The sequence below is a fragment of the Gossypium hirsutum genome, chromosome D01 (assembly GCF_007990345.1).
Source record: "Gossypium hirsutum isolate 1008001.06 chromosome D01, Gossypium_hirsutum_v2.1, whole genome shotgun sequence".
Taxonomy (NCBI): Eukaryota; Viridiplantae; Streptophyta; class Magnoliopsida; order Malvales; family Malvaceae; genus Gossypium; species Gossypium hirsutum.
The window spans coordinates 63,157,513-63,214,356 of record NC_053437.1 but is presented as its reverse complement, the minus strand read 5'-3'; the positions used below and the strand labels follow the sequence as shown (position 1 = coordinate 63,214,356).

The 56,844-nt window shown below is 31.5% G+C and overlaps 4 protein-coding genes across 11 annotated transcripts; 2 read left to right on the top strand and 2 right to left on the bottom strand.

Annotated features, from left to right (window-relative positions):
• Positions 1 to 11,630: 11,630 nt before the first annotated feature.
• On the bottom strand, positions 11,631 to 20,223 carry LOC121214036 (uncharacterized). 3 transcript variants are annotated; one of them, XM_041087650.1, is made up of 23 exons: positions 19,946 to 20,223; positions 18,940 to 19,858; positions 18,756 to 18,827; positions 18,447 to 18,651; positions 18,233 to 18,341; positions 17,296 to 17,388; positions 17,049 to 17,141; positions 16,763 to 16,855; positions 16,495 to 16,587; positions 16,324 to 16,405; positions 16,187 to 16,246; positions 16,053 to 16,105; positions 15,800 to 15,966; positions 14,854 to 15,064; positions 14,652 to 14,709; positions 14,469 to 14,525; positions 14,103 to 14,348; positions 13,256 to 13,320; positions 13,089 to 13,145; positions 12,909 to 13,002; positions 12,458 to 12,598; positions 12,210 to 12,361; positions 11,631 to 12,085 (listed from the first exon to the last, which is right to left on the bottom strand). In XM_041087650.1, the coding sequence occupies exons 2-23, from the start codon at positions 19,828 to 19,830 to the stop codon at positions 12,082 to 12,084; spliced, it is 3,096 nt and encodes a 1,031-aa protein (XP_040943584.1). In that variant the 5' UTR covers positions 19,831 to 19,858; positions 19,946 to 20,223; the 3' UTR covers positions 11,631 to 12,081. The 3 variants fall into 3 exon arrangements, with proteins under 3 accessions (XP_040943584.1, XP_040943586.1, XP_040943585.1); XM_041087652.1 differs by having other exon boundaries at positions 19,753 to 19,858; XM_041087651.1 differs by lacking the exon at positions 16,187 to 16,246.
• Positions 20,224 to 28,173: 7,950 nt separating this feature from the next.
• On the top strand, positions 28,174 to 36,270 carry LOC121214035 (uncharacterized). 4 transcript variants are annotated; one of them, XM_041087646.1, is made up of 23 exons: positions 28,174 to 28,427; positions 28,515 to 29,433; positions 29,546 to 29,617; positions 29,722 to 29,926; positions 30,032 to 30,140; positions 30,859 to 30,951; positions 31,104 to 31,196; positions 31,351 to 31,485; positions 31,668 to 31,760; positions 31,851 to 31,932; positions 32,011 to 32,070; positions 32,152 to 32,204; positions 32,291 to 32,457; positions 33,184 to 33,394; positions 33,507 to 33,564; positions 33,692 to 33,748; positions 33,865 to 34,110; positions 34,874 to 34,938; positions 35,061 to 35,117; positions 35,204 to 35,297; positions 35,607 to 35,747; positions 35,845 to 35,996; positions 36,129 to 36,270. In XM_041087646.1, exons 2-23 carry the CDS (start codon positions 28,543 to 28,545, stop codon positions 36,130 to 36,132), a joined length of 3,138 nt encoding a protein of 1,045 aa, XP_040943580.1. In that variant the 5' UTR covers positions 28,174 to 28,427; positions 28,515 to 28,542; the 3' UTR covers positions 36,133 to 36,270. The 4 variants fall into 4 exon arrangements, with proteins under 4 accessions (XP_040943580.1, XP_040943583.1, XP_040943581.1 ...); XM_041087649.1 differs by lacking the exon at positions 32,011 to 32,070 and having other exon boundaries at positions 31,393 to 31,485; XM_041087647.1 differs by having other exon boundaries at positions 31,393 to 31,485; positions 35,845 to 36,270.
• Positions 36,271 to 48,115: 11,845 nt separating this feature from the next.
• Positions 48,116 to 52,228, top strand: LOC121214034 (aspartic proteinase 36). 2 transcript variants are annotated; one of them, XM_041087645.1, is made up of 10 exons: positions 48,116 to 48,575; positions 49,342 to 49,471; positions 49,564 to 49,811; positions 50,324 to 50,551; positions 50,666 to 50,828; positions 50,930 to 51,003; positions 51,086 to 51,182; positions 51,271 to 51,334; positions 51,505 to 51,576; positions 51,680 to 52,228. In XM_041087645.1, the coding sequence occupies exons 1-10, from the start codon at positions 48,352 to 48,354 to the stop codon at positions 51,844 to 51,846; spliced, it is 1,467 nt and encodes a 488-aa protein (XP_040943579.1). In that variant the 5' UTR covers positions 48,116 to 48,351; the 3' UTR covers positions 51,847 to 52,228. The 2 variants fall into 2 exon arrangements, with proteins under 2 accessions (XP_040943579.1, XP_040943578.1); XM_041087644.1 differs by having other exon boundaries at positions 50,318 to 50,551.
• Positions 52,229 to 52,392: 164 nt separating this feature from the next.
• Positions 52,393 to 55,523, bottom strand: LOC107905333 (peptidyl-prolyl cis-trans isomerase FKBP16-4, chloroplastic). Of its 2 annotated transcripts, XM_016831974.2 has the most exons (10): positions 55,386 to 55,523; positions 55,104 to 55,253; positions 54,959 to 55,014; positions 54,822 to 54,877; positions 54,312 to 54,369; positions 53,834 to 53,908; positions 53,626 to 53,715; positions 53,458 to 53,535; positions 52,926 to 52,966; positions 52,393 to 52,531 (listed from the first exon to the last, which is right to left on the bottom strand). In XM_016831974.2, exons 1-10 carry the CDS (start codon positions 55,462 to 55,464, stop codon positions 52,504 to 52,506), a joined length of 711 nt encoding a protein of 236 aa, XP_016687463.1. In that variant the 5' UTR covers positions 55,465 to 55,523; the 3' UTR covers positions 52,393 to 52,503. The 2 variants fall into 2 exon arrangements, with proteins under 2 accessions (XP_016687463.1, XP_016687464.1); XM_016831975.2 differs by lacking the exon at positions 52,926 to 52,966.
• Positions 55,524 to 56,844: the final 1,321 nt, after the last annotated feature.

Genomic DNA, 56,844 nt, shown 5'->3' with positions numbered 1-56,844 from the left:
AAATTCGGATCCTAAATTTTTGCCAATTGTAATTATACTTAAATTTAAAAAAAAATAGAAAAGGTTTGCCGCTGCCCCAATCATATATTATAATGTCTATTTCATGTTCAAGATAATGTGGTTCTAAGTTGAGGATATAAATATAAATTTATCTAAAAATAAAGTAGAGAATATATAATATTGATGCAAATTTGCTTACGGAAACTGAGAAATCTTCCATAATATCGATGGACTGAATCAATATATTCTATAGCATTTATTTTTTAATAAATAATAGAGGAAATTCAAAAATTAGATTCCTTAATTCGAAATTTAATATTGTTGGGTGCAACCTGAATTATATAATGAAAATCGAGAAAATTGAATACAAATATTTACGTGGAAAATTTTCTCCAAAGAGGTTAAAAAATCACGAGCAAAGAAAACTTTACTAAAACGGCAAAAATCGAAAAGAGAGTACAAGATAGAGAAATAAACCCTGAACTCGAAATACAAAGATTTCCCAAAATTCTCACAAACTCTCTCTCAGTCTGTTGTTATTCTAAACTATCTAAAGTTGTTAAGAGATCTATTTATAGGCTAAATTTCGTGTACAAAAATTACTAAAACATCTCTAGAGTAATCAAGTTAGACTGGGAAAATATAACATAGTTTAACTAAGAGAATAAATTCGGTTGAGGTGGGAACATGTTGTCACACCGTGACGTCGATGTCGTGTCCTCAAGACATCGGATCTTTCTTGTTCCGACGTCAATCCTATTTTATTTTAAATGCGATGCATACTCCACATATATATTAGGTATTGAATTAAAGTTTTAATCAAAATATTGGTGTCGGTATCTCAAAAACATTTTAAATAAATAAAATAAAATAAAAATAAAACCAATCATGTTGACTAATTTGCATGGGGGACTAAACCCTATTCCTGGTGACCAACCTTGAATTTTCAAATCAATACGCACCACATTTTAACTTCATAGAATGCATTATTCAACATTTAATTTAATTAAATATGAATAAATGAGTTCAATTATAAAAATAATAATATTTTAATATGATGTAATTTTAATTAAAGTATTGAAATTTTCATTTTTAAATTAAATAATCTAATTATCATATTTAAATTTATATTAATAATAGTTAAAATTAGAAAATAAATCATTTTTTTAAAAATTAAAATTATCATAGATATTTTATTATTTTAATTTTAATAAAATTGACCATCTAATCAAAATTTAAAGATTTTTAATACATATATCATATTATGACCTGACCCTTAAAACAAGTTTAATTGATAAGTAGCTATCAAAAGGATTATACCTTTTTTTCCTCTAATTTTCAATAAAATAATAATGTGGCAAAAGCACATGGGACGAATATGAAACATGGAACAAATTGGGTCGGTAAAGCTAATGATTAAGACTGGTGAGACCCCCATTGAGATAAAAATGTTAATTAATGGGGTCAAATCAACCCTTCAATTTCAAACATTTTACTCCATTATATATAATACTATCGGCTAGAAGTGCTCATGGCCGGGCTGGGTTAAGTCCGGGCTCAAAAACTTTGGCCCGCGTCTTAGGCCCGGGCTTGGCCCGAGAAAAATTTCTAAGCCCGAACCCAGTCCGGCTTATTTTTTAATAAACACCAAAAATTTATTTTAAAAATAAAAAAATAAAATTATTTATTATATATTCGGGCCTGGGCCAAAAAGTGGTGTCTGAGGCCCGGCCCTTTTTCTAAACGGGCCTTGTTTTTTACCCAAACCCATATTTCGGGCCTATATTTTTACCCGAACTCTCCCATATTTTCCCGGGCCGCCCGGCCAATGAGCACCTCTACTATCGGCTAAGTTAGTTATATGTGTTAAAAATAATAATAATCAAATAGGTTAATATTTTAAAATTTTAGGAAAACAGATTATTTTTGGAGAGAGTATGTGAAAGCACATTCAGTTTTGCGTGTCTTTTGCACAGTTAGTAGGAAAGTTCGTCCAATTAGGTGAGCTTTCTACTGACACGTCAAGGACAGCGTGTCCAACTAGACGCGTTTACTTTGAAACTTTCAGAAAATGCCTCCAGCAGGGCGTGCTTTCTCATCACACACACTCTCTAAAAACAACTTATTTCCCTAAATTAAAAAAAAACTAGCTTATTTAGCCAATTAATAATTTTATTGGTATATATGACCTATTTAACCAATACTAAGAATACAGCCCCAAATATTTTTAAATTAATAATATAGATAGATATAAATATTGGATATAAATTTTAAAATTAATAATTTTTATATTCAAAACTTTTAGCATCAAATAAATATATACTAAAAATATAATCTTTTTATTAATTGTAACCTCCAACATATATAAATACATATATAAATACAGTCCCTTAATTTTTTTTTCTTTACAACTGTCGATCCAAAATGAAAAGTTTCATATCAAGTCCCTGAACGTTTTAATTTATCACACTTTAGTTCTATTGCAAAAACTTCTTTTTTAAAAAAATAGAGTGATACCACTAATCCGTCAGACATTACCAAAAAAAACACTATAAAAGCATCTCATTTTCATATTTAATCTGTTTCCCTATTATTTTTGTAATATTATTTAAAAAAACCCAGAAAACGACATTTTTTTTAAATAATGTGGATTTACTAATCATTTGCCCTGTCATCATTTCGTTATTAATTAATGACTAAAATAAAATTTATAATAGTGATTAAAATAATATTTACCTATATATATATTTCCATTAAAATAAAGAATAAAAAGAAAGTCGGTAATTAAATAGTTTATATATATATATATTTGTCATTTTTTGAAATATTTTCCAATTTTCCATTTCCAACTTGGTGACCCCTCTTGTTTGATGCCGGCGGACCATTTCCATTGTGTAGAAATTAATTGGTTGTTTCTAATTTTTGTCTACTTCTTAATTAATTTCATTTTTTTTAATTGCAACTATCTAAATGTATGTACTTTTTTTTAATTATTTTTTATTTATGAAAATATCTACCAATATATATATTTATTTAGAGAATATAAGTATCATTTCATTGTCTTTACCACATTTTGGTTTAATTAAAGTGGTTTTATTTCCCTATCACCAATAATAGCAAAACAATGAAAAAAAGAGTATAAACAACAACAACAAAAAACAGTAAAAAATAGAAGCAATATTTTTTTTTCTGCAAATTTGGGTCGGGTCGGACGAGCCCTAGCCAAAAAAACTTACCCGATGCCCGACCCATTTAGAAAACATGTATTTTTTTTGTTTAAACCCATTTTTCGAGCCTATATTTTTCTTAAACTCTTCCACTTTCAAACAAACCTTCAAACTGAGCCGGATGACTCGACCCATTGACAAGTCTAATAATTACTGCTTTAATAATTACAGTTTCATCCAGTTATTTTGTGAGGACAAAAAAATATTCTAAATCGATGATCTTTTTAGTATCAATTAAGATTTTTTTTTCAGATATATATATGGTCAAATAACAAAATAGTATATATTTTTCACATGTTTATCTAAGCAATAAAAAAAATAGCCAACAATTATTTGAAGAAAAAAGAATAATTTCTCATAAAAATAAAAAGATTTATTTGAATTTAATCGAGGACCACTTTTCGTATAAGTTGAGTTATTTTCCAACTCTCATGTCTTTGTCCTTATCATATTTTTATTTATTTTTAATTGCTAGTGGAGATATTATATTATTTCTCTTTAAATTATAAAATTATACAATTTATTAATAGTTGAATAAAATAAATAATATTTATCAATCTTTAGTTTAATGGGAAATAATGTTGTAAGAATTAAGCATTTCTAAATAAATAATAATATAAACACAAATCTCTATTTTATAAATTATAACGATAAAATTAAATATTAATTTTAACTTAATTACCTTTCTAAAAAACCTTTTAATTTGATTCAACTGGTTTTTTAATCGATTCGATTGATTTTTTTAGCGATTCAATCGTTTTTAGTTGTTTTATGGTATCAATTAGACAACCAATTTCCGGTTTGACTAGCCAATTCAGTCTAGTTCTAATAGCCATGATGACAATATCGAAATCAAGAGAATTTTGAGATTACGTACGTATCCGAGTATCTCCTTATGCAAACCATATATGAGTTTTTAGTTCGTACAATTCTTGTTTAAATCACACCACATGTGAACCCTGTCTAAATTTACCATGATTTAAGTTTGATTATATTTTCAATATCAAAATATTTATACTTTATAATATCGTAATTAATTGTAGTTATTCGGATATACGGTTTGTAATTATAATTATGATAATATTAGTACATAAACTTGTAATTTCTTAAAAAATTAAATAAAAATATGTGCTTTTTAAAATGGTTTTTTTAAAGATAATTGTAATAAATTTGAGGATTTTCGTTGTCTTATTCTTAAGTACGTAAAGTAATGTCTCATGTGGCGGCTGTATATATAACTAGAAAAAAAAAAGTATATCTACTTCTTTTTATCATGTTGTTCCAAATCACAATATATAGAAAATTAGACATATTCTAAGTTTAGTATTTATGAACTATGAAGAGGTAGTGCGGAGTGTGCCTTATATTTTCTAGCTGAAATAGATTGAAATCTCGACGTCACGACGAGAAGATTCACCATGTTCCGATGACGCGATGTAAAGCATTTTGATGTGGTGATATGTTCCCAAAACTTTTCGATTTTGTTCTCTCGGTTAAACTCTGATTGCTTTCTCTACTTAAACTCTGATTATTTCAAAGATGTTTTAGTCAAATTTGTACAGAAAATTTAGTCTATAAATAGGCACTTCTCTACCCTAGAAAGTTTTAACCCATAATGCATTTAAGAATTAGCTTTTACAAGCTTTCAAAGGATTTTGTGTTTAAGTTTTGAAGGTTTTTATTTTTGGGTTTTGGGGTTTAGTTTTTATCTCCATCTTTTTACTCTTCGATTTTTTGTTGGTTAGTGAAATTGTCTTTACCCGTGGTTTTTTATCCTCTTCGAAGGGGTTTTTCCACATAAAATATTTGTGTTCGATCTTTTCAATTTCTTTGTTATTTTCCTTATTCGTTGCTTACACGAGTTTATCCCCAACATCATGCTTTTTTTTTTAATTTCTTTATAAAGGAAGAGTCGAAAAGATGTTTTGAGAATAAAATAAGATATTATGAAATATGGAGATAAATATCAAAATTATATATGAACTTTGATCTAATATCTATTTTCATACATAAATATTGATTTTGTGCGATTTTATACATAAAATTTTGGTTTGATTCAATTTTCACAAATGATCACTAACAACATTATTCAATTAACACAATTTTACGATGATATATTACATACACAAAGAATTATATTAATCCAATATAAAAATAAAAATATGTATTCATTTCTTTAAACGTGCACAATTGAATTAAAATTAAAGTTTCATTTATATAATTGCACCAAATCAAAATTTATGTATCAAATTAGACATTGGACCAAAGTTTATGTATAAATTTTATATTTTTCCCTAAAAGATGATGAAGTGGGTCATCGTGTTTATATCATTTTTTAAGCCAAAAAGTTTCTATATATATACAAAGTCTATTTTTATCTATAAATTTGCTTGTACGAGATTTGATTTATATTCAACCTACTCCTATATATAATTTAGATTATTCTCTCCATTAAGACTTTCCTCTTGAAAATTTAGTTGCAAACAGGACAACAAGAACGATTTGCTTACAATAATTTTGTACTAAAATGAGTTCCTCAAACGAATATGATAAGTGCTTTCAATCTTATACGTAAAATTGAAACAAGTCTTCTCTTAACTAAGCATATAATGACTTGCTTAATACAATCAATGTGAATCAATATCTCCTTGAATTCAACTTGATAAGGTCTTCGATATGGGATAGAATTAGCAAAGATCTTCTTAATGTAATCTTTTTTTTTTTAAATTCAAATCTCTTTAAATAAGGAGACTTCTATTACATTGTCAGTCTTCAAACAATCCTTAATAAAGTCAAAGCAAGGTAAAATTTGAGAAAATGCATTTACTGTGGATAATCACATGTGCAATCTATCTCTCTTTTCCTCATTTTCATTTATACATTGTATCGATTCTAATTGTAATCCATTCAAGATTGCGTTAAGCTAGCAAAAGAACTGATTGGACATGTATAATTAGGACTTAAATAATTTGTAATTAAGGTCTGACTTTTTGTTTATTAATTATAACATTATTTTATTTAGTCATGGAGTCAACCCACGAAAAGTACCATGACTGAACTCCCCGGCCCATTATATACCATTAGGAAAACAATTTTGTCATAAGTATGTTACTTTTATAGGATAATCATAACCTTTTTTATTTTATCTCACAGTCACCATTGCATCTTTCTATGATGAAAAAGATTCTTACTAACAAATAGTAATAACAATTATTCGTTCCTGATAAATAACCCATGACCAAGTTCTTTTTTCATAATCCATCCAATGTCAATGAGAGGATAGCATTTACCTTTTAATCAAGCTATGAATTCTACTATTGTAAATGAAGCTATGTCATACATAAGTCATATACTCAATATACCAACTTTCAACTCTAACATCAACTGAGCTCAAGCTTTTAATATACACTTACTTAGGATCGAGGTAAGCCACACTATATTTCTATCTTTCTAGGAGTCATTTATTTCGATATCCAAGACAATATTTCTCTCCAATTGGATTTGATATACAACATAATAATTCCTTGAATTAGTTGCTCGATTTGATTCCTCGGGCTAAGAACCATTTAGATTACTTACTAATACAAGTTGTTTTCTCTCATCATAATTAGTGTGCCAATATTTGCTTTGTTCATTTTACTTTTCATGCAAAAATTACTGAGAACAAAATACAAAAGATAATAATTTAACTATGAAATTTTTTTTATCAATTTATTCGAAAAGTTACAAGCATAAATGACAAAATAACTACGCTAAGTGAAGTCTTACCCTTCAACCAAGTGGTATTTGAAATTGAATTTTTTTTAAAAGCTGAGTTTGAGGCTACGCTGGGCAAGTGACATAAGTGTTTGAATTAGGGTCAAAGTTAGATTTAAGAAAATCCACCCACCTCAAGTTATTTTACATCATTTTAAACTTAGAATTTTATGAGTGTAAATGTTAAATTGAAATTAAAAGTTAAAAGAACTTTTGGACTTAATATAAAATTGAGTTGGGTTGGATCTGAATTAGATATATCATCTATTTTCAAGATCAGAGTCGAAAAAGATAAAATTATATTGAAATTGAAGTCAGATCAAAGTCGGAATAAGTTTTTATCATATCATGTCGGGCAACAAATCACTTCCATCCACCCCATTGTCATCTCCACCCTAATTAGAAGTATCAGCAAACTGTGTAAACCACAATGTGAGGTTCGTGTGTGCATATAGAAGTAAACCAAGTTGCAAATTATATGTCCAAGATGCCTATGACACTAGAATGATGATTGGTCAAAATTGATAACCCTGTAGATGGTATTTGGAACATATTATATTGATATGCACGTGGTATGTCGGAGCTACAACTATTGAGTTGATATACTTATAAGCTATATAGTTTAAAGACCAATCTTGATGTTCACTTGTTATATAAATCTAAGTGATGGGACTAAGCAAACCCTTTTATCACATCAAAAGCAACTCTATTTAATCATATATGATTGGTGAGCAAAGGGGGACTTGCCTACCAATTCAATTCAACCATTTCATTAGGGCCTTTGGCATTTATAATCTTATGTGAATGCCCTAAGTTTGCTTGCTAGTTCCATACAAAAGCCATGGAATAAAATTAAACAATCTCTATCTCCTCCTTTATTTTTAAGTCGATTGAGTCTTAACTCGGTTGGTATTGGCATTGTTGTCAGTGCAAGAAGACGTGAGTTCAAGCGTGCTGAATTGTGTTTATCCTCCTATTTAAGGATTGGGATGAGTTATACATAGTTCGAAACATTGTATCAACTTAAAACCTTTCAGATACTTTCACAATTGAATTAGATTTTTAAAAATAAATAAATAAGTAAATATGGGTATGAAGATACAGTCATTCAAAAATTTTGAAAAAAAAATTAAACGTACTTATATCACGACGCTTACACCCAAATTAGGGACGAAGTCAAGGAATGATTTTTTTTCCATTAAATCCATTTATAATTTATAAAATTTTAGATCAAAAATGATAAAATTACACTTTGACCCTCCAAAAATGATAACAATTTGATTTAACCCTTTAATAATTATAAAGATATAAGCTATTAAAATGGTAAAATTATATTTTTATATTATAAAAATATACAATTTAATTCTAGCTCCTCCAAACAAAAATTTCTAACTTCGTCCCTGAACCGAATTCAAGTGATATAAGTTTATATAACACTTTCCATCCCATCGGATAATCGAGAGCATCTTGCAGCTCTCAAAACCAAATAATAATAATAATAATAATAATGAAAATATCGAAACATAACCCAATGTAGAAATATAATCATGAGACAAAAACTCGAGGTTTTTTTTTATTTTAATCTTTTTTTGGTTTTATGATTTTGACTAATTCAAATTATTTTGGATTGAATCGATTAATCTTTCGATTCTTACTTTAATAGATCAATCCAATTCGATTCTCAGCAATCAGAAAAACAAAAGAGATGAATACAACACAAAAAAAATAGGTAGGAAAAGGAAAAGGGAAAAAGGTGAGAAAGCATGTGTTTGTTAGTAAAATGAGGTGTTAAGAAGGAATGGAAGAGATGTACATATATTATTGACCCACCCATAAAGAAAGCGTTATGTTTTGTAGTGCTTTCTCATCATAGGCGTGCGTGTTTTGTTAGTATTGTTTTTATTATCATTTCATAACCCCAATAAATTGAGTGACGATATTTTCATATACAATAAATTTAGAGGGTTGTTAAAGAAACTTTTCCCTAACTCCGTGTGTTGATCTGATGATTAGGGTGGTCGCCGTCTCAGGTGTGGCTTGGGTCTGAATCGTGCTAATCGCGTTAATGTTAGGGTTTTTTCCTCCTCTTATAATTCACCAAAAATAAAGATATTTTTCCTTCTCAACCCCTTACCCCCCAAAAAAAAAGAAAAAAAACTTTGGTTTTATGGTTCGAGGTTCACAAATACTTCTAATAACATTGTCTTCAAAATTCAAATGTACATTTTCTTTAGGAAAGGTAATGTACTTTATCACTATACCTAACATTTATTGCTTCTTATACTAAGGGTGAGTTTGGATGGGCGGTGTGTTTACCTGCGATTAGTGTAAAAATAGCGGTGGCGATGAGATTAGATACTGTAGCAATACTGTAGCGTGAGACAAAAAATAAGCTAAACGCACCGCACCCAATCGCCCATCCAAACCCGCCCTAAATGTTCAAGAGTAACTGAATTTTCATCACGTCTTGCAAATGTTAATTTTTTTTGTCATGTCAATTTAAACATAAAAAGTGAGTTTTTTAAAATCGAAGGTTATCACCATCTAAAATTTTATAATTGTGTATCGAAATTAAATCTACAAGAATTAAGTTATTTTTTAGTAGAGAGTTTACATTAAATCCCTTCAACATCAAACTCTAATTAATACAATCTAGAACATCTTTAACAAGATTTTAGCACCATACTAAATGTGTCTTAAGAAAAAAAAAGATAAAATCAAACAAAACAAGCTCAAAAGTAAACCAACCCGACAGACGGCTACAAGAAACATCATCGGATTTCAATCAAAATAGTATGAATTAATTCAAAATTTTCACCCGATTGAATACAATTAAACCTATTTGTTCGACATTATACTTTGATTCTTCCTTTTCTTTTACATTTATTTTAACAATGCCGTCTTTATCTACTAAAATAATCAGAAGTATAGAGAGAGAGAGACAGGAGCATATCACGTACAAAAAGCTCATGCCCCTTTTTATCTCTAAAGTAGGACTAATAATCAAATAATAATAATAATAATAATAAGAGAAGCAAGGTCTCCTGGCAAAATATAAGCTAAGTTATTAGTTTTAATTAAAAGATTATGGAGAATGAAGGTGGAGAGTTTGAAGGCTGAGTACAGAGAGAGTGTAGGCTAAGCATTTTTCGAATGTTGATATTTTTTTATCGCTTTTGGGGTATTTATAGACAAGACTCCCGTGTATATGATGTTAACGCATTGGACTTGTCATCTAGCTATCATTACGGAGCGCATGAGAGGGATGTCTTCGATGGGACGAGGATGACTGTGACAAGATAAATCTTGCCATTCATTCTGACTCTGATAAGATAAAGCAATTGAACTCATGTGAGGTTTGGTGACCAAAAAACTTCATGTTCCCAATGAAAATTAAACTATTCATTATCTGGTGATAGTTTTTTCTAAGAGGATTCTTCCACAAGTAACCTCCCTACTTATCGGTGGTAGGTTTAATATTTCAATGTCCTCTACACTTGCCGCGTGTCCTAACACGGGTGCGAGTAGTTTGAATATTATTATGCTTACTTTTTTTTTCTTGGTGGAATTGCGTGGCAATTTGTTGAAGAAAATTAAGCATCACAATAAGAGGATGTTGTAACCTCACATTTAATATTAATGTTTTTGGAACTTCGACTAGGTTGCATGATCATCTTCTTCCATTTGTTGACCACTCGTTTTATATACATATTATATATATATGTGTGGGTTATGACGAAAACTATGATAAGATTATTTAGCATTGTTATAAAGTGGAGGATGGAATTTCATAAATTATGTGCGCACCACCAAATGTTTGATGAATAAGAGTTTTTGGATATAGGATTGAGTACTCTAATAACCTTATTACGTAAAGATTAAGAGCAATGAGATATTGAATGACAAAAAAAAAACCCCCCAAATAACATTATTATTTAGTATGGCTTTCCAAACTAAATCGATTTTCAAATTGATTGATCAAATTACAGATTCTTAGATCAATCATCAATCTAGAAAATTGTTAATTTAAAAAAAACTAAAAACTTATAAAACCTAACCAAATTAATTCAATTGCGAACTCAATCAAATCAATAAATGATCCCTTTTTGTCTGATGTACCAACCAGTTCCAATCGATCCAATCCAATTCTACCAACTATGTTATTGAAGATAAGGCTTTTTTTTTTTTTAAGTACATCTAAAATTAATTTTCAGGACAAAATGAGTCAGCTGACACTCAAAATCAATTTAAACTTGCTAAAATACCCTTCTCTCAATTATATAAGTAAATTTTCAACTTTTAATTTTAAAAACATATAACATAGTTTTATTGTAATCACAATCTCATTTTCATAAGAGATTATTAGACGTACACGATTTATTTCCGTATAAATTAATATAAGTTCAAATATGCCACAAAACCTTCTACTTTTAAAATTTATAAACTTTAAAATTTTATCCGAATTTAATCCTTCTACTTTTATATTAATACTACAATTTTCTTTAGAATTTGTTGGTGTGATATTTTCAAAATAAAATTATTAAAAAACTCAGTAGCCATATAATTAAAAAAAATTATAATTAACTTAAATTTAACAATGTTAACCGTTATATCTGAATTTTGAAAAATAAAGACTAAATTCCAAACTTGCAAAAAGTATAACTTGTGGCATATTTTAACCATTAATATAATATCAAAACTTTAATGTAAAATTTCAAACTTGACAATACAGATCAAGGCAAGATGCAAGATCGAGGAAGGAGTCGAGGTCAGAATCAAATGCTAAAGCACTAAACAGGCAAAACCGAGTTGAGTCAGGCCGAACCTAAAAACAACTCACCCTGCCGGGTTGCCATCCCTAATTATGACAAGTCATCAAAGACAAAAGGTACTTAGGGCCACATATCAGATATAAACCAGAGATTTTTGTGCTATGTGCTAACGGAAATAAATGCATGGTTTTGCTTCAAATTCATTATGCTAAAGAATTCAAGTTCTTGTACGTGGCTGGGCTGTTTCGCAATAGTAGGGACCTGTAATGGATATTTTAACAGCATTTGGTTCAGTTCACAAATTGAGCTCCACTTCTTTATCATCTTCACCTTAAAAAGTGACAAACAAAATAACACAATTTATGTCACCTCAATTATCTATCTAATTCCATGCACAAATTAAATTAAATTTAACATTTAAAAAAAATAATAACACACAAGTGCATTTCCTTACTCTAGAAAATAAGATCTTCCTTGGTTCATATGTTTGTATAATTCTGTGCGCTCGATGCTGCTAACGAGTTGATTGGTTGGAACTTCTTTCTGTAGCATTGAAGTTCCTTGGAAAATAACCATCTGGCAGCATGATTTTCTATATTCACTGAGCTGAAACACAAGGGAAATGTAATGTTTTCAGAAACATGGCAGTTGAATTGGATAAAAGGGAATACAAGCATGATTTTGATGATGTTATTGACAAACCTGGTCAGGTCTTAACTTCTTGAAACCGAATTTATCTGTCCAGATTGATTCAGCTTCTTCGGCAGCTGGGAGAACGATATTTTTTACATTCAAGAATGCCAACAGCTTTTCAATACAAGAGAATAACAGCTGGAAGTATCCCTGTATGGTAATTTAGTTCCAGTAAATCAAGATTGAAGACATATGATATCAGAACAGGTAAAAGATAACATCAATATACAATCAAAGCTCTAATAATTTCGTAAAATCACAGAGGAATTTACGAGACGTGAAGGAAAAAGCAACTCCAAGTGTGTTGGCAAGAAGAATGTCTTCAGACTGTTTCGTGGAATTAGAAAACAGTCATCAAAATTACCAAGCTAGCAATTGAAAATCCAAGTAAAACTATTTAAAAGAGGTAGGAATCGCAGGCAAAGATTATAAAAACAACACTTGGGTCCATTAGCCTCACCTTTCCATGGTTAGCCATGCTTGTAGCAACTAAAGGAATTTCAGCAATTTCTTGCCCAAAAACTCGAATTATTCCAGCTGATACAACGAATGAGCTGCAACATTATCCAAAAGAGAATATTGTCAACATTCAAATAGCAAAAGCATCTAAAGCTTTAAATGTTATGCAAAAACGTCTTACTTAATTGTCAATACAGCACAATACATTCCTCCATATTCTTGGCCTTTTAAGTTCCTTCTGTAAGAGAGAAGGTAATACAAGTTTGTCAAAAAAAAGGGGGGTGTATATATCTACAACCAGCAACATCCAGCACCAAAAGAGAAGAAAAAAGAAAGGCTCATGCTTACCCATAAACCATGCATGGGATAAGGTCCCTCCCAGTTGCTGCATCAACTATGGGGTTGAAACATTCCTTGACCCAAACAAAAAAGAAAAGTTCAGTGAAATAAGGTAAGCCATGGCTCGATGCATCTTTTATGTTTTGAAAACAAAAAACATAGCCTCATCAGAGCCCCAAAAGGCAAATATTATCCTACACTGCTAAATCACAGTTTTGAATGGAACATGCAAATCATGGCGGCTTTGCTAAGCAATGTTTCAGATTGTCAGGATAAAACCCTGGTTAGATAAGTCTACTTGGAAACACACACTTATCATCTGATATCCCCAAAAACCTTTAAAGAAGCCCATAAACAGAGGCATCAAAGCAAAATGCATCCATTTATCAATCCTTTTGGCTTAAATGCTTTCAAAATGTCAAAATTGTACAATTATGTTCTTTTACAGAATATAGTATTTAATGGGTGAAAATTTCCACCATAATAATGTCAAAGCAAGGTAATATTAAGATGCCTCCATATTTTACTGATAATAGAATAGATAATGCTAAAAAGTATATTAGGAAAGTAAGAGATGAACATATATTAACCATATAAAGTTATAAGCTCAGTATTTCGGCTTCCCCAACCACTTTAGCAGAAGGGAAAAAAGAAAATTAAAAGATAAAGAAAGAAGATGACTGGCATAAACGTTAGTTACAAGCAACTGATGTCTCCATGCAACATCCAACCCAGCAAGCATACTTGGCAAATAAAAACTCGAAAATAAATTTATAATAATTGCAATAATTACAGAATAGCATTGCATGACTACAGTTTATCAATATTGGCAAAATATAACATGAACAATACTTACATGGAAGATACCAACTGCTTGAGAAAGCAACAATCTAGTTTCAGGAGAAGCGAATTTGCCGCTGAGAAGCCTCCATCTCACATCAATATTGATATCAGCATCTAAACCTTTTTCCACATATTTCTTCTTTAATACATCCAAAAGGGAGTCAGGGAGCCTTTCAGCTCCATGAATGAGCAACTTCTGCAGTGTAGAATGGATCCTACCACAATCTGAGCAGCAAAACCACTTCCCTTTCGGTATTTCCTGTTGTACAAGCAGCATCAGTATTTTCATCCATTAACAGATAATGTGTCCAACAGATAGGAATCAAGAAATTCATATTTAATAATCAAAGAAAAAACGGTGACAATAATGCATACATACCCTTAGATCAGCCATTTTATGAGTCCTCAAACAGCCAATATGATATTCTTTCTCACACTGATACAAAATTATTTTTAAAATATAAATGAGCACATCAGTGAAAATGAAATGAAGGGGGGGGGATTTTTATCAGTGTTGAAGCACAATGCAAAGACAAGATGAAATAAAAAATTAACATTATACCTGATCACAAAGTATAACTGTCCGAGGACCAAATCCTGATTTGCTAAAATCACATGCCCTATATAAAACAAAATCAAAGGAGGACAATTTCAAGCCAAACCAAAAGGCATTGGGGAAAGAACTAAAGAAATTTATGGAAATATCGCAAATGCAAACTGTATACAAATAGGCTTCATGATTCATCCTTGTGTGTACTCATAACCTGCATAATGCGCATCCACTAAGTTCTGCCTCAATGTTTTTCACAATTCGAATGCATCTGCGGGTTATTTGTTCTATAGCATCAACTCCTAAAATCCTTCCAGCAGCAGCAGCATTAGCATTATGCTCTGCACATTTTTCTCTCATAAACATGTTCTGGCAATATTTGCAGTACCAGCGACCATGAGGAATTGTTGGCAGAGAAGCACATTCTGCATAGATCAATAAAGTTCTACTCAATAACAATCAGCTAAATCAGAGCTGTAAAACTGATCATGAGAGCCAACTGTAACAGTTTTAAAGTTTAAAACAGAAGAACTGAGTAAAGTAAATCTGCAAAGCAAAATGCAAATGGAAACATCTAATAACAAGCACAGGAGGGACAAAGCAAGAATACATTTGTGTTAATATGCAATGCCACTGACTGAGTCATCTCCCACCAACTCTCAGCCTCCGGTTATCGTCTAAACGAGTCGACCTTTCATCCAACTCAAACTCCACTTCTGTTTATTTCCCTCTAGTCCTACCCTTTTGAATAAAACATTCCATTTAAAAAACATGCCGCACATTTGAGAAACTGTAGGCACTTTTTTTCTTTTCTCCTTATTACCTTCTCTTGGTAAAATATATAAATTCTTTATCATCTATATAGGCAATGCCACAAATCTAGTACCCTAAATCTCAAGCATATCAGGCACAGGAGTGGAGACTTCAGACCTCAGGGCTAAGGTCACTCAATTATCATTCTTAACAACGCACACATACACACACACAAAAAAAAAAATCACTGCTCCAGATCAATCCCTAAAACCCCAAAGACAAATAAGTCTCAAACAGTCCAAGCAAAATACCACCAAATATGAGCTATGAAACCAATAAAACAAGATCAAACTATTCCATCCACGCATTTCCTGATTATAAGAAATTCTCAATATTTACAATCAAACCTTTATGAAACGCCCTTGGGCATCCATCACAAAGCAAAAGATTTCCACCATCAGCACAAATGATGCATGCAACGTCATTACCCTTCGCAGAATAAAGGCGACCTTTTGAGAGAGATATTGCCAGTTCATGCAGAGACACCCCATTAGACGTGTAGATGTGCGCATAGCTGCCAAAATACACAAATATAATCAAGATATTTTTTAAAAAGTAACTTATGAAGGAAGCTGTAAAGCATCTGATATAGAAACATACGGTTTCCGACGAGAAGCCCAACCAGCATGAGCTTCAAACTGTGAGGGGCTAACCTGCACAACAGAAGGAATAACATAAACAGACACAAAATGCAATTTTGAAATTCTGAAGCTCAGGCAATAAAAGCACAATACCTCACAATTGCAACAACGACAAATTATCCCAAAGCCCTTTTTGTAACCCTCAAGCAATCTCTGCCCATTAAAAATTAATCACTTTACACACCACTGATATATGAAGGCATAAAATAAATTACTTTCATCTCAATTACCTGTCCACGGGCATAGTATGCAACTTCAGTCCCATCAGGCAGCCCATCTTCCTCGAATACCAACTTATGCAATTGCTGATCCCTAGAGAAAAAAGATTTCAAAAAGAAAGGAGATTCCATCAGAAAAGGGAATTACAGCTTATTAAAGAAATATATTTAACAAGTACCAACTTTGTCGTTTTCTTCCATTGACTTCCATTGGGAGAATAAATTGGTGATGAGGCACCTTTGAATGTCTTTGACATCAAAACTGGTTTCACCGTCCTGAAAACCAATAAAAGCACAAAAGACACAAAAGGGGAATAACTATGAAGAAGACCACGGACTCAGAAGAAGCTTCACTAAAAACAGATACTTGTGTCTCAAAACTTGCAGGCATAGAACAACAGAAGTTTGAAACCGTCATAAAATGAAAAAAAAAGGATAAAATGATACTAACTTCTTTTTTGTTCTCCATTGGCCCTTATCTTGCGAGGAAATATGCACTGGAGCACTCTTCAGGGACTTTGTGAATAACCCCGGCTTTGTTAACCTGGAAACAACACAGACAGAAGTATGATGCACCAACTATAAACCTAGAAGAAAAGGAACACTATTTAAAGTTCAAACTACCACCTAAACTACTATATAGCTTCCAAATAAAACAATTCACTTTCCATGAATGGAAAGAAATTGGTTAAAGAAAGAATTATGTGACAGCAAATGACAATTGTAAGGTCACCAACTTTCTTGTTGTCTTCCATGGACGTCTATTTTGTGAAGAAATAGATGATGAAGAACACTGAGGTGAATTTGATGTCAAATCTAGCTCCGATGACCTGAAATAATGCAGGAGGTACATGATAAAAGGCGGTGAAATATTAAAAAGAAAAAATCATCTTACTTAAATATATTGGCATGTTTATGAGCCAAAAATGATGGCAAGAAATGGCACAGAAAAAGAATAAAGAAGAGATATTAAGAGACACTAACTTGCTTGCTTTCTTCCTTTGACTTCTATTTTGTGGAGAGATACTCAATGGTGCACTTACAAAGGACTGCAACATTGAAACAGGTTCTTGTGATCTGAAACAACACAAAAATAAAACATACAAAATAATAAATTTAGATATAAAGTATTAACATCGGGTACTGACTGATAAACATTAAGAACAATTATATCAAGCATAAACAAAAAGTTAATTTCTTGTCACATTCCATTAACTCGTGGATTATGGAAAGATACCCATTGAAGCAGTTCCAAAGGAATGTGATTTGCAATAGAACAATGCAACCATATAAAATAATGTATCTACACGTTACTACTAGAAACTATAAACAAATGTCACTCTAGCATTACCTTACAACTTCAGTTACGTTAAATTTCATACAGTAAGTCAGTTTTATCCCTCCAAAAGAAAAATGAATAAATTGCATTTCTATCAAAAAGTACACATGCTGAACAAATTATAAGTCAAATAAACCTAACATGTCACTTTTATACAATGCATCAATCAATTAAAACTGAATGGACAATCTAAAAACCCATAAAATGTCATACAAATAATTGAATCTAACTTCCTAGATTACAAATTTGTAATAAAGTTCTAGTTATCATGAAACGGTTTTGAAATTTTCAAAGCAATTGCAAGGATCATAAGTCATAAGAGTGCAATTGTCAAACAAATAAAATATTCAACTAATGACAAATATTAAGGAAGTGAAACATTTTTATTTGCAAGGATATTTTACAAATAAAGTTTGTAATTGATCCTTTGCATCTTCTACAAGTGAAACATTTTTATTTGCAAGGATATTTTACAAATAAAATATTCAACTAATGACAAAAAAATTTTTAAAGCAATTGAAAGGATCAATTACTATTTATTAATTTCATTATTTTACAAAACAATGCTTAAGGAATGCATACCTGGTTCCAACACTGGGTGAACTCATTGTAATGCACTGAGATTTCTTCAACTCCACACATGAATTGCAAAGCGGTCCAACTTGGCCAACATGTATTACAGGAAATGATCCTAGAACCAAGTGAATGACAAAAAGAATAAGATCTCAGTGAAATAAAAATATTCTTGTTACTTGCCTCTGTCAATAATAATGTATTTAATAAAACAAAAGGTCACCTTTGCATCTTCTACAAGTGAAACATTTTTGCTCAGGTACAGCTCTAATGATATTTTGAATTGTTGCTTCTAATGTATGCAGAGGTCCTCTCCTGCATGCCCGCAACACCTCAAGTAGGCTCTTCCCATTTTCAAAGCAGATATATTGAGCTGCTCGTTTGTATTGTTTACAAGCATGAATCTCAAATTGGGAAGGCGGTACAACCTAACATAGGAAACAGGACAACAGCAAGAAGATCAATAACAGCAATTATTGATCACAGAGTTACACAGAATCCAAAACTGAAACCTGGGAAATCGGTTGCTTACTCTGCGCCCTTTACACAAGGAACATGAACACAAAATTCCTCCATCTGTAATGATGCCCCGAAGACCAGCTGTCTGGAATTAATATAAAACTAAGCTACACACTATATTTAAATTCTGAAGAGAAACAAAAATTAAAGGATATATTCAAAATTAAAAGAAGCAACGGGGGGCAGCCAGGAAACACCTTACTACTAATTGTACCCATGTAAACTACTGGAACCCCATCAAGTAAACCAGTGTCAAAGAGCTCTTTAACAGTCATTGGGCACTTATTAAGTGAGATCTTTTTTGACATTTTCAACTCCAAATTCTTCCTAGGAGTCGTCAATCCACTTTCTTCAGCTGCTTCTTCTCCACCAGAATTTGAAACTAACACATTTTCAACATTCTGCTCCTCGCACACCAAACTTTCTTCTGTTTCAACCTTTGGTCTCAATAACGATTTCTTGGGCCGCCTCAGGGTCTTCAAGAGTAAATCATCATCATCAGCATCACTACTGTCAAAACCTCTTTTCTCTACCAAACAAGTCTCGAGCTCATCCATGGACTGACTAGATTGAACAACGGGCTTGCCATCTATTCCAATTGCCTCAACTACCAGGTTCCCTACAATGGCATTTTCTCCAATAGTATGGCTTTCTTCAACCAAAGCCTCTATAAGTGGACCCCCTTTGACAATATCTCGAACAACTAAGCTCTCATCAACCACATTTTCTACTACCACCTTATCCCCTGCTACATTTCCATTTCCCGATCTACCTTCATTCAAATTATTGTTTACACCACTTGTGTCAGCCAATGTTTTATTCTCCTGATCCTCATCAATTAAAGACACTTTAACACCATTTATCGGTTTATTAAAGACCTCGAGCTTTTCGCTATCTGAATTCTCAGAAACACGGCAATTAATTCTCGACTTTTTAACTCGAGTGTATACAATGTAACCATTCACTTGAATATTATTAACTCTTTTACAACTACTACTACTAGAACTCGCCTGAGTTTGAGACTGAGTCACTGCCTCCCGAGTTTGACCGAGTGAGCCATCCACTCCGTAATCCAACTCTCGCTTCATGCCTCACTCGCTTCACTCACAAAATCCACTAAAGTTCACAAAAAATTGAAAAAAAATCAAATTAAAAAGAAAAACGAAACGAAACATTTAGCAGCTGTAGAGCGAAGGATTTTACCGATTAAGATCGTATAAAGACCATGAGAGGCTTTATTTTCTCGAAAGAGGCAAGTGAAATTTTTGGAGGAGAGAGTCAAAATGGAAGAGTCCGAGATCGGATTCAACAAAATTTAGGGTTTTCGATTAAAACTCAATGGATTTGAAATAGAAATCTATTAATATTTTGGGGGATTTTTTCTTCTTTTTTCCCTTTGGTGTGTTGTTAACCGACCAGCGAAAGAAAAAGGAGATGTGGGATAATCAAGGGGGAACGGAACGGAGGGGCAAATGGCAAGATCCATGAGATAAAACAAAACGGAGAAAGGTTTTAGGAAGGTCAAATTTTGCTATTCATCCTTGTACTATGCTTAAATTGTACACTTAGTCCCTTTACTCTAATTTAGTGGTGCATTTTTAAATTTTTGAAATTTCAGTTCTTAAGCAATTAATTTCTTATATTTCTGAAATTATGTATAGTAATCATATTATCATATGTGTTATGACTTGTCAGCCTACTAATTATGCATTCAAAAAAAATCTCATTACTTTAGTTAATAGATTTAACCGCTATTGTTTGAGTTAAGGTTAAATTTTCAAATTTCAAAAAGTATTAAGGACTAATATGATCAAATTAAATGAAAATGGACTAACCCTACAACTTATGCATGGCATGAGGCTTAAATAGAATTTATCGAATAGATTTAACTACAATTGTTTGAGGCAAGATTGAAATTTTCAAAATTTGAAAATGCAAGGATTAAATTTGACCAAATTTGAGTATAAGGGTTAAATTCACAATTTACAAATAATACAAAGACTAATAGAAAATTTTAACATTTTAGGAATTTACGATATTAGCCCTACTTGATTTTCTCTTGCGGCTCTAAAGAAGCAAAATAGCCCTTACTGATTACAAAGGAGATTATGGTCAGGCCCGTTGGTTTCTGTTTGTTGAGGCCTAGTAGACTTATTCTTTAAAACCCAATAACATGCCATTCTTTTTGGGTTAAGGTTTTGAGTTTAAATTCTTTTTCCTTTTTTTCTTAACATTTTAAATTATTTTTAAACCCTCAAAAGCTTTAATTAAATTACACATTGAGATTACGCGTTAAAATTCACTCAAACTTGCAATCTTTATGATTTTCAACATCGAAGTTGAATTATGATTGTCATGATGGATTAATATTAGTTTAGGAAAAGGGCTAAAGAGAAAAAAACACTCAACACTGACAACATATCAATAGCACATGTACTAAATGGAATAAGAATGGATGTCAATAGATTTTCCTACCATGTTTACACAGAGAAATTCTGCGCTTGCTTCCCTCGAGGCTTGAACTTTAGTAATTCTATAAATGAACACCCCTTAACCATCAAACTAAACACAAGAGTTCATGAGCATGTGACTAAAGGTGTTCATGGGCTAGACCGGGCGAAGCTCAACTAAAAATTCAGACTCATTTACTAGGCCTGAAATTTTACCTAAGACCGACCCGGATAAAAATGCTAAAACCCGGGTCCAACCCGGCCCACCTGTATTAATTTTTATATTATTTTTATAAAATTTGTACATATATATAATACATCAAAAATACTAAAAACATCAAAATAAATATTTCTCAATAAATTGAAAATAAATTTTAAAAAATATGTAGACTTAAATAACACTAAGATAAATACAATTTAACAAGAAAATGCCTCTAAAATAATAGCAAAATTAACAAATGCCATTAAAATAATAACAAAATTAACAATAAAATAAGTTTTATACAATATCCAAACAATAACAATAAAATAGTAGTAACATGATAGTAAAATAGTAGCAAAATAAGGAGAAAATAACAAGAAAATAACATTAAAAAAACATTTTTTTTTGTTTTTTAGTATTTCAGGCCGGGCCTGGGTCAAAAATACCTTACTCGAGGCCCAACCTATTTTTTAAATAGGTCTTATCTTTTTGTCCAAACCCATTTTTTGGGCCTATATTTTTGCCCAAACCCTTCCACATTTCGGGCCGGGCTAGGTGACCCGACCCATGATCAGGTCTACATATAATCAACCTCTCTTTCTTTTTGGAAATGTAATAAAAATGGGGAAAAAGCAATGTTATTTGTCTAAAGTAGGGGATGTGAGGTCATTTGTTCTTTATAGTATTTACTAACCGTTAAGGAAAAAGAGATAACACTATCACACCTTATTCATCATTGTTTTGTAATCTTGATTTTATGGATTTTGTTCTTATATTTTTATATTTTTCGAATTGGTCAGTTTTAATCTTTATAGTTTTTAATCTTCGAAATTTTAGTATTGACCCAAACGATAGTAGTTAAATCTGTTTGGCTAAATTATGTTATTAGTTTTGTACTATTTATAAAGTTGTAGATTTAGCCTGTGTTCTCCACTTTGACTGTTCTTAGCCTCTATACTTGTTGAATTTTGGAATTTTAGTTTCAATGCAAAATGGCAGTCGTTGAACCCATTAGTTGGCTTTTTTTTACGTGTGTGAGTAATCTGTAAAAATAGTAAGCCATCATGGCATTGCGCATGTAATAATACATTTGTTGTACAAAATTTTGAAAATAGAAAAACTTAATGAATTTAACAAATAGTGTTTATTAAGGATTGAGATTTAAAAAAAAAAATACAAGTACTAAAAACAATCAAATTAAAGTATAGAGACTAAATCCACAACTTAAGCATAATGAAAAATTAAAAACATTCCTTTTTATAACCATAAGTGTCCTCATTTGTTTTATAGTATAAATTCAATCCTATTCTAGCCAAAAATGGTATTGAAGTAATAGTAGAATTTAACTAATCATAATTTTAACTTTTTAAATGATGAGTTTTGAGTTTCCCTTTCAAGTTTTAAAAATGAAATCCATCAACCAACTAATGTCAGTAATTTAAACTAGGACATAAAATTAATAGGGTAAATTACACCAATAATTACTCAACTTTGGGGTAGCTGACAAAACAATCACTCTGGTTTCAATTCAGTCACTCAACTTTAAAAAAATAACAAAACAGTCATTAACGTTATTGAAAAGTGACAAATCAGCCACCTATTAACAATTTTCGTTACAGACCTTATGGCATACGTGATGTGGCTAGTTAACTAGCTAATGTGTCCAGTTAACTGACCACGTTGGATGTCCACAGTGGAAACCCACCCAGTTTAAGAAGAAATTGAAAAAAAAAACTCTAATAACAGAAGAAGAAGAAGAAGAAGAGGAAAAAGAAGAAGAAGAAGAATAGACTATAAAATCCCTTTCAAAGTCTTCAACGACTCAAATACAACCGATCCCATAAACAAACCAGTAGCACCGACGACAAGTGTTCCGGCCACCACCACTTGCACCGCTATTAAACTGGGTTAGAGTTTTTTTCCCCAATATTCTTCTTCTTCTTCTTCTTCTTCTTCTTCTTCTTCTTCTTCCCTTAGTTGCTGCTGTTGTGATAAATTTCAATCTCCCCCAATACTTGCATAGCCAAATATATACTTCACTAAATTTTCCAAGGCTAAACTTTGTCCCACAAAGAAACTTATTCCTAAAATACTAAATCACAAAAAAAAAAGCCTTCTCTGCCTGTTTTTGGTCAATAACAATACATGAATAACCAAAACAAAAAAACAAATATAGAAGGAAAAGAAGAAGAATAAAGCAGGAGAAAGAGAGAAATACATGGGTTTTTAGTATTTTACCAGTTTCTAAATCCTAATGTTGGTTTCAATTTCTTTTTATTGTCATCTCCTTTCAATTCAAAGTGATTAGACAGAGGAAGCAAATAAGGTGAAAAACAAAAACACTCAACATAGAGAAGAAAAAAAAAGAGCTTTAAGATTTGGGTCTCCCATTTCACCTTTTGCTTTCCCATTTTTTTTTTCAGATTCGAGTTTTTTCTTTCTTTTTCGTCGTTTCCACGTGGGATGCCAACACGGCAAGTTAACGGGCCACTAGAAAGCGTTAACGGGCCACCTCAGCTTTCTATTACATCTGTAATGGTAATCACTGTTTTCTTATTTTTTGAAAGTTAAGTGACTGAAATGAAACTAGAGTGACTAGTTTGTCAGCTACCCCAAATTTGAATGAATATTGGTGTAATTTACCCAAATTAATATTAGCAGGAAGATCAAATACAAACGCAACCAAGTACAAATAAGATTGCAGCACACTAAAAACTTTGGCCACTGACTTACAAACACAAAGGCAACTTAAAAATACTAAACTAACTGTCGATTGAGTCTTAACTCGATTGGATTAGGCATTGTTGCCAATATAGAAGGACGTGGTTTCGAGTGCATTGAAGCGCATTATTCTCCTATTTATGGGTTGGGGAGGAGTTATGGGTAATTCTAGGCATTATGTCAAAAAGCGCATATATGATCCGAATCTACAATGAGATTATCCAAAAAAAACTATTAATCCATGCTTATAATATATTTTTATTAATATTGAAATGTATTAAAACAAATTGAAATAAATTAAGCATTTATGGTTCAACAATTGCTTTTTTGGTTATTTGAATTCAAAAATTGCATTCCTGACCTCTCTTTTGTGTATTGCCCAATCCTTTGCATAACTTGTTTTCCTCTTCTACTAAGTATTGTAAGTATTTGCTTTGTTGAAAATGTTTGCATAGTGGAAGGAGTTGGTCGTGTTGAAGAAGCTAGTGGTTGTTGTAGTAGATGTCGTAACATTAGTCAAAACTATGAAACAATAGTTGATAAGCTATAAAAGTAACATATTTTAATCTCATTTTTAATGCTTTTTTGGATGATTAATTATGCAAATTAGTGAATGCGATGCTCCTAATCCTTTAAATTCATGTTTCTATACTTAGGAGAGCATTTGGGAGCGAAAAGAGTGAAAAAAGAGCCAAAATCGAACAAATAAAGTTATTTTCAGGAGCCACATGGCCTAAGCATTTCCACACGGGCTAGACAGATGCTCATGTGCCAGCCCGTGACGATTTCGCACCCTGTTTCCCAAATATATGGAAAAACCCAATTTTTAGGCTTTCTAAAGTATATAAATACCCATTAGAAGAAGACATAAATGGGCAATCAGAGAAAGTCGAAGAAAACACTCAAAGAACGCCATCAGAATCAACTCGAAAATGGATCTCAATTAAGATCAAAGATCTCCTTTTAATTTCTTTCGAAGTTTTTATAAGTTTCTTTATATTTTGTGGTTATTTTAACTTTGAGATGTTTTCATTCAGGATTATGAACTGATTCACTAAATACCTAGGGAGGATGAAACCTATGATGAATCCTTTTATTTAATGTCTGTTTTTACGCGATAAATACTTGATTCTTGTTCTCAATTATGTATGCTTATTTCTTGTTTTAATATTTTCGGGATATTAATTCATGTTTAATGTACTTAATTCAGTGGAACAAAAGTCTCTGTTTAAGAGTAGATCTAGCATAATGGAGTGGAGTTGCATGCAATCCTAAAAATAGGACGACATAAATCTACTAGATTAGAGTCAAATCTAATAGGGGAATCCATAGATTGAGTTAATGCGACAATAGGGGTTTTAATTAGAAAGAGATTTCAATTGTCAGTTGTTCTTACTCTCAAAAGAGATATTAACATAATTTAGGAATTTCTACGGATCAAGACACAAGTGAATAAATCGTTTAATTCATATTCATAATAATAGATAAAGTATAGGTGGATTCTTTCCGGGTTATTGTCTATCTCATTGGTTAATATTCGATTACTACCTTGATTCATTCTCTGTTGCGTTCTTAGTTAAATTAGTTTAGTAAATTTATTTTAAAACACATCACTCTAAATTGTTGGCTAAATAATTGAAAAACGGTAATTACTAATACTTTTAGTCTTCATAGATACGATATTCTGTACTTACCATAGCTATACTATTGTTTGATAGATGTACTTGCCTTTGTCGTATTTATAGTTAGTTTAGTGACCATCAATAGTTAATAAAACAATAATAAAGTTTACCACACAATATGTAATTCTAGCAAGATTAGTGGTTGAGCGAGATGGTACTATAATTTTTATCGAAGCCTTGTATATAGTGAACATGTTTTGGTCTTAAAAAAGGAAAGAAATATGTTTATATAGGTTATGTATGAGCTTGTTTAAAAAAAATGAAATTCCTTAACTATTGGTTACATGAAGTATGATGTTAAAATCAACATGAGGTGGAGGACTTGCAAATTTATAAGTGGAAGCTACAGGTTCTGCAAAATAGCTTATTAGTAACTAGAGGTTCCGTTGGATTTGCTTGAGGTGTTGTTGGTCTTGCTACATACGAGGGTGATGTTGGTGGAACTGATAGTGATGATGCAGATGCTTCTGATGGAGTTGTTGGATTAGGAGTTGTTGGAGCTATAGTCTGCAAAATTGACATGTTGGAGTTCGATTATAATGCATTATAATTTTTAGGAAACTCAACACTTATAATAGATGAAGTTTGACACCTTCTAGAATTGTGTCCAATTGAAACACTTTTGGCACTTTATATTTTTCCCTCTTCTAGACAGTTTAGTCCCACTCCTTCTTCCCTCTTATCTTACTCAATTTTTTTCAGGGTCTCGTAGGTATTTTCCTTGGTATTGAGGGGCCAGGTGGTCCTATATTAGTTTTATGCCAATATTTTTCACTATGGACAGCAGGCAATACAATGCCATACAACTTTTCATACATTTCATTTTTAAACCCCTTATACACATAATCAGAAACATTAGCTTCTTTCACAAAATTGTTGCAACAATATATGGACATGGGATGCCAATGTGGTTCTATCTCCTACAAGTACATGACCACTCACTTAAGTTGATAACTACAACATCACCTAAGTTTGACACTTCAAACCCTTTTGCTCTATTCCATTAAATATTTAAGATAATATAAATACAAAACCCCGAGTTACAAAGAAATAAGGACAACCATGTGATCCTCATGCTATTGCTAAGTAATTTGTGTTTTATACTAATTGGTGGGACATCAAAAGTTCGAACTCCTTTCAAATCATTGTTGAAGCCCTTTGCCGTGTAGTTAGACACTAAATTTGCCATTGTGAATATGGTTAATCTTCGTATCCCAATATATTTTCTTCAATTTTTGAACACTTCTAGTTAAAAGGAAATTTGTTAACACACTCTCTTGTTCCATTGAGCATATGTATTATTGATATTTTGTCCATATTGACCACGATTTTTATAGTCCTTTCCCTAGTCTAACATTAATTCATCATACGACACCCACAATTTGGCTTGGGTGATTGAACAAATTCTCAAATTTCTATTGAAACCGAAACCCACTATTTGAGTTGGAAAGTACTCCACCTCACAGCAGTGAGTTAATGGGGCAAGTAGGGGACTAGCCCCCTAAAATAAAAAATTATCCCTTTAATCCTTTGAGTATTTACAAAGTTTTAAGTTAATTTAATGGTAATATTGTATTTGGGGCCCTCCTAAAATTTAAAATTAAATTATGACCACTCAAAAAACAAAAAAGTTTATAGTTTAATCCCTTAAAAATTGTAAAGTTTTACATTAATACAATGATAAAATTCCACTTAGCTCTCTCAAAAATTTATACTTCAAATTCAACCCATCAAAAAAGAAAAATTCTGGCTTTGCTCCTACCTCGAGTACGAAAGTCTTGACCTTGCTTTGACTTTTCCATTTGCACTATCCAACCCATTTTTGGTGGTAGTCATCCGACCTGTAATAGTCTCATCGGTTTAAAAACTCATAAAGATGATGTTGAAAACTCATAAAGATATGAGTTGGAGTGAACTTAAGTGCGTAATATTTTTTTAAATGTGTAATTTAATTAAAAATTTGAGGGTTTAAAAATCATTTAGAAATGTCCACAAATGAATTTAAACTCTAAACCTTAATTACTACACCATAACCCAAAAAGAATGGCATATTATTGGGTTTTAGAGAATTAGCCTCGTACATAGTAAGTTATGGATTAAATCAATTTTTCTTCAATTTGATCATTTTTAATTTTTTAATAATTTTGAATTTAAAATTTTAATCTAAAAAATAACTATTAAATTTACTAACTGAAGTAATGAGATTTTTATGTAAAAACAGCAAGCTGACAAGTTATAACACATATAATAATACGCAAAAGGACTAAATGTACAATTTATACCTAATACAAGGACTAACAGCATAGTTTAACCTTCATAAAACCTTTCTCCGTTTTGTTTTATTTCATGGATCTTTGCTATTTGCCCTTCCGTTCCGTTCCGTTGAAAGTCCCACATCTCTTTTTTTTTCTCTAGTCGGTTAACAACACACCAAAGGGGAAAAAAAGAAGGAAAAAAATCTCCCATAATATTAATAGATTTATCTTTCAAATCCTTTGAGTTTTAATCGAAAACCCTAAATTTTGTTGAATCCGATCTCGGACTCTTCCATTTTAACTCGCCCCTCCAAATTTTCACTTGCCTCTCTCAAGAAAATCAAGCCTCTCATGGCCTTTATACGATCTTAATCGGTAAAATCTTTCACTCTACAGCTGCTAAATTTTTCGTTTCGTTTTTCTTTTTAATTTGATTTTTTTCATTTTTTTGGTGAATTTTAGTGGATTTTGAGAGTAAAGTGAGTGAGGCATGAAGCGAGAGTTGGATTACGGAGTGGATGGTTCACTCGGTCAAACTCGGGAGGCAGTGATTCACTCTCAAACTCAGGCGAGTTCTAGTAGTAGTTGTTGTAAAAGAGTTAATAGTACTCAAGTGAATGGTTACATTGTGTACACTCGAGTTAAAAAGTCGAGAATTGATTGCCGTGTTTCTGAGAATTTAGATAACCAAAAGCTCAAGGACTTTAATGAACCGATAAATAGTTTTAAAGTGTCTTTAATTGATGAGGATCAGGAGAATAGAATTTTAGCTGACGCAAATGGTGTAAACAATAATTTGATTGAAAGTAGATCGGGAAATGGAAATTTAGCAGGGGATAAAGTGGTAATAGAAAATGTGGTTGATGAGAGCTTAGTTGTTCGAGATATTGTCAAAGGTGGTCCATTTATAGAGGCTTTGATTGAAGAAAGCCATACCATTGGAGAAAATGCCATTGTAGGGAACCTGGTAGTTGAGGCAATTGGAATAGATGGTAAGCCTGTTGTTCAATCTTGTCAGTCTATGGATGAGCTTGAGACTCGTCCGGTAGAGAAAGGAGGCTTTGACAGTAGTGACGGTAATGATGATGATTTACTCTTGAAGACCCTGAGGCGGCCCAAGAAATCACTATGGGGACCAAAGGTTGAAGCAGAGGAAAGTTTGGGGTGCGAACAGCAGAATGTTGAGAATGTGTTAGTTTCAAATTTTGGTGGAGAAGAAGCAGCTGAAGAAAGTGGATTGACGACACCTAGGAAGAATTTGGAGTTGAAAATGTCAAAAAAGATCTCACTTAATAAGTGCCCAATGACTGTTAAAGAGCTCTTTGACACTGGCTTGCTTGATGGGGTTCCAGTAGTTTACATGGGTACAATTAGTAGTAAGGTGTTTCTTGGCTGCTCCCGTTATTTCTTTTAATTTTGAATATATCCTTTAATTTTTTGTTTCTCTTTGGAATTTAAATATAGTGTGTAGCTTAGTTTTATATTAATTCCAGACAGCTGGTCTTCGGGGCATCATAACAGATGGAGGAATTTTGTGTTCATGTTCCTTGTGTAAAGGGCGCAGAGTAAGCAATCGCTTTCCCAGGTTGCAGTTTTGGATTCTATGTAACTCCGTGATTAATAATTGCTGTTATCGATCTTCTTGCTGCTGTTCTGTTTCCCATGTTAGGTTGTTCCACCTTCCCAATTTGAGATTCATGCTTGTAAACAATACAAACGAGCAGCTCAATATATCTGCTTTGAAAATGGGAAGAGCCTGCTTGAGGTGTTGCGGGCATGCAGGAGAGGACCTCTGCATACATTAGAAGCAACAATTCAAAATATCATTAGAGCTGTACCTGAGCAAAAATGTTTCACTTGTAGAAGATGCAAAGGTGACCTTTTGTTTTATTAAATACATTATTATTGACAGAGGCAAGTAAAAAGAATATTTTTATTGTACTGAGGTCTTATTCCTTTTGTCATTCACTTGTTTCTAGGTTCATTTCCTGTAATACATGTTGGCCAAGTAGGACCGCTTTGCAATTCATGCGTGGAGTTGAAGAAATCTCAGTTCATCACAATGAGTTCACCCAGTGTTGGAACCAGGTATGCATTCCTTAGGCATTGTTTTGTAAAATAATAAAATTAATAAATAGCAATTGTTGTCTCTTCTGCTTTATAGTTTAGTTGGTTAGGGCCCTTAATGTTTGCCATTAGTTGAATATTTTATTTGTTTGACAATTGCACTGTATGATCATTGCAATTAATGTGTAATGTTCAAAATCTTTTCATGATAACTAGAACTTTATTGCAAATTTGTAATTTAGGGAGTTAGATTCAATTATTTGTATGACATTTTATGGGTTTTTAGATTGTCCATTCAGTTCTAGTTGATTGATGCATTGTATAAAAAGGGACATGTTAAGTTTTTTTGACTGATAATTTATTCCGCATGTGTACTCCTTGATAAAAATGCAATTTATTTATTTTTCTTTTGGAGGGTATAAAACTGACTTACAGTATGAAATTTAACATAACTGAAGTTTTAAGGTAATGCTAGAGTGACATTTGTTTATAGTTTGTATTAGTAACGTGGAGATACATTATTTAATATGGTTGCACTATTTTATTTCAAATCACATTCCTTTGGAACTCTTAAATGGTTATCTTTTCCACAATCCACGAGTTAATGGAATGTGACAAGAAAGTAACTTTTTGTTAATGCTTGATATAATTTTTCTTAACGTTTATCAGTTTGTACCTGGGGTTAATACTTCATATCTAAATTTCTTAATTTATATGTTTTATTTTTGTGTTGTTTCAGATCACAAGAACCCGTTTCGATGTTGCAGTCCTTTGGAAGTGCATCATTGAGTGTCTCTCCACAAAATAGAAGTCAAAGGAAGAAAGCAAACAAGTTAGTGTCTCTTAATATCTCTCTTTATTCTTTTCTGTGCCATTTCCTGCCATCATTTTTGGCTCATAAACAGGCTGATATATTTAAGTAAGATGATTTTTTCTTTTTAATATTTTACTGCCTTTTGTCATGTGCCTCCTGCATTGTTTCAGGTCATCAGAGCTCGATTTGACATCAAATTCACCTCAATGTTCTTCGTCATCTATTTCTTTACAAAACAGACGTCCATGGAAGACAACAAGAAAGTTGGTGACCTTCTTACAATTGTCATTTGCTGTCACATAATTCTGTCTTTAACCAATTTCTTTCCATTCATGGAAAGTGAATTGTTCTATTTGGAAGCTATAGAGCAGTGCTAGGTGGTAGTTTAAACTATAAATAGTGTTCCTTTTCTTGTAGGTTTATTGTTGGTGCATCATACTTCCGTCTTGTTATTTCCAGGTTAACGAAGCCAGGGTTATTCACGAAGTCCTTGAAGAGCGCTTCAGTGCATATTTCCTCTCAAGATAAGGGCCATTGGAGAACAAAAAAGAAGTTAGTAACATTTTATCTTTTTTTTTTTTTTGGTCATTTTATGATGGTTTCTTTCTTCTGTTGTCCTATGCCTGCAAGTTTTGAGACAAGGATCTGCTTTCAGTGAAGTTTCTTTTGAGTCTGTAGTATTTTCGTCGTTGTCATTCCCCTTTTGTGATTTTTGTGCTTTTATTGGTACTCAGGCCAGTGAAACCAGTGTTGATGTCAAAGATGTTCAAAGGAGCTTCATCACCAATTTATTCACCCAATGGAAGTCAATGGAAGATGACAACAAAGTTGGTACTTTTTTTAATATACTTCTTTAATAAGCTCTTATTTCCTTTTTCTGATGGAATCTCCTTTCTCTTTGGAATCTTTTTCTATAGAGATCAGCGATTGCATAAGTTGGTATTTGAGGAAGATGGACTGCCTGATGGAACTGAAGTTGCATACTATGCCCGTGGACAGGTAATAGAGATGAAAGTAATTTATTTTATGCCTTCGTATATCAGTGGTGTGTGAAGTGTGATTAGTTTTAATGGGCAGAGATTGCTTGAGGGTTACAAAAAGGGCTTTGGGATAATTTGTCGTTGTTGCAATTGTGAGGTATTGTGCTTTTCTTGCTTGAGCTTCAGAATTTCACAATTGCATTTTTTGTCTGTTTATGTTATTCCTTTTGTTGCGCAGGTTAGCCCCTCACAGTTTGAAGCTCATGCTGGTTGGGCTTCTCGTCGAAAACCGTATGTTTCGATATCAGATGCTTTACAGCTTCCTTCGTAAGTTACATTATTAAATATTTCTTGATTATATTTGTATACTTTGGCAGCTACGCGTACATTTACACGTCTAATGGGGTGTCTCTGCATGAACTGGCAATATCTCTCTCAAAAGGCCGTCTTTATTCTGCCAAGGATAATGATGTTGCATGCATCATTTGTGCTGATGGTGGAAATCTTTTGCTTTGTGATGGATGCCCAAGGGCATTTCATAAAGGTTTGATTGTAAATATTAAGAATTTATTATAATCAGGAAATGCATGGATGGATGGTTTGATTTTGTTTTCTTGGTTTCATAGGTACTTTGCTTGGACACTGTGAGACTTTATTTATTTGTCTTTGGGGTTTTAGGGATAGATCTGGAGCAGTGCTTTTTTTCTTTTTGTGTGTGTGTGTGTTGTGTCAAGAATGATAATTGCGTGACCTGAGCCCTGAGGTGTGAAGTCTCCACTCCTGTGCCTGATATGCATGAGATTTACTGTACTAGTTTCATGTCTTTGCCTATATAGATGATAAAGAACTTATATATTTCACCAAGAGAAGATAATCAGGGAAAAGAAAAAAAGTGCCTACAGTTTCTCAAATGTGCACCATGACTTTTAAATGGAATGTTTTATTCAAAATGGTAGGAGTAGAGGGAAATAAACAAGAGAAGTGGAGTTTGAGTTGGATGAAAGGCTGACTTGTTTAGACAATAAGCAGAGGCTGAGAGTTGGTGGGAGATCACTCAGTCAGTGGCATTGAATATTAACACAAATGAAGTCTTGCTTTGTCCCTCATGTGCATGTTATTAGATGTTTTTCTTTGCATTTTGCTTTGCAGATTTACTATACCCAGTCTTTTTGTTTTCAATTTTAAGACTGCTATAGTTGCCTGTGATGATCAGTTTTACAGCTCTTTTTTAGCTGATTGTTATTGAGTAGAACTTTATGGGTCTATGCAGAATGTGCTTCTCTACCAACAATTCCTCATGGTCGCTGGTACTGCAAATATTGCCAGAACATGTTGATGAGAGAAAAGTGTGCAGAACATAATGCTAATGCTGCTGCTGCTGGAAGGATTTTAGGAGTTGATGCTATAGAGCAAATAACCAGCAGATGTGTACGAATTGTGAAGAACATCGAGACAGAACTTAGTGGATGCACATTATGCAGGTTATGAGTATACACAAGGATGAATCTTGGAGCCTGTAGTTCATGAAGACTATTTGTATACAGTTTGCATTTGCGATATTTCCATAAATTTCTTTGATTTTATTTTATATAGGGCATGCGATTTTAGCAAATCAGGATTTGGTCCTCGGACAGTTATACTTTGTGATCAGGTATAATGTTAATTTTTTATTTCATCTTGTCTTTGCATTGGGCTTCAACACTGCTAAAAATCCCCCCCCCCTTCATTTCATTTTCACTGATGTGCTCATTTATTTTTTAAAAATAATTTTGTATCAGTGTGAGAAAGAATATCATATTGGCTGTTTGAGGACTCATAAAATGGCTGATCTAAGGGTATGCATGTCTTATTATCACCATCATTTGATTATTAAATATGGAAATTTTGATTCCTATCTGTTGGACGCATTATCTGTTAATGGATGAAAATACTGATGCCGCTTGTATAACAGGAAATACCGAAAGGGAAGTGGTTTTGCTGCTCAGATTGCGGTAGGATCCATTCTACACTGCAGAAGTTGCTCATTCATGGAGCTGAAAGGCTCCCTGACTCCCTTTTGGATGTATTAAAGAAGAAATATGCGGAAAAAGGTTTAGATGCTGATATCAATATTGATGTGAGATGGAGGCTTCTTAGCAGCAAATTCGCTTCTCCTGAAACTAGATTGTTGCTTTCTCAAGCAGTTGGTATCTTCCATGTAAGTATTGTTCATGTTATTTTGCCAATGTTGATAAACAGTAGTCGTGCAATGCTATTTTGTAATTATTGCAATTATTATATGTTTATTTTCTAGTTTTTATTTGCCAAGTATGCTTTCTGGGTTGGATGTTGCACGGAAACATCAGTAGCTTGTAACTAACGTTTATGCTGCTTCTCATCAGTCATCTTCTTTTCTTTATCTTTTAATTTTCTTTTTCCCTTCTGCTAAAGTGGCTGGGAAAGGCAAAATATTGAGCTTATAACTTTTATATAGTTAATATATTTTCATCTCTTACTTGCTAATATACTTCTCCTTAGCATTTTCTATTCTATTATTAGTACCTTGCTTTGACCTTATTGTGGTGGAGTTTTTCACCCATTAAATACTATATACTGTAAAAGAACATGATTGTTCAAATGTGATATTTTAAGAGCATTGAAACCAAAACGATTGATAAATTGAGGCATTTTGCTTTGATGTCTCTGTTTATGGCTGGTTTAAAGGTTTTTGGGGATATCAGATCGTAAGTGTATGTTTCTAGCTAGACTTATCTAACCAGGGTTTTATCCTGCCAATCTGAAACATTGCTTAGCAAAATGCCGCTGTGATTTGCATGTTGCATTCAAAACTGTGATTTAGCAGTGTATGATGATTTTTGCGTTGTGGGGCTCTGATTTGGCTATGTTTTCTTTTTCAAAACATAAAAAATGCGTCATGCATGGCTTACCACTGAACTTTCTTCTTTTCTGTTTGGGTCAAGGAATGTTTCAACCCCATAGTTGATGCAACAACTGGGAGGGACCTTATCCCATGCATGGTTTATGGGTAAGCACGAGCCTTCTTTATTTCTTCTACTTGAGTGTGTTCCCCCCTCCCCCACCTCCCTCCCCTCTTTTTTTATTTATTTATATATTTTTGACAAATTTGTATTACCTTCTCTCTTACAGTAGGAACTTAAAGGGCCAAGAATACGGTGGAATGTATTGTGCTGTATTGACAATTAAGTAAGACATATTTGCTTAACATTTAAAGCTTTAGATGCTTTTGCTATTTGAATGTTGATAATATTCTCTTTTGGATAATGTTGCAGCTCATTCGTTGTATCAGCTGGAATAATTCGAGTTTTTGGGCAAGAAATTGCTGAAATCCCTTTAGTTGCTACAAGCATTGCTAACCATGGAAAGGTGAGGTTAATGGACCCCAGTTTTGTTTTTATAAACTTTGCCTACAATTCCTACCTTTTCTAAGTAGTTTTACTCTGATTTCCAATTGCCGGCTTGGTAATTTTGATGATTGCTGGAGGTTTTCTAATTTGGAATCGTTGCCCATCCCTCAAAACAGTCAAGAGATATTCTTCTTGCTGACACACTTATCATATAATTCCTGTGCTTTTACAAAATTATTAGCTTGGAATGCATGTTGCTGTTATCCTCTACCTGTTCCGATATCATCTCTGTTCAATCTTGATTCAGTGGAACTAAATTACCATACAGGGTTACTTCCAGCTGTTATTCTCTTGTATCGAAAAGCTGTTGGCATTCTTGAATGTAAAAAATATCATTCTCCCAGCTGCTGAAGAAGCTGAATCAATCTGGACAGATAAATTTGGTTTCAAGAAGTTAAGACCCGACCAGGTTTGTCAATAACATCATCATAATCATGCTTGTATTTCCCTTTTATCCAATTCAACTCCCATGTTTCTGAAAACATTACATTTCCCTCGTGCTTCAGCTCAGTGAATATAGAAAATCATGCTGCCAGATGGTTATTTTCCAAGGAACTTCGATGCTACAGAAAGAAGTTCCAATCCATCAACTCATTAGTAGTATCGAGCGCAGGGAGTTATATGAACATTTGAACCAAGGAAGATCTGATTTTCTAGAGTAAGGAAATGCATTTGTTGGTGTCCTTTTTTCTTTCTTTTTTTTTAAATGTTAAATTTAATTTAATTTGTGCATGGAATTAGATAGGTATTGAGGTTACATAAGTTGTGTTATTTTGTTTCACTTGTTAAGGTGAAGATGATAAAGAAGTGAACTCAATTTGTGAACTGGAATGAGCTTCCAGAAGTGAACCAAATGCTGTTAAAATATCCATTCCAGTTCCCTACTATTATGAAATAGCCACCCACATACGAGACTTGAATTTTTAGCTTAATGATTTTGAAGCAGAGCCATACATTTATTTTCATTAGTAGGAATAATGTATATATTACAAAAATCTCTGGTTCTTATCTGGTGCTTGAAATCGTGTACCTTTTGGTTTGGCCTGACTTGACTAGTTTTTCCCATAATAATACTGTCAGTAGAGTTTTTAAAAATAAATATTTTTTAAAAATAAATGATAATTTTTAAAGGCTGTTTGTGGAATAAAAATAGTACATTATTAGTTTATTAAATACTCTCTCTCTATATATCCAACAAATCGGTTGACCTGTGAATTGTTGGAAACCGGTTGAATTGAATTTTTTTTTTAAATTTATTATGAAAAATGGGTTTTATAGTAATTTATTTAATCAGAATTGATTTAGTGGAGGAAGTAGCGGACTGATCGGTTTGGTTTTATTATTTGTACGGTATTGTAATTTAATATTTTTGCATCCGGCATTGATTCGTTTTGGTAAGTTTACATGATGTTTTAATATTGTATATTAATTTATATAAAAATAAATCATATATGGGTGGTCAAGTCTTATAAAAATGGGAGATGGTAATTAAATTAAAAATAGAAATATTTATTAAAAGGTTTTGAAGCTCAAGAATATGTAAATAAATTTATATATTCGAGAGAAGATATTTTAGTAAGTATAATCGGTTGGTTGGATTTTAATATCTGAACTGATTTTCAAAGTCATTTGAAACTTAGTTTTACATTAAAAGAAAACCTTTTTTTGGGTATTTTTAGGAAGGTTTTTAGAATCAAAACGGTTGGATCATCATTTTTTTTATTTGATCGATTTAATTGGTTTATTTGAATAAATTTATAAAAAATAATAATAAAAAATAGTCTGATTGAGCTGCTCGAATTGTATGAAGTTCAAACTAGTATTAGATGTAAATTACTTAATAATAGTATGGGGATCGTATATAGGAACAATTGTTGTTTTAGCTGCTCTCTTCCCTTTTTTTTTTAAGGTAAAAAGAATCTCATGATCATATTAATGAGAACTAGTATGATTATCGCACTGATTATATTTTTATGTAGAATTATAGAATAAAATTTTAAAAATTAAAATATGCTTTAAACAAGGTTTCCAAAACTATATAGGTGGTCAAACTGGTCAGGCCACTGCTTCGTAAGATTTGATTAAATAAACCATTAAAAAAATAATAAGCGGTTGAATCGATTTTTTAGCTTTGTTCAATTAATCTATACTGGTTTGTGGGTCAATTGGTCTGATGTATCTCTCTGAACCGATACCCCGGCCGGTTTAGTTCGGTTAAAACAACCATGACTCTAAGTTTTTACACTTCGTACATTTAGAATTTAGTCATCCTATTTTTATTTTTAATAATTTAATCCCTATACTTTTTAGGTTTATAAATCTGCTTTCAAATTATATATAACCATGTAACGGTTTAATTAAAAAGTTAATGATATTAACTATTTGAACTAATTAATAACATTATAAAAATATTAAACTAATTAATAACATTATAACAATATAGAGATCAAATTATGTTAGAAATTAAAGTATAAATATTAAATCTCAAAATTTAAGCATATTAGAATGACCAAAATTGAAAATGAACTATTTTTATAAAATGAAAAAAAAAAGCATGAGGAAAGTCGTTTGGAATATAATTATAATTATAATTATATTTAGGGATAAATACTAAAATTATATATGAATTATGGTTTAATGTGTAATTGAATACATGAACTTTGATTTTGTGCAATTTTATACATAAAATTTTGATTTGATCCAATTCTTGTCAATTTATTAACACAATTATTGATATAACATAATTTTATGTTTATATATTACATACATAAATAATTATATTTATCCAATACAAAAATAAATTTGTGTATTTATTTCTTTAAATGTGTATGATTAAATCAAAATTAAAGTTTCAGGTATACGTTGAAACCACAATTAGAGTTTCACGTGTAAAATTGCACCAAGTTAAAGTTCATGTATACAATTGCACATTAAACCAAAGTTCATGTATAATTTTGAGATTTATCCCTTATAATTATTTATTAAATGTTTATTAAAATTGTATTATAAACTAAATCCTAAACTTTAGCAAAGTAGAGGGATAAATACTAAAATTTTACCGTTATCTTATACGGCAAAAAAAAAGGACACGTGTAACAATAAAATTTCTTCGGACATTTTTATATAAAAAAGTAATGAAATTATAAACATTGAGGTATTAAATCATGTAAAAAATAAAGTATAATGATTAAATCTTAAATTCAATACTAAGATCAAAAGTGACATTTAAACATTTTTATGTAATCTATATAAAATAAAAGGACCAGATAGAAATTTAACCATTTTATATTTACAATTGAAAAAAATGGGCCTTCGACATGTGTAAAAGATGGAAGGTTTTAAAAATGTAATAAAAAAGAAACTATAACACCTTACTGATTATTATTTTTGTAATTTTGATTTGTATAATTATATTTTAATTTAGTTATTTTTAATTTATATATTTTTTTGAATCGGTTAATTTTAATGTTTGTATCTTTTTAATTTTGAAATTCTAGTTTTAATCCAGAATCGTAGTAGTTAAATTTAAATTTTACTAATAATTCTGCAAAAATACAACAACGTATTGGGCTTGAATATGTCGTTCCTTTGTGCATTCTTCAAGCACTAGCAGGTGGAACAAAACTTCTTTTCAAAGAAAATATTCTTCCATCTAGAGGCAGTACTCATCTAGAGGCAATGTATCAATTTTACTAATTTTTTTAGTAATTCCTTTTAGCTCTCGACTTATTTTAGCTGATCTCAATATCGATAGTTTTTTATGGATTACCATTTCAAGTATTGCTCCCGTTGGACTTCTTATGTTAGGATATGGATCAAATAATAAATATTCCTTTTTAGATGGTCTACAAGCTGCTGCTCAATCGATTAGTTATGAAATACCATTAACTCTATGTGTTTTATCAATATCTCTACGTGTGATTTGTTGAAATAGAAGCTTATATGTATAGAGTTGTAGATTTAATCCATATTCTCCATATTAATTATTTTTAGTGCCTATATTTATCGAATTTTGACCGCAAATGAAAAATGTTAACCCAATAACTAGTTTTTTTTATAGCAATATGAAATAGCAAGCTCATAAGAGTTTGAAAATAGAAAATCTTAATAAATTTAATAAATCCCATTAGTGAAATTTAAAAAACAAAAAAAATACAAAAATTAAACCTATAATTTCTGCATAATATACAAATTAATAACAAAATTTAACCAATTTCACCTTTTGAAGAACTCCAATAATTTTAACTACGACATAAAATTAATATTAGTAGGAAGATCAAATACAAAGATAAGCTACTACAAGAAGGCTGTAGCACACTGAAACTTTGGCCACTGGCTTACAAATACAAAAGGTAACTAAACAAACCACCAAATTATAAAGATAAACAAGAAAAAACTTGGAAATATAACATATAATATGAGTTGTCCTCGAGCCTCACAAATCATATATATATATATATGTGTGTGTGTGTAATGAAGTGAAGAGAGATGCCAGGCGAGGAAGCCAAATGCCAAAGGATCGAAGTTGCCCTATTAAGAGAAGATCGTCTTTAAAAGGAAAAGCGATGGATAACTTCAAGTTTCAGAACATCTTTTACGGAAATAAAATAGCCCTATAAAAGAAAGAGCTACGTACCATTGGCCACCCTTGTCTAATTGAAGCCATTGGCAAGGGTGGCCTTGATGGTGCTGAATTATTAAGAGGGTTTGATATTGAAGCTTTGTATGAGTTGATATAGGGCTTCTTTTCTATTGTGGCAATTGAAGGGGGCTAACTAGTTTGAGCATCTTCCAAAGGATATGCCATTACGACATCTCCCTTTTCTTTCTTTCTTTCTTTCTTTTTCTAAGCCCATCACGTTTTATATTGGGAATGGCTGCCTAGCCTTTCTTCTTTAGCACATGGGGAGATGATAGCTGATGATACCTAAATTTCATGAGAGTCATGTGTTTCAATAGTAGAGATGTGGTTCATCAAGGGAATTACAAGTTTTTTATTTTTTTACTAACTAATAAAAGAGTATCATAAGTACAGATGTTGTGGTAGTTCACTTTGTTCTTTAATTATGTGATTAGGGGTTCAATCCGTACTAATGTAAATGGAACACATCAAATAATCAACTCTAGCAATTGCTCTAAGAAAGAAATATCTCTGCTACTTACTCCAAATTTATTCCTTTTTCTAGTTCTCTAAGTGCAGGATAACCCCAAGGGATTGCAGGTTCTTTTTAACTAATTGGAGCCCTCCCTTCACCGGTTTACCACCCCCATGAGGATGGTCTAGGGTTCATAACTACTCTTGCTACAAGACGTTTACCTAGCCAACATTTAGGTATGGCTCTACCTAAACTTTTCTGGTTCACCCCAACATTCCTCACCTGTCCGACTGTTGTTGAGTAGTTTTCGGATATCAAACAAACCTCTTCAAAAGATAATTTTAATGTGATCGATTCTCCCTCCTTTACAATCAGTTTCACAACAACACCTGTTGATATTAAATCTCTTTAATTTAATTGATTTTATATTGAATACTTAAATTAGCCATTGGCAGGCTGCTAGAGCTACTTAATATTATATCATCAATAGATTTGTGGAACGTGACGTCCATTTTTTATTGCAACAAAATTAAAACCTTAAAAGTAAAAAAAAAAAAAGAGAGTCATATTTAATGGAGTTAGGTCAATTTCGTTCTTTAGCAATTTTTTTTTATAGTGTGAATAAGATTTTTTTTTTCAATGTATTTATTGGAGTGACCCAGTAATTAATTTTTCGTATTCTGTAGATCTATTAAGGGAGTAAATATTGATCACGAATTTTAAAGTTACTCCATACCTAAGATAAAGATCGAATTCTCAATCACTAATTAAAAAAAAACCTTACTATTTCACCGAACTCTAAAATTAGGGTGAATAAGATTTTTCTTTCATATTCATGGTGACACATGCATGAGTATCATTCTTTTGTTCTCTCAAGCACATTACTTTGATACTCATTTTCTTTTCATGGCGTAATGCCTCTGGAACTTTTGAAGAGTCATCATGCAATATAACATTGTTGTTTGTAATTATATAATATCATTTAGGGTAAACTATAAAAATAGTTATTTTTATTTGTCTCAGATTATATTTTAGTCATTTATGTTTAAAATGTTACGTTTTAGTCACTTACGTTATCGTTTTGTTACAAAGTGGCCACTCTGCCATTAAACTCCGTTACCTCCCTAACGGCAGTCCTACGTGACAGTCCAAATGGGTTTTAAATGCCAACTTAGATGTCCAGTTGCTGTGATAAAAATAGGTTTTTAATTAAATAAATTTAATTTGGACTACCACGTAGAAAATCCAAGTTGGCATTTAAAACCCATTTGGATTGCCACGTAGGACCGCTAATAGTAGGGTGACAACTTCATAACAAAACGATAACGTGAGTGACTAAAACGTAACATTTCAAACATAAGTGATTGAAATGTAATCTGAAGCAAACAAAAGTGACTATTATTGTAATTTACCCTATCATTTAATTCAATTATTTCAAATAAAATTTTGATAATTCTTTTTAGGGCCTAATCTGCTCTACATAATGCTGGGAAAAATTAATAAAAAAAATATTATGATCAATTTTCAAAATTTTTATTTTGGTCCTTTTTTTTGTTGGGTTTTGGGCCGAAAACTTGATCCAAATTCAAGTTGGACTGCCAAAAGTTGGATCCACTTATTATTGATGCAAATTGAACAGGGGATGTTGAAATCAAGATTCAATATTATTGAATATTGAAGATCTACCTCTGCCCCACAAATTTTCTTTTGAAAATAAATGTGTCAAAAGAAAGAAAGAAAAAAAAGGTGATCCTTATAAAAGTTACCATATGATTTTTGACCATCAAATTGAAATTTTCAAATATTATAGGGACCAAATCATTCAATTCAAATAAAATTCTCACCAAATTTCAAATTTTCCTCCTTAATTTATTAGGTGAACAATGCACTTTAATCTTGAGTTGTTTTTTTTACCCTTTTAGCCAATATCAACAACTCTCTTTAAATATTGTTTTCATTTTTGTATTCTCTAAATAAACGAAAAATAATTCATTTTCATAGAAGGTCTGGGAGCAAATCCATCATTTTAGGATGAAAGCGAGCGATTTAATTCTTAAAATATTTAGTTTCGAAGCAAAGAGGTAAAATTCTAAATAATTTTAGGATGAACGCTAAGAAATGTCATTGACTTCAACAGAAAGTCTAATTTACTCCGTAACTATGGATATCTTAATCTGCTTTACAATTCATGTCCCTAATTAGCAACTTTAAAATTCGAGCTTAATTCAAACACGTAAGAATAAAGCCCGTTTGTTAGGAGTAGAAACCCGATTTTAATAAATAGAAAAGAAGAAGATAATTTGGTAAGCATTAAAGTGGAAATGGAAAGGAAGAATTGTCAATTTGTAAGCAAGAAAAGCAATCTTATTACATTGGAAAAAGAAAAAGAAAAATGGGTTAATGTTTTATTAAAGGGGTTTGGTAATTTGCTAAAGAATGAAGCAAAATAAGATTTCTTCATTGATGTATATCTCTAATGTTTGACGTATAAATGATTTCACCATACGAGAGTATTGTTTTGAGTGTGTTATACTTCATAGAATTTCTAATGTTGCTAGCTAATAAAAACAATACAAAAGATCCAAGATTGAGTTTATGATACTTGCATGGCAGAAAACATGGGAAATCTCAATAAAAGATTCAACTTTTAAAATTGTATGCCATTATAGTAGTTTTAGTTCGATTGGCATTGGTGTTGTTGTCAATTCAGGGGATGTGGGTTTGAGTGCGTTGACGTGCATTGTCCTCTTATTTAAGGATTGGGGGGGCTATGAGTAGTTCTAAACATTGTATAAAAAAGAACATATATGATAAGAACCTATAATGGTTCAAATCTCGTCATCTAAAAACGCAAACTCTCTGTGAACCACCTCTTTCTCCACAAAGCACCCCTTCTCAAGAGACAAAACCTTAAGTACTCCCACTATTTGTTTTATTTTATAATTTAATAGTTAGATTAACACTTTTTTTCTTTCTACATTAAAATTAAGGAGGTAAAAGTAGTACAGACACCCTTATATTAAGAGTTAGATTGTATTTTGTCTTATATACTTAAAAATAGGCAAATTCGTCTCTGTACATTAGATCAAAGAGCAAATAGTTATAAATTCCATACATTTCTACTATTAAAAATTGGCGTAGCTGAAATAACTAAATGGTAATATCAGGCGTGCCACGTGCACCTCATGTTAATGTACAATGACCAAATTTTAATAATAAAATAGATGATTTTTTTAACAGAAGAATCAATTTACTCTTTAATTTAACATATATGAACTAATTTACTCATTTTTTGAGAAAATATAAAAAAATATAATCCAACTTTTAATACGAAGACTTTAATAATAATTTTCTAATCAACAACAAAATAACCCGCTACTTGAATTCAAGATCAACAGTGTATATATATATATATATATAATGCATGACTTTTGAAAATAAAACCGAATAAATAAAAGGGATGAGTGTTGCCCTTTGTAAAGTGTTATTCAACAAGAAAAGCTATCTTTTAGTAAGGAAAAATTGGTCAATGTTTCATAACTTTATTTAAAGAAAATATTTTTATAATTTAACCCATTTTTATCCCACCATTAATACAAAATTTTAACTTCATCCATACTAGTAAGGTCTTATTTCAAGAGATTTTTTAGATATAGGTTACAAGCTTATTTGGATTGAAGTTAAAAGTTAGAGGTTATTTAAATAAAATAAAATAAAATATATAATTATTGTTGCTGACAATTATGTTTTTTTAACTGAATCGGTGATCAGACTACATTTTTAATTATCAATCTGATTGTTTAGTCCGGTTTAATTAAATAAATCATTAAAAATAAAAAAATTCGATTCAATTGGGTTTTAGCCCAATTCAATATGCTCCTACCGATTTGTGAGTCAACCAGTTCAACCTCCTTCTTCGAACTGGTATATTTGGGTTCAAATAATTTAAAGTTGGGGTCATTTTAAAATTGAACCATTTGAGTTTGTGGGTCAAATTTTTTGAGTGGAGTCATATTTTGAATTATCTGTACGAATTATTTCAGTTTGAATCAAATTATTTCCTTATTCGGGTTGGATGCGTTTAATTTTTTCCGCTCCTTATCAAATTGGGTTGAGTTCAAATTCAAATGGCTTAATAAGCAATTTGACTCTTAAAATATTCAATGTTCTCATATTAGTACTTAAATTTATTTTGATCAAAATTGATACTTAAACTATCAATTTTTATCCCGTTTTACCCCTAAAGCATATGAGATCCTATAAAAAATATTTTTATTGATTGATATTGACTTTTCAAATAAACTAAAACAAAATTAATAATTTATGTAAATTTTAGGTCTGTTTTTTAGGCTCAGGCTTTGTCTAATCTAAAAAAATTGGCTTAAAATTTTGCTCAAGTCTAGTTTGAATAAAAATGTTAAAACTCAAGCCCAGCCTAGCCTGCCTGTATTGAGATTTTTTATATTATTATTTTTATATAAAAACAAATTTAAAAAGTATATATCAAATGTACTAAAAACATTAAAATAAATATTTTTCAACAAATTGAAAATAAATTAAAAATTTATTTATTAAGATAGGTGCAACTTATCAAGCAAATACCTCTAAAATAATAGTAAAAATAACTCTAAAATAATAGTAAAAATAACAATAAAACAAGAGTCATATAATATCTAAACAATAACAACAAAATAATCGCAATATAATAGCCAAACAACACCAAAACAATGACAAACAACAACAAAAGCAGTAAAAACAACAACAAAAAGTAATAAATTTTTTTTTTTTACAAATTCAAGTTTGGACCAAAAAATATTATCCAAAGTCCGATCTATTTAAAAAACGAACTTTACTTTTTTTTTTATCTAAATCCTTCAACTTTTTTAACCCACCTCCTCAGCCCACGATAATCAGTTCTTCATTTAATCAAACATGTGAGATTTTAAGCATGATTATTATGCTAATATACATATATATATATATATATGAGTCTATGGTCTTGGTCGTCTCTCCCAACAGCTGCGCGTGGGTATGCTGCTGGCTCTTTTGGTCAATTCAGGCGAGCAAATACGCACCGTACGCTGTCCACATTTCAAAACTATTTAAAACTTTCTTAAGAATATTTGATATATTTTTAATATTTAATCGTATCATAATTTTTTTTAATAATAAGGTAACGATTTTAAAAATTTTAAAATATATGAAAAAAGTTAATTAATTGATAATAATATAAATTTACATCGAATCTGTTAATGTACAAAAAAAAACAAATGACAATATGATCAGTTTATCCCATTTATGACAAGAGGAATGGTTGATAAATGAGGTAGTCAGAATTGTAAAGAAATAAGTAGGTTGAGATTTAGCGAGAAAGGCCGAGATAAACGGTTGCTTTGTTCTTTCCTTTGTTCCGATATGTCATGTGACCAATCGATATTGGTGTATCAAAGGTAAGTGGCCTGATGCTATTAGTTTAAGTAAGGTAGCATTGTGATGTAACTTGAGTTCTTTCGAGCGAACAATGATATGGCAGTTAATGAATGAGTCTGTCTGTTATGCAAATTACTTGTCAAAAATGATTTTCACGAGAGATTTATGTAATTGTTCCATAATTTCAATAAAAAGTAACAAATAATATAAATATTTTATTTAATTACTCTATTCTTAGTTAACTTTTTATTATTAATATTTTAAACACTCCAAAAATGAGAGAATTAAGTCAACTTAAACTCAAATAATAATAAATATCATTTTAAATGTGTACCCTCAAAAGACTTTTTGAGTCAACTTGATAACATTTCTGCCTTTCTTGTCATTTTCCTTTCATCCAAACATTGATCACATGATCTTTTTTTAAATAAATTTATTTTTTCCACAAATCAACTTCTAAACATATTTTTTAGAAATATAAAATTAAGTATATTAGCATAAATTATTATCAGAAATTGATGTAAAAGTGTGTACTAATTGATCTATATTATATTAAATATAATAATTTATATTTTTATATATCATTTTAATGCATTATACAAAAAAAAATATTAGAAAAATAATAATCTTTTTTTCTCATAAGAATGAAATACCATGTGTACCGATATTTATTGGGTCAAATGATAAGGAGACAATATTTCTTAAGTAGAAAATTGAGAATTGATTGTTCAACCGGTGATATATAATTGTAAATAATCAGAACTTTTTTGAATCAGTAACAAATTGAAAATCAAGGATAGAATATCAATTAAAAATCAGGAAACCAAAGTTATTATTATTATTATTTAAATTTAGATTTTTATCATGTTTTGGTTGATTTTCCATTTATTTTTAATTTTTTTCTATATTTTTAACAAAATGACATTGTAATGACTTAAATTTAACAAAATGATTTTAATAGTGTTAACAATTAGGCTTGAATTTTAAATTTTAAAAAGTTAAAGGACTGAATTCCTAAAATAAAAGTATAACAAGATGGAAGATTGACGAATAAGGTGGCCGGAGTTGCAAAGGAAGAAGAAGGCCGTTGAGATTTGATGGGAAAGATTGAGATAAGGGTTCTTTTCTTAAGTTCTTAATCTTACGTATGTTGGTCGTCCCATATCCTGAGATGTCACATGATGAGTCAGATGGAAGGTAGAGTGATATTGTGATGTAACCCCAGGTAGTCTCAAATGTAACTTGATACAACAATTAATAAGTTGTTTTTCCTGTCAAGTAAATTGCTTGTTGAGAACAATTTTCACAATAGATTTTTTGTGAGAATTCTCTCTATCTATTTGAACTCAAAATACGACTATTCAAAAATTTCAATAAAGAGTAACATAATATAAATATTTATTTAATTACTATATTTTTATTAATATTTTGTTGTTTTAATGAGAGGGTCAACTTAAAGTCAAATGATAATAAATATCCTATAAATTTGTACCCTCAAAGACTTTTGAGTCAACTTCATTACATTTCTGCCTTTCTTGCCAATTGAGTACATTTAAATTTTTTTTAATTTTGCACAAACCAATATCTAAAAATACTTTTAGAAATAAAATTAAAAATAAATTAAACATAATTGCATAAATGATTATTAATAATTGATGTAAAAAAGTGTACTAATTGATGTATATTATGAATTTTGTTAACAATTTTACACATAATAATATATAATATCGTCCTTTTCGTTATTGAGTCTTAGTTCGATTGACATGGGTACTATTGTCAATGAAAGATGACGTAGATTCGAGTACGTTGAAGCGCATTATACAAAAATTACTACAAAAATAATTACTTTTCTTCGTAAGAATGAAAAATCATGTATACTAATGTTTGTTAGGTCAAGTGGCAACATGGTTATTAGAAATAGATTATCCAGCCTATTCACTCGTTGATATCAAAAATAGTTCGAACGGTTTGAATGGATGAAAAAAAATAAAAATTAAGGGAAAAAAACCCGATTAAAAATCGAGAAATCAAATTTATTATTTGTTTTTAATAAAAATTTAGATTTTTATCCTTTATTTTTTTTCAAATATTTCAACTATTAATTTATTTTTAATTTAATGAAGCAAACAAAATTATATACCATAACTACCAAGAAATTTCAGTGCAAAATCATTGCTCAATAAAGGGTATTTTAGTCTTTATAGGTCACAACGCCTATATTTTATCCCCCATCTTAGCTGGCTAATAATCAAAAAATCCAATCCATTTCGCAAGAGTATTTTTTAAATAAAAAATACTCTCTTCCTTAGTAACACTCTCGTTTTCTTTTATTTTCTTTGCTTTCCTTTTTTACTTTTCTTCTCCTTTTCTCAATGCGGGGAATCAAGCAAGATCGATCTTTTAATTTCGATCTATCTTTATAAAACAAAAACCCATTTTTCTTTGTTCATTAGAATTTTGTTTCTCAAAGCCTTTGAAGGAAAAAAAATGCGGGCTTTGAGGCTTCTATTGGTCTTGGGATTTTTAACAGTCTTGTCGGTGGCTTCTTGTGTTGTTATCCCACTTGAAAGAGCTTTTCCTTTGAATGGTCGAGTTGAGCTGAGCCAACTCGTAGCTCGTGATCAACTCAGGCACTCTCGTATGTTGCAAGGTCTCGTTGGTGGAGTCGTCGATTTCTCTGTTCAAGGCACCTCTGATCCCTATCTCGTTGGGTAATTGTTTACTTAACCCCTTTTTCTGTTTCTTGTTTCTTTTTTTTTTTTGCATTTTTATGGCTGTTTTTTTGCTTGTTAATGAGTTTGTAGTTTTATGTTCTTTAATGGGTTTTGTTTTTGTGAATTTGTAAAGTATGAAACTTTGCTAAATTTAGGTTCTTTATATATCAATTCATTATTTTTTCTGGATATTGTTTAGTGCTTTATCTTTACGCTTCTTTTAACAGCTGTGGAAGATAATGAAATGTTGAAGGAAAAAGGGAAAAAAAAAACTTTTTTTCCCATTTTTTTTATCCAAAGATGAAAACTTGTTAGCTCTGGAGTCGAATGACATTTTGCTCCCTTTATTCAAAAAATGGGTAACTTAGTCCCAATATGTTAGATTAAGGAATAAGGAGCAAACCGGTAATTCTGTTAAAAATTTCATCCATTTTACTGTTAAAAACTGATCTGTATGCATCAGCATGAATTACATGTGGCACATCTCGTGTAATTCTTTGGGTATTCCATCAGCCACTCTTATTTTTAGCATTTGAAATGGATGAAATTTAACAAAAAGGGTCAATTTGTTCTTTAATTTAACCTACAAGGACTAACTTGCTAATTTTTTTTAGTAAAAGGATAAAATACACTTTGACTTCTAGTATAGGAGCCTTGTACTTTTACGCTTTGGTTCTCTTAAATTGCTTTTGCTTTTAGCATTTGAATCTTGATTAGTGACATTGATTTTGTTCTTAAATCCTTTATGTGTTCATTTGTTCAGGCTTTATTTTACAAGGGTTAAACTCGGATCACCTCCTAGAGAATTCAATGTGCAGATAGATACTGGAAGTGATATACTATGGGTGACTTGCAGTTCTTGTACTGATTGTCCTCAATCCAGTGGACTTGGAGTAAAATCCCTTTCCCTTATTTGAGAAGTTTTAAGAGGAAAAATGATGGTTGAGTATGTAATTGCTAACTTGTTATGTTGTGTATTGTACAGATTCAGCTCAGTTTATTTGACACCACGAGTTCGTCATCCGCTAGGATGGTTCCTTGTTCGGATCCAATGTGTTCTTCAGAATATCAAACAACTGCAACTCAGTGCTCTCAGAGTAATCAGTGTAGTTACTCATTTCAATACGGGGATGGAAGTGGAACATCTGGTTATTATGTGGCTGATATGTTGTCTTTTGATGCTGTTATGGGACAGTCTTCGATTGCTAACTCTTCGGCTCTCATTGTGTTCGGGTGAGCTTCCATGACTTGATAGAGATTTTTGGGTAAAAGTAACATGGAGGCTACTGTATTTGGAGTCAGATTGCATTTTGCCATCTTTACTCAAGAAATGGGCAAAATAATTCCAATACGTTAGATTAAAGAGCAAAGTGGTTTTTTCTATTAAAAAATCATCTATTTCTATTATTAAAATTGGCATGTTTAGTGGAATAATCAGACAGTTATACATGGCGTGCCACACCTCATGCTAACTTATAAAAACTGGTTTTTAACAATAAAAATAAATGGAAATTTTAAGAGAAGGACCAGTTTGTTTTTTTATCCAACATACAGGGATTAACTTGCTCATTTTTTCAGTAAAGGGATCCGGAAATGAGGTTAATGTCAGATTAATTGAGTCACAAGAAGGAATGTAAACTTGGTCATTTAAGTTGCATGTATAATATCTTCATGGTTGTATGTCTTATTTTAATCTCACTGTGTTATTAAAAATTTATTCCTTTTTGAGCATTGTACGGAAACAGGTGCAGCACATATCAGTCCGGTGACTTAACGAAGACAGATAAAGCTGTGGATGGGATATTCGGGTTTGGCCGGGGCGATCTGTCTGTAATATCACAATTATCATCACGGGGTATAACACCTAGAGTTTTCTCACATTGTCTTAAAGGGGATGGCAGTGGAGGGGGTATAATGGTTCTCGGTGCGATTATGGAACCTAGCATTGTTTATAGTCCACTTGTCCCATCACAGTATGTCACCTTTCTTGCATACACTCGTGCCACAATTATACAAGTTTCTTTATTTTTGTTTAGTTCCCTCTGTTTATGGCAGGTTTGATGACTTCATTGTTTTGACTTTTTCAGGCCTCATTATAATTTAATGCTACAGAGCATTGCTGTCAACGGACAGTTGCTACAAATTGATCCATCAGTTTTCGCAACATCTAGTAATCGTGGTACTATTGTTGACTCCGGAACAACTTTGGCATACCTCGTGCAAGAGGCATATGATCCATTTGTTATTGCTGTAAGTATGATATCTTATGAATCGGTTTTCGATTTTCTTTGAACATAAAAATGTAAACGGTGACATATAGCAATCATTGACTCTCGTATTTGAATTCACAGATAACTGCTACTGTTTCACCTTCCGTTACTCCCACCATTTCTAAAGGAAACCAGTGTTATCTAGTCGCCGCCAGGTTAATTCTATAGCTTTATCTTTTATGTCGTAATTTCATAGTTTTGTATAAATGAGACTGACAACCGTTTTTGTATTTTCAGTGTAAGTCAGATATTCCCCCCGGTTAGTCTAAATTTTGCTTCTGGTGCATCAATGATGTTAAAACCGGAAGACTATCTTATACGCTCGGGTTTCTACGTAAGTTGTTATGAATTTAAAAAACGATTGCTGTTAATCGAATTTCTGTTCCATGATGTGTAATGGGTCGGGGTTTCTTTTTGGACAGGATGGTGCCACAATGTGGTGCATCGGTTTCCAAAAGGTTCAGGGTGGAATATCGATTTTAGGAGGTTAGTTACGGTTTTCTTTGAATCAAATAAAGTTTACTCCGTAGTATAAAGCTACTGTAAGTAGTATTTCTGCCTGAATTCGTAAAAATCATTGAAGCTGGGACTTTTTGAACGGAGAATATGAATTTAACCATTTTGGTGACTTACTCGATTTTTTTTTTTTTTTGCAGATCTTGTCTTAAAAGATAAGATATTTGTTTATGATCTTGCTCATCAACGAATCGGATGGGCCAACTATGATTGTAAGTTCAATTTTACAGTACGATTATACGCTTTTTACCGTAAGCTTTGCTTTCATTTAGCAACATTATCTCTTACATCGTCTCGGACTCTCAACTTTGTTAGGTTCATTATCTGTAAATGTCTCGATTACTTCAAGTAAAGACTTCATAAACGAAGGGCAGCTGAGCGTGAGCAGCTCGACGAAAGAGATGTTATTCAAGCTCATACCTTTGAGTTTTATAACCTTCCTAATACAACTGTTAGAGCTCGTTGAGTTCCAGTTCTTGTAATTTAAACCCTCGATTCCCCGAAAAAAAATTCATTCTTTCTTCGATCTATATAGTAGATTGTCCGATCGGTTATTTATTGTGATCGGCAAGGCGTTTGTGCTTTCTTACTCAGATAGTAAAGGTTCTTATTCTGGCCTGGATTGCTCGTGGACGGACCGGGACGTCTTATCCTCTTATGGATAGCTAAATCTGTATACTCTCAACCGGATTCGGGGTGCGGAAAAACGGTGCTCGTTTCTCTTTACACGGTTGCTGTTTCGGGTTTGGTTTGGTCAGAGATGTAGAAATAGACAATTGATGTCTAAGTTTGCAGGTCAATTTTGTAAAACTCATTGTTTTGTGTCTGGTTTTTTTAGTGGTATAAAAAAAATGTTCATACTTATTTTTCATTCTTTCCTTGTTTGTTCAGTCAAAAAATGCAGACAGGGGATTAGAGTGTACTAAAATGTAAAGTACTATTAATTTATGTTATCTGAATTTATTTTTTTTGAAAATTTTGAATTAAAGTGAAAATTCATTGTGGATACCAAACACTTCAAAAAAAAATTAAATAATTAAATTTTTTTCTTAGTAGTATATCAAATCGAGAGAGATTACAAGAGAACCAAAAAAAAAAATACATGTATAAATTTTCCCCAGTTTGTGTCAAATTGTGAATCAACCCTCAATAACTTTTACAGGAGTTCTGCACCACAAATAAATTAGTGGGTTAATCAAATTGCTAGGGACTATTTAAATACTTATGGTATGCTAGAAAAGTTTTTTTTGTTGGTAAAAGTATCATAATAATTTTATATTAAGAGTTAGATTATATTGTGGTCTCTATATTTAAAAATGAGAAAATTAGGCCTAGTACATTACCGGTCATTTCTGTTAAAAAATTCATCCATTTTTTCTAATAAAACTGACGTAGCTGTCAAAATAACCAAAAATATGTTCACATAAATGGATCAATTTTGAATAGTAAAAATGGATGAAATTTTTAATAGAAGAGACCGATTTACTTTCTGATTTAATGTACAAGGACTAATCTCTATGGTACTTTTATCATTAATTATTATACATACTTAATTACTTACCCAAATGGGCTTTGTTTGATGGACAATAACTCAACATCCAACTGCATGTTATACAATTAGTTAATGTGCAGAAAAATGAGTTCAGGAAATGCAATAATAATTTATGGAATATAACATATGATAAGGAGTTAGTAGTTACTGGAAAAGAAAAGAGGAAATAAAGACATAATTTGAAATATGATATATGGTATTTGAAAAGTTCTTATTTAAGCATATTAAAAAATGTGTAATCCTTATTTAATAATCATTTTGAAAGGTTTGGCTTATACGTGAGCAACTCTATTTAATCTCAAAGCATTTAACTTAAAAGAAAATGAAGAGTCCGAGTAACGAATTGATAAAAGACTATCAGGCATTAGAAGGAGCTTAACAGTTGTTTACTAGAAACCAACAAATTGACCAAATATCAGTACAATCCAAGTTTTAAAGGATGATTGTTAAGTGAAAAAAGTGCAACTATTTGCCCATGCCATTGATCACAAGTGATTGGTATCATAACATTATATGTCCAATTTTAAAGGATGATTGTTACCTCAATTGTTGCATTTGGAGGGATTTCTTGTACTCCCTTTTTCCCATATGCTAGCTCAGGAGGAACTATCAGCAGTCTCTGTAAACAAAACTATTTGTTAAACATCAAGGAACCGTATGTATGCATGCATGTTGTGTGTGCGTGTATGTATGTATGTATGATCTTCACCTGGCCTCCGACCCGCATTCCTTCAACACCGAGATCCAGTCCCTTAAGCACATTTCCCCTTTCAGATTGGCCAATATCAAAACCATAAGGCTGCATGCATGAATTCAAGCATATCACTATCGCCAAAGATGTCATTACAGTAGATTAATAGCAATGGCGGTTATAGTTATACAGCATGAAAACTGCCTACGGAACATGTCGGTCTTACCGTCCCACCTCCGACACCAAGTCCTTGTCTGCTAGTCATAAACGTGACGCCTCTCCATTTTGCAACATAGTGAACCTACGAAAAAAACCAACCATACCGCTTCAAACTTACCGCAACAAACAAACGCAACAATCGAACAATTACAGGATTTATCAGAGGGTGACATGAAACTTCATATGAGCATAGATCATTAAGGCAGAACAGGCTTAATTATGTTTGAGATTTTCTCCTTCTATTCCATTCAATCACTTCAGCTTTCAGTGAACACTAATTAATATCACAACGGTGTCGGATTGTCATCGCTGACATTAGATCATCGGTCTTGGAAACATGGCTCTATGACATAGTGAAAGTTTTCCCAAACTTTAATGATAATCAGCTAAATTCCTCATTTTGGTAGAATGTAAGATAAAAGCAAATCATAAAAAGTACATATATGATAGAGCTTTAATGAAATCTAACAAGTTCACAACCGTACTGCAACCCGAGATCCCTTAACAGCTTTAAGTCCACTGCCGACCTTCAAATCATAGTACCTGGAGAAGATTGTGGATGTCAAAAATTGTATAAGCACTGCCATTAAGAAATCACTTCTTTCTTTATAGGTTATGTCGTTTGCATTGCATATATGAGGACCATTTTAATGTAGTTTTCCCAATAAAGTACCATAGAGGCCCTTGTACTAGAAGTCATATTGCATTTTATAGATTATGTCATAATTTTTACTGCAAATTGATCTTTTTAATTAAAAATTTACAGTAAAAATGGATGGAAATTTTAACAGAATGATCGGTTTGCTCCTTGATCGCAAGTACAACGACGAATTTGCCCATTTTTTGAGTAGAGGGGACAAAATGCAATTCGACTCTTAGTACAGGGGCCTCCATGGTACTTTCACCCACATTAATATCTTGAATATAACATACATTTTTCCAGGTATAAGATGAGAAATTGAGAATTAATGGAAAGGGGTTGAAAATTTACTAACTTGAGCCCATTGGGAAGAGTTGTGAATTCAGTCTCAGGTATTTTAGCTCCCCTAAGCTGCAAAAAATCGAACATATAGCGAACAAATTATACCAAAGAAAAGGATAAAAAAAAGCTTGACAATGGGATTATATTTACAGCTCTTCTACTTGTACTAGCTGCCTCAGCCACATCAGAGATATACATTGCAGCAGCTGAATCAGTCATGAAACGAAGTTCATCAGAACATGAAACACATCACTAATTACCCATTATTAAGTGGGACTGATGTTAAAGCACTAACCAGCTGTGAGGAGAGAACCAAGCACTACCCTTCTTCCCTCATGCTGCAAAGACACAATTGCTGCTTTTATATTATCATCATCATTAGAAGATGATGACAACGTGCAGTGACATTGCAATAGAAATGGATCTCTCTTTGGAACTCTCTTCCCTGAGGTTCAAACAAATGGTTTCATTGCATTATAAAAATACATAAACAAATATCGCACTCGATTTCGAGTAACATAGTCACGTAGACACTAACGCAAATGAATAAAAGAGATATGGATGTGTTTTTATTTACCTGAAATGGGAAGTGAGAAGAAAGGTTTGTGGAGGAGACTGAAGCTGTTTTGATGGTAAGAGAAGAGGGAGAGCTCCATTGACACAGTTTTAAGAAGTGAAAGTCATTGGAGTTACTTCCTATTTGGTTATGAAAGATAACATGGTTAATATCATCCACATATTTAAAGGATTCCTCTGTACCAGGGAAAAAAAAGTTTTTTGTGTTAAATTCTGCTATTAGTCCTTCTACTTTATGAAAGTTGTGTTTTTAATTCTTATACTTTAATTTGATAATTTTTAGCTAAGCACTTTCCAAATTTTCATATTTCAGTCCTCGTCAAACAATTAAGTTCTGCTATTTCCAAAATTTGATGCGGCAAATATATTATCATATGTATAATGCATGTCAGTTTATTATTTCCACATATTATTCACTAAAATTCCAGTTAATGGATTAACAAATGTTATTTGCGTTACTTAGAATTATTCGATTAAAAAATATGGACTAAATCTACAATTGTACACACAATATAAGACTAGTAATTGAATTTAATTGAACGAATTTAACTGTTATTATTTAGATAAGACTAAAGTTTCAAAATTCAAAAAAAAATATACTGGGATTAAAATTGACAATTTAAAAAAAAATCAATTTTTGGGATTTGGGGGCTAACTTAATTTAATTACTAGCACCTAATGAGGGCTCACTTAATTCAATTGCATTTGCTGTTCTATTTTAAAACCAACTCTTATCTTTTTGGATTTGTTCATATTCATTTACAAGTTGTAATTTTGCCCCAAGAGACCCTTTGATCCACATTTGTCAAGAGAATTGAAGAGAGTGAATGGACAAATAGGTCCAAATATGGATTCTTTGTTTGAAGGGAAAAAGGGTTAAAGTACTTGGGAGGTCCCTGTATTATAGGAATTGGATCACATTAATCTCGCTATTATTAAATAGATCAATTTAGTACATATACTTTTAAAATAAATCAAATAAGTCCGAATTGTTATTGAGTTAATATTTACTATATAAAAAATGTCTTGAGTTTTTTTTTCAATTGCAGTTCAATTCCAAACAAAAGATTTCATTTATAGAACCATAAAAACTTTAAAAATATTAAATTTGTTAAATAGTAAATGATTTTTTTTATACATTAAATGTTAACTATATTCTAATTCGGCATTATTTAATTCTTTTTAATAGTAAAACGACTAAATTATTTCATTTAATAGTAAAGGACTAATTCGATTAAATCTCTTTAATAGAGAGACCTCTCAAGTACATTCACCCTTAGAAAAGAGGCAGTAACTGTTGATTGAACTTGAAGCATTTAAACAATGGGATTGTGGTCCTTGAATGCCTTTGCCTGCATGCTTGCTTTTGCAGGCACTCTTAGCTACTCTTCATTATTTAATGCTATTTATTATTATTATTATTATTTTTATTATCGAGACTCTTCTTTAGCGGTTGAATT

Coding starts and splice junctions, on each gene's coding strand:
- LOC121214036 (XM_041087650.1), bottom strand. CDS start 19,830: ATGAAGCGAGAGTTGGATTACGGAGTGGATGGCTCACTCGGTCAAACT. Junction 16,856..17,048: donor CCATGGAAGACAACAAGAAA/GTTGGTGACCTT, acceptor TGTTGTTTCCAG/GTTAACAAAGCCGGGGTTAT. Junction 16,106..16,186: donor GTCGTTGTTGCAATTGTGAG/GTATTGTGCTTT, acceptor TCTGTTGTGCAG/GTTAGCCCCTCACAGTTTGA.
- LOC121214035 (XM_041087646.1), top strand. CDS start 28,543: ATGAAGCGAGAGTTGGATTACGGAGTGGATGGTTCACTCGGTCAAACT. Junction 30,952..31,103: donor CAAAGGAAGAAAGCAAACAA/GTTAGTGTCTCT, acceptor GCATTGTTTCAG/GTCATCAGAGCTCGATTTGA. Junction 35,748..35,844: donor AGAAGTTAAGACCCGACCAG/GTTTGTCAATAA, acceptor CTCGTGCTTCAG/CTCAGTGAATATAGAAAATC.
- LOC121214034 (XM_041087644.1), top strand. CDS start 48,352: ATGCGGGCTTTGAGGCTTCTATTGGTCTTGGGATTTTTAACAGTCTTG. Junction 50,829..50,929: donor ATGATCCATTTGTTATTGCT/GTAAGTATGATA, acceptor TTGAATTCACAG/ATAACTGCTACTGTTTCACC. Junction 51,183..51,270: donor TTATACGCTCGGGTTTCTAC/GTAAGTTGTTAT, acceptor CTTTTTGGACAG/GATGGTGCCACAATGTGGTG.
- LOC107905333 (XM_016831974.2), bottom strand. CDS start 55,464: ATGGAGCTCTCCCTCTTCTCTTACCATCAAAACAGCTTCAGTCTCCTC. Junction 55,254..55,385: donor CTTCTCACTTCCCATTTCAG/GTAAATAAAAAC, acceptor TTTGAACCTCAG/GGAAGAGAGTTCCAAAGAGA. Junction 53,909..54,311: donor TTAAGGGATCTCGGGTTGCA/GTACGGTTGTGA, acceptor TTTTTTTCGTAG/GTTCACTATGTTGCAAAATG.